Source organism: Pinus tabuliformis, chromosome X, assembly GCF_031772625.1.
Source record: "Pinus tabuliformis cultivar Carrire ecotype Pingquan chromosome X, CPIR1, whole genome shotgun sequence".
Lineage (NCBI taxonomy): Eukaryota > Viridiplantae > Streptophyta > Pinopsida > Pinales > Pinaceae > Pinus > Pinus tabuliformis.
The window spans coordinates 890506050-890578138 of NC_142308.1; the positions used below are offsets into that span (position 1 = coordinate 890506050).

Below are 72089 nucleotides of genomic sequence, written 5' to 3' on the forward strand. Positions count from 1 at the left end.
GTTCATGCAAAGAAGTTTTACATTGTTTAAAAGAAGTAGAAGGTTGAAGGGTTTTTTCATGCAAATTGTGTATTGTGATGATGATGTTGTTAATAATGTAAATTATTTACATTTATTGCACATGAATGTAAGTTGATTGAAGTATTGTGAAAATAATTTAAAATATTAGGGGAAAAGTAATGAAAACCTCAATTACTATAGGAAATTTTCTAGATAGTAAACCTAACAAAGATGAATCATGTATTGACTCATAGGAAAATTGTATTCCCATTTCTTGAGGGGAATGATACACACTAATTATTTATTAACAAATTGATTGAATCTAACCATTATGGTCTCGGACAGATAATGAAAAAAATACATAAAAATGGTCTTAAATTGTTATTTTTGGACAAAAAATATATCAACAGTCACATAGCGTCATCAAAAACTCAGTTGAATGATCAATGATGATGAACATTTTTTGATCATCATCAAAAGTAACAAAAAAAAGCATTGGTGAGGGTCAATAAAATATCATCACTAGAAGTGTCACCAAAGAGAGAATTAGTGATGGGACTTTAACAACCCTCACCAAAAGTGTCATTGAAAATGGCTTTGGCCAGAAGATTAAATCCATCAAACATCGGACATCACCAAAGAATATTTGAAAGGTGAGATAGTTAATGGGTTTACCTAGTTACCACATGATATTCATTTGGTTTCTATAATATTGTACATTCAATTATTCCATTGCAACAAAAATTAGTATAAACTAAATGGACTGCAAATTTTAAAGATAATTCTCAATAGGTAAATAATTTATTAACCAATGCACCTATTCTAAAGAACGCAGATCCAAATGAAGACATTTTTGTCAGCATAAATGCATGTAAAGGACTTGGTGGACCCCTTATGCAAGATAGTAATGTCATATGAATTGAAGAAAATAAAAGAACACGAAATAAATTATTCTACCCATGACTTGGAGCTTACAACTATTATCCATGTATTGAAAATGTGAAGAAATTATCTTAGGTGATGAAATTTTGAGTCGAAAATAGACCATAGAGGTTTTAAATACTCACCTAGACAAATTAGATGGTTGGAATGCCCTAGTGAATCTAACTTTGACTTCAACAACATTAAGGGAAAATAGAATAAATGTCTTAATGCACTCAACGAGAGGGTCCATGTAATATATGTTATAGCTATTAGCATATACAACATAGACTTAAAAAGAATAATTTTGGAAGATTAGGATCAAGCTAACACTTTTTACAAATTAAAAAAGGCTTACAACAAGGTAATTCACACCAAAAAGTTAAAGATTGCATGCTAGAAGAGGATGGAATCATCTTGCAAAGGAACACAATTTTATGTTGCTGATTCTCAAGATTTGATAAATTTAGTGATAAGAGAAATGTGTGATTCACCATATGTTGGACACCTAGGGTACCAGAAAACTATTGTAGGTATAATAATCCATTATTTTTGACTTAGTATGAAAAAACATGTGGTTGATTACATAGCCAAATGCATGTAATTTTAGAAGGTAACGGCTAAACATAGACATCCAACATGATTTATATATCCATTGTCAATTCCTAAATGCAAATGATAGATTGTTACCATAAATTTCATCACCAAGTTACCAAGGATAATAAGGTGAGATGATTCCATATGGCAGTGATGAACACGATTATGAAAGGAACACATATTATTTCAATTAAGTTGATTGATAAGGAATCCAATATTGTGGAAATTTATATAAAAAGAAAATTGTGAAGTTATATTTTGAGTTGGAATAACCTAGAAAACAAAGTGATTGTTGGGCTAATATATATTCTAAAAGAGATGGAAGAACATATGTTAAAGATAAGGAAAAACATAAAGGATATATAACATAGGTAGAAGGTTGCGCAAGCAAAGGAAAAATGCATAGATAATTTAGATTGGTTGGGCATGTGTTTTTCAAAGTGAAGGCTAAAAAGAGCTCAATATAATTGGGAAGTTACCCAAAATAGGTAGCACAATATTGTGGGTCATTTGAAATCATAGATAGGATAAGATTGGTTATAGACTTTCTTTCATTACTTGCATCCATGAATATTCATAAAAGTGTTTCATGTAGCTTTATTGAAAATGTATGTGCCTAATCTTAACCTTGTGATTGATTAGACTATGGTTTGGGTGGAGCACAAATTGTCTTAGACTCAAAAGTCAAAGTTCTCCTATGCAAAGCTATTATCTTGGTAAAGTTCTAGTGGACCAACTCCAATCCTGAAGGTACCACATGGGAGCATGATGAGGCTATGTGGGAGGACTACCCATAGCTTTTTGCATATTTTGAGAAAATATGAATGTACATTTGTTTATAAATGATTAAAGACTCCATTTTTTATAGATAGGATTGATAAATTCAATATCTTGGATATTTCATGTCCGACCAGTGGTTGATCCCTCAAAGTTAAGTGAGATAGCCTAAAGGATTGTGATGGAGAGAAGGGACTACTCTTCCTTGGATTATGTAGGTTGAGGCGAGTGAGAGTTGGGCATTTGGAATTTCTATAGGAGTTGCTAAATTGTCAAATTATATAATTCTAAGATGTAATTTTTTTATGTATCTACATGTAAAACCTATATGGTGATGTGCACCAAAGATAGTGAAAAAATGTAGGGGGTGAAAATGTAACACCCCAGTTTTGATTTCTAGATTAGAAATGTATATTTTTAAATATGATGGATGTCTAAATGCCAAGATATATAATATTTAAAAATGTAGCCAAATATCGCTAGCATGACTAGATTTCGAAGGTTTCATTATGTAATATGACCAATGTGTGAAACTCACAATAGTCGAGAGGAGACACCAAAAAAAATTATCCATGATAAGGGTTGGTGTTGTCTAGGCCTAGTGTGATCGTCAAGTGATTTTGATGGCTTAGATGCCCTAGGTTATGGTTTCTTAGATCACATGCTAGTACGACAAGTCATGGACACAATATCAAAAAAAAAATATATGTAAACATTTATATAAAAAATAATAATATGAAGTACATCATTGGTTATAAAATGGACAAGAACATATTCGTGGAGGACCTATCATTTCATAAAAGAGGGGGATAAAAATGGTTCGAAGTGTAAATCACACATGCCTAAAATCCAATGTTATTAGAATAAATTAATTTTTGTTACCATATAATCCTGATTTGACAAGTTATTAAAACCAATGATTGAATGAATTTTTGAGGTTGGTTGAAGACTCATATCAATTAGTTGTTGAAGCATGGGCTAAGTAAACTCATGAGGGGAGTGGTTTTATTGAATGCATGTAAGAGGTGGGTGAGAGAGTCATATCACTTAGAAGTGAGAACATGTGATGAGTAAAATTATCTTTTGAATCGTCTGAGTCAAAACATGCATAAGAAAAGGAATTTGACTAGAGGAGATAACTAACTTTCAAAAAGCAAGAGGACAAAAAAACTAGAGTTTTGGTGCATGTTTAAATGTTGCTGTGCATGATTAATTCATATACATTCTTGAATTTTAAAATATAGTCACATGATCCTATATGTCAAACAACATACATTCATTTTTTTCAAAATGGTATTAGATTTGGATTTATGGTAACATGCCTTAGACTAAGGGTATAGGTATGTCACTCATCATCTTATTTGTATGTTGTCAAAGCCTAGAAATTTTTCAAGTAGAAGAATAATTGTGATTAGGTTTAATGATATTTATCTCAAACATCCACAAATAAATGCAAAAATATACTTAGAGAATAGAGAAAGTAAATCATAAATGAATCCCAAAGAAAAATTATAGTCCTCATTCATTTGGCAATGGATTTTGTTATAGTTTTACAAAGAGAGCATCAACTGAAGAGGCAATCCTTAAATTGGCATGCATACAAAATAAAGGCTAGAAGAAACAACAAAATATGCAAATAACTAACAAAATAGCATTTAAGATGTAAAAATGGGTCCTCCATGGGAGGTGAACTACTAGTGATGATGCTGCTTGGCGATCATGGCCTAATGTGTCACATTAGGTCCTCCCAGCTTAGATGGATATATTCTCCACTTTCTTCTTAACTTAGAGATGGAGCTATGTATGTGACATTTCTTCTAGATAGGTTATCACTAAACTTGCGATCACTACTAAAAATGATATGATGATCAAGGTTACAATGATGTGCATGAGCATATGAATAAAACCCTAATTAATGTGCAGATGCAAGAAACTATGCTATGAAAAAAGATGAAAAATATGTTGTTGTTGTAAACTACCAAACACTACTAAAATCATAGTGTGCCCATCATAAAATTCTAATATATAAAATGAAACAAAGATCTTATCCAAAATGTAAAAACTCATTGTGTCAAGTATCTCACTCTTACATCTCAAAATATTTAAGCTCTTAAAATATTTTGATCTCCAAAATGATCAACATGCATACTTTTGTGACATTTCACAATGAAGAAAAATTATTACTTTCCACACCATTTAAAAAAAACAAATGTCCAGAAGAAAAAAATGTCGAAAACCTTCAAATAAATTTAACGCATATTGCTAAAAATTGAGCGCCTTCAAATATATTTTATAATGAGCTAATTCTTGCCCAAACAAACAAAGTAACACCAAATTGAGCGTGTTCTTAAATGTGCTTTATGAGCTAATTCCCACCCAAGAAAACTTTACCATGAGCTAATTCCCACCCAAACAAACAAAGTAACACTAAATTCAGCACGTTCTTAAATGTATTTTACGTTGGGCTAATTCCCACCCAAAAAAACAAAATAGCACTCAATTGACATAACCATGAATCCAAATTTGACTCTGTGTAGAGGGGAAGGCATAATCAATGATGAACAAGCTGTAAAGTATAGCCCTCCCACTAAAGCCTAAGATGTCACACCCCACAACATCAATCATGCCATTTGCCTTTTTAAGTGCCCATGTAACTAGGACGGTGTGCAAAAATATTGTCAGACAAAGCCATGCTGAATTATTTGTGATTTGAGAATCCATATGCTTCAAAAATTATAGCTCAACACCTAGATTACAGAAATTGCTGTCATCTATTTCCTTTTTCAGATGTTTTGAAAATTCGATTTTCAATAATAATGTATACTAATGATTACAAAAATTGTTGTCAGTCGTTTTGTTTTTTAGGTGTTTTGAAAATTAGGTTTTCAAAAATAAGGTGTACCAATGAATGTTGGAGAGTTGTAAAAATGGAAAGGCGAGAACAATAGTTTGTTCCGACTCCACATCAAGATCGGTCTCCAATATTCCATGGATTTGCCTTCACTCCAACAAAAAATTACTTAATTGATTGTGAGGCATCAATAAACACCACCGTTGAAGGATATATCGGATTCCTACTCATCATCCCTTCTTTCCACAAGCCAAGATATCCTGGCCACTATTCAAAGCACCAAGTTCCTTCAGATCTCTATTTGACAGCCCAAATCTTTACTCAATGCTCCTCTTACACCTTCCAAATTAATCAGAAGGGAAATCACTGGGTACATCTGTATTTCTATCGTGTTCCACACGGTAGCTATGATCTTAAATCTTCAATATTTTCTATTACAATAGATAAATTCGTTATCTAGCATATATCGAAATAGGTACAGGTCATTGGATCGATCTTTAGAATCTCTAGATCGATTCCTATTCTTCGAATTGATTGAAATATGATGCCTTAGTTGCATATTTGTTCTACGTTTTCACAAGAAATGCGGTAGTGATTCACCGAAAGTTAGGAATTCAGGGTTGAATTTGGATACATTGGGGGATCTCTTCAATAGCTCACCCTTGCTAGCAGAGAAAGATAAGGATCGATGGATGGAGGAGGATCTCATCAATAGCTCGAGTTGAGACCCTTTCCAACAGAAAACTGCAGATATTGAATTCAAGGAAGAAACCATATGGATTGGCTTAATGACTTCTTCTGCTAATTTTTTATATATAAAAAGTCCTTATTCTATTTAAGGAATTGCTAAGAAATCGATATTGAACTTGAAAAGAGGAGGGAACCACCACTAGCAACCATTGATGTATATTAAGCATCAGTATACTTTGCATCTTCTCTCACACCTCCATCAACACCATCACCAATAGAACCATCGGTGGAACCCTTAGAAGAGCAAGCAACAATAGGGGTAGGCCAGAGGTAGAGGAAGCTAGAGAAACATAGACAACGGTAGCATCGAAGGACGCAGATCGAGATTGGGATGAAAGGTCGGGTGTTCAAAGGGGATATTATTATGTTCTGGATCGAAAATAAGAGCCTAAGTGTAGTGGTCGGGACAAAGAGTGGGATGCTTGAGCTGAAGAGCCTGATGCGAGTCTGATGCTCCTAAGCGAGATGAATATTCTTATGCAAGTGGTAGAGGGCCAGATTTGGATGTTCATCATAAATATTGAGATTCTCAAAAGGAAATGGAAAGCCTTGCTTTTGCTTTGCTAGAAAACATCGATTTGTTATTTTGGTGAAGAGAAGTGGCTGACGAGATAACCCTACATTATGCTCTACTCATTTCTCTCTTATTCGATTTGATAGACTCAGCCAAAACATAATTAATTTTGACTATTATTATTTTTTACTATTCTCATGACATAATACATGGTTACAGTCAATTACTCATGGACATTTATTGACATAAATTCTTATGAAGCTCTAGATATCAGTGTCACAGATGAATAATTGGAGGTGCGTGCATTGATTTCCATGACACACATCTACTATATCACTGATTCCTTCTACTACACTGCTCTGTTCATGCCTTTGGACGAGCCAATTTTCATAAAATCCATACATTAGATGGGCCAATTTTCATAAAATCTATACATTAGTGCCTAAAGAAGGAATAACTTCTGTCTGGTAAGTTCATAAAATTCTAGGAATTTTCTTTTGGCATTTACGTTTCAAAACTTAATGTATTTTGATTTTATGTGAAATTTATGTTCTTGTTGAAGATAGAGTAGATTACAAGGAATATTGGCTTGTAAGAGTTTCTGCCTATTTACTTGATTGATACCTTTAAATGACTTCATGGAAGTACCCATCCTTTAATAAATACAATATAAAATTGGTACTCATTGGTCATTGGATTAAATTTAATTGAAACATGTTTATATATGTGGGCTATATTCAAATGCCTCCTCCACCATGCTTGGAAGATTCCATTAGAGATGTTTTGGGGAAGTACCATTGGGCTTAGCTGCTTATGATGAAGAAAGTGTTATAAGGGACATATGGGTAAATTTTTGCAATGCGTACTATCTCCTTGGTTCTTGTTTTGTATGAAGCATGTTGACCATCAATCCTAGAATGGATGCAGTAGGCATCAAAAACTACAATGGGAACATAACATATTGTTTTGATAAGTGTTGGAGGCCAACATGCAATCTAAACATTGCATGAATTTAGGCTCCAACAAAAATAGAAACTCTACATTCTAATCTATTCCAAGTAGGTAAACCGTTTACAATATTGTCACATTGTAACTCTCTTTAAGCTTATTTCTAAAACCCTAAACTCCTTGAACACATGAGGAGGTTGACCTCGATTATATATTTCAGTGAGAATCTAGAGAGAATGAACTTTTTATTCTCCCCATATTTTGCATTGTTGTGATGGTGGCACAAACTATTTTCCATGCCTATCTTTTTTGTGGCATGACCCATGCCTTATTGCATAAGTTACATTATTCAATAAGCACATTCAAAAATAAAACTAGTGGCATAAATCATAATTCCAATAGGCCATGTTTTCTGACTACTTATGTATTTTCATTGTATTCTCTCTTTCTCCAGATCCATCTGATAATTGGGAGACAACCAAAACCCAGCTATATGTTGTATAATTTTCCTTTGAAAGAGTAGTGTCATTCCGGCAAGAGGAGGGAAACATAATTATTCTTATAGTTATTTAAGGTTTCTAAATAGAAATAGAAAGTACCAAAGTGAGGCCTACAAGAAAACCATCAAGTCAATATAGATTCATATTCAAGACTAAGGTTATGATCATCATCATCATGTCTCAACATGATTTCTTTGACTACCATTTTAACTTTGGAGGGGATGGGATTAAGATTCCTACAACCTTCACATACTTGGGGCTTAGGTCTTAGGAGTCTAATTTAGATTGATGCATGCTTTCTATCCCCAACTTAATAAGGAATATGTCTTTCTTTTCTCAAGAGATAGTGTTGTAGGGCATCTCGTTCAAGATGCACCACTTTGGACATGATCATCAAAGCCATAACCCTTTATGGCTTCATGGTGTGGGGACCTAGCCTGATTTGGGTTAATTGGGTTTGGATAAAGAGATTCTAAACCATTATATTACAATGCTTCATCTTCTAAAAACATGCAGTTCCTTAGTCTACCATATAGGTGGAGTTCATGGTATTTCTTCAATAGACCGCCCCCCACTTGGTGTAATTGTTATGGGCTCTTCTTAATTTCTTCAGTTAGTGGCCATTTCTACCAATTGACTTGCCCTTTTTAGGTAATATTTAGACACTCTAGATGAGCTCTTACTATCTAAATAAGACTCGAACTAAGAGATTAGAGAGGATATCTCCAAGCTACATCCAAATCACTTGGATTTCCCTACTTGAGGGCATTAGCTTGAATATCTCATTTTATTATTTTGAGTGCTTTATGTAGCTAAGTGACCCTTATTGTCAGGCATATCTATGATAATAGACATTGGATGCACAACATTATGGTTCCCCTTGGTTCATTCAGAGTGGGCTCCCACTAGCTTTGGTTTGACATAGCTCACCACACCACACACCTCAAAAGGAATTTTTAGCTATGTCACTTACAAGAGATAAAGTTGGAGGATCACATTGTCTTCGATTGTTCCATCTATTAGGAGTTAACATTGTTACATATTTATTTGATCTATTATTCACTAATAACACTTGTTGTTTGGTTGTTTTCTCATGACTCACATCTTATTAATAAGTTTTCAAGTTTTTTTTGTTGCCTAGAGTCTATATCCCAAGGACTAGGCACTAGGTCTTGCTTAGATTTCCATTTTAAATCTTAAAATACAAAAACAATATCATTGTGAAAATCTATTTTCTTAGCATTTAAAGGACAGTTTTGTAGGCTTCTCAGGGATTCCTCCCTTATGTTGGAGGAGAGCCGATCTTAAGTGAGAAGGATGATCACCAAGGTGACAATGGGTGACATCCTCAAGTAACTTTGGGGTTTGTAGTTGATAATTGAACTTATTTTTTGAAGCACAAGTTTCAAAGGTAACAATGAAGTGCTTTTCTCCTTGGATTGATGGAATGACTTTAAGCACTTACTCCATTTCTTAACAAACAATCCTTTGGATGATGTTATGACTCTTTTTATTTTGAGAAAGAAGCTTCCACGAGAGATTTGAAATCTTCTGTGGCTGCATCAAAGGCTGGATTAGAGGACGAGAGGGAGCCACCCTTCCTCAGGGAAGTCATGGTTGTCCCTAAGAAAAGAGAACTTGAGAGAGAGACCCTATTTGTATAATGAGGTCATCTGTATTAATTGTAGGATTTGAACAATCAAATCTAGCTTTAACAAGATATTCTATATCATTTTTGAACATGCTCAATACTCCCAGGTGTAGGTAGGAATTATCCCCTTGAAAAGTCATGGGCCTACTTTTCCAAGGGAAAACAATGGCACACAACTATGACTCCAAGGATTTATATTCACTAGCATTTCCCTTTATGAAAATTCTTGTTTTTCACCTTACTTTTTTTCCTTAAATCTCATTTTTGACGTATTCTTAGAACTGTGTGTGGGCCCCATGGCATGAAACTAGAAATAAAGTTCAAAAAAAAAAGTTAAGCAACTATATTTTTAAGTGAAAGAAAACTATCTTCAAAAATGACTATGTTCTACCTTATTTCTTGTCATATCATATAAAATTGATTTTTGGTCTTTGATTGAACAAAAAACTATATTTCCCCCCATTTTTTCTGGGAGCTGCCATGAACCTTGCCATTGAAGCCACTAAACTCTAATGATAATATTCATCAGATTTTGTTAAGTCATATGACATATAGATGGAACTATGGGTAATATGTGTGTATACATACACACAATTTCCTTGTTTCTTGGGTATTTGAAAATATATTTTAATTTGTATCTTCTGGGAATCTAGATTGTGCATCTATTTCCACATTCTAGGTGGTAGGATTGAATTAACCAATAAGTGGTCTAATTTTTTTATATATGCTAAATAGCTTATCAACTTCCTAAAAACTCAAATTTAAATCAATTTCAAATTGATGAGTTCTATAACCCTAGAATTCCACTACCATGATTTTGGCCCAATCCTTACCATGTAACCACTACTTACACATCTTCAAGTGAGTTAGTTCTAACAATAAATATAGAAACCTGATTCCAAAATGTGAATGTTTCACTTGGGACAATCTTTAACAATATCTGTTCTAGCTCTCTTAGCCACCTCAGGATCTTTGTAGATAATTAGACGCTTATCTTCAAAATTAAGTAAATAGTACTCATCATAATATGCCATGCTTATGCATATGCAAAAGTATGCAAATGAAAGTTGAGTTTGTCCTATCTCTTGACAACTCTCTTCTTGATTTGATTAGTGGGCTATAATATCTGATGATCTATTGAACTCTTTTGAGTCTGTTATCCCTGTCCTTATAAACATCTCCATACAAGACACATTTGTTTCAAGGAATCAAATCATACCCACTACTTGCTCCCAAAAAGAAAAATGAAAATAACACTCAACAATAATTGTGTTTAAAGGCTTTGCTAAAACACAAACCATCTATCTTGAAAAGTCTCATGTTTGTTGTGAGATCAGTCTAGCACAGTTAGAAGCTAGTTCCTATTTGACTTTCTCAATATGCTAGATAACAAGTTCTTATTTAAATTCTTTGCAAATTTCTAAATAAGAATACAAATGAAGAAGATCTGTAGTTTGAATATAATGATCAATCATTTATTTCTTTGAGTTGTATGAAAAGGAGTTTTATGTACATGTTTCTTTCTGAAGTTTGTAGCTAACTTCCTATTGAGATTGTGAACTTCAACCGTTGCTATAGGATGTTGAATTTTGATGAAACATTTGTGTTTTTTATATTCTCACCTTTTTCACATCAATTGTTGTTGTTTTTTTTCCTAGTTAAGAGTAACTATTACCGGGAAAAGTGTCTATTTAGAACTGCTCTATCCCACTAAGGTGTGACAGCTGCCTTAGAAACAAACAGAGAAAACTACTTTTGTATCTCCTTTATGAACTATAAACAAAGAGGAATAGGAAGAACCAACTAGTCCTTTTATCCAATCTCTCTCCTCTTTGACAGCTTCCAGCTACCTGCTCCCTTACTTGCCCAGCTTCACCAAGTACCTGTAAGATCACAGAAGAAGAAAACTATACAAAGACATGGATTTATATTCATAAATAACTTAGGATCAGATTTAAGTTAGCCATTCAAATGTAACAAGCATCAATGATACAAAAGCATAGAGGAGAAACTCAAATAGTTTTTATTGATATACAAGAAGATCCAGGAGGAGTTACAACCGATGATTCCTGACCCAGCATCAACCTCCCAGCAGAGAAGCCCCTCTTCACCTCCAACAAAGCATAGATCACCCAATTCTCTGATATGTGTCTCAAAACCAACAACAATTCCTTACAATGTGCAAAATTCCAACCTCCGGATCTCTGGGATGAGGGATCCATATATAGATGTATGCAAGGAGGATGAGTCAGCTTGTAATTTGATTAGTGGCTTCTCTCTATCAGTTCTTGCTTCCACTTGGAGACTGAAGGCCTCTTACTCATCCTTGGTCGAATTCAGTGAGGCAGGTGTCATAGGAGAAGATTCTGAAAGCTTCCATTGTCTCTCCACCTCGCGGAATGACACTGCCATTTGTCATTTCCCGCTCAATGCACCCTGGTAGTGCATTTAGGTGTGTTGCAACGCACCTAGCCAGTGGATTTAGGTGCTATGAAACGCACTTAGCTAGTGGAGCAGCTGAAATGATCCTGTTTTGACTTATTCTGAGCAGTTTCTAGTGGAGAACTTCTGGGAGAAGCTGTAATTTGTTGACCTTGTTCCTTTAGGGGTTAGAACAACACTTTTAGGGACTTAGGAGCCCTTGGTTTATGGAGATTTCATGCTTGGAGCTTCAAGGCACAAAAATGTCTATAACAGTTGCCCCCTAAAGTATGAGGCCGTTTATCGGGTGAAATTCTTTATTATGAGGATCCGAAGTTCTTTCAATGCTGGGAGGAGACCTGTAATAAGATACAATACAATACATTATCTTCATACTGTTTTCATGATCTAGCTGAGGCAGGCATTCCCATGCTTAGCTTTATAAATTCATTTTCATGTACATAGGACAGACAATCGTCTGATGGTAGACTGATGATTCTGATAGAGCCATCATCCTTTTGGTAGGATGATTATCTGTGCTGCAATGCTGTACATTTGAATGTCTTTATTTCCCTGAATATATATCGCAGCCCGGATGGATGAAACTAGATCCGGGGTCTTCAATCTCGTCCGATCTTCACTCGAAGTACAAGTCGATCCATGTGAGAAATGTTTTGAAGTCGAACATGGAAAGACATCGCCTGATTACCAGTCAATGATGTAAACTGTTAACAAGCGCGAGAGGAATCACCGATAATGATAATGATCCTCAAGGTACTGCAGTACAATTCACATGGTGTGAATAAAGGACTTGGCGTCAAACACCATGCAAAATCTTTCGGTCGAAGGTCATTGATGTAAACCTGTCGCTGGAAGTGAGAAACTTGCCATTGAGGCATGCAAGCTTCAAAGTACTGAATGGGGTGTTCCTAGACCAACTTCTTGGATAATGAGCTGATGTCGACAAGAAGTGATCCGTCATAGGAGGGCCTTAATGAATCCCACATCAATGACACAGAATAGAGCAAATGATTTTCATAGAGGTGAAAACGATCTGATGATATATGGTTCAGGGTGGCGGTCATGAAAGAATGGAGTATAATGTATGGTAGTGGGTGGAACACAGGTGGCCTTTCTGGATGACTTCTCTTGAACATGTCGGCGACACTTATGTGATGGATTGGTAGCATTAACCCCAAATGTGGATGGTATGGCATGACCATGGCGATGTGACCGGTGAATGAAACAACCCAACCCGACTCGGGCACGGAGTGGAAGTGTCATGTTCAAGAGTGACTTGCTACCAATAAAGATTCTTTGAGTTTTCTTCCTATTTTTTCCCCAGTCATTGCTGACCAGTACCTATTTATTTTTGTCAAGCTTGAGGAGGATAACATATTCTTTTTCTATAATTTTCCCTTTGGGCAAACCCATCGCTATGTTTTAACGAGCCTAGCGATAGTGAAACTCGTTCTCCTCTAAAGACAAGTTTGTCATTATTAACCTTTTTAACGAGTTTAAAGGCAAAGATAACTCGGTCCTTTTCATTTTTAGAGAGTCTGAAAAGGTACGTAAAGGTAACTCCAAAATTCCTTTTTCATCATCTAATCCCTTAAGTCCGAAAAAGTATAAAACAATACAGAAGGGATGAATATTCGATAGCTTTAACGAGACGAACAAAACAAGCGCTCGATCTTTTTGTGTAATAATCCCTCAGGTCCAAAAAGATTAAAATATAGAGGAGGGATAGCACTTCCTGTCCCTTTAACGAGCTGGAGAGGCCAATGGCTCGGCAATCTTTTCATATTTTACGAGTCAGTTGAAAAGAGCTTAAAGAAGACTCGTCTTTTGAGGAACGAGTGATAAAATGGGTAGCAGCTGATTCCAGGTAAGGTTTGGAATTTTCCAATCACGGAAATGTCACAAGGATGGCTAGTGAAATCACTCTTCACAGCTGTTCCTCAAAATGTGTAAACAATCAAATGGAGGTGAATGATCGGCCAATGAAAAAGTGGAGGTGACGGTGCAAACACGACCAAGGCTTTAATGGCTGAAGTACTACATTCACGGTGGTTATTTACCAGGGAATAGTTCATTTTTTAACGAGCTTAAACGCGGGTGGAAACATTTGCTCGGTCCGGGTTTATTTTTTAACGAGCTTGAACCTCGCGGTAACACTGCTCGATTAATCTAGTCATATGATAAGAATGTCTCATATAAAAACGACAATTTTTAGAGTTTTGCCCCACATCCTTTCTTTATGCAAGTTAGGAAACGACTAATCCAAAAAACAGATAAATAATTGCTCTTTGCTTACACTCCAAAAGGTTTGCATGCCCCCAGGTATAAAACAGAGTTTCAAGGTTACCTCTACTTCTTTCTGCCAAAACATTTGTTTTACCGAGAGAGGCCTACCTCTTACAGGTTACCCAAAGATTGTTCTATTCACACTGCAAACAAAACACTTCTTCGGCGATGTCTATCGAAACAAACAAAGGTGAGCGATGATGCCCGCCAACTTAAATAACTTTGACAAGAGAATCCTGTACTAGAATAACCCCCTCTTCCAATAATGGACGGGGGTACTGTCATGCGGAAAGAGTCAATTTTGCGGACAAAACCGACCTCCCTAGAAGTTAAGGATTTCTAGTGACAAACAAGACAATTAAACACTATCTTTCCCTAAATATGCATTTAGAATACAAGTAATCAGGTGTTTATAACATACCTTTAGTCCAACGCTTTGTAGCAGTCCAGCCTCGCTGATCCAGATGAGCTCCTCCTTCTCTTCGAAACCTGCATTCATTAACAAGCAAACGATTACATAACACCTGAATAACTCATAAAATAAAACATATTCATCATAAAGACCAAGGAGTATATGAAACAAATTATGTATAACAACTTGTTGAGAAAAATGAGCTTAATTGTATTAAGTGGAAACAAAAGAAACCATTACAACCATTGCCTTGGTGTTGTGCAGGTCCCTCCCAGGGTCCAGCAAGAGTTCTCCTTTACTTTGATCAGCTCACCCACTTCCAAATGAAGCTAAGAAAGGATGGGAATCTCTCCTCTCAAACTCTATAAGGGAGTCCTAATTCCAGCACCATCTACCCTTATGAATGTTCAGCTTTCAACCTCCCCTACCTTTGGCTCAATGCCTGTATTTATAATTCTTTGGAGGAAGTTAATCAGGTCCACCATGAATGGGATAAGCCCCTCTTTCAATGGGATAGCTCCCCTCTTCATGGGATAAGTTCCTCTTTCTTTGGGATACATGAACCATCTGGAGGCGCTCAATACATGTCAAACCATCTTCTAGAATGCTCTAGATTTGACCACAAGTAACTTTTTTGAAGTAAAACGCGCGCCTTTTGACCTTTACAGGAGTACGCACCCACCCCTTTACAGACAGAGCGTACAGGTACGCAGGTATTGTGAACTTGAGGTGCGTACACGCAGGTAAGGCTAAGAGAAAATGCGTAACCAGAGTTAATTGACTTTTAAAGGACTTTCTCTCTTTCTTGGAGTTTGACATAAGGAGCAGAGGTATAAGACTTTCCAAGGAGGATAGTATGAAAGTTGATGGAGCCATACTAACTACAAATAGTCATGGTGACAAATTTTAGTGTAACAGATTGCCCCCTAAAGTGCGAAGCTTGTAGTAGATTAGGGTTTCATATCATCTAGGAAGGGTGAAGTACTTTATCATTTCAAGGATTATCTTGTGGAGAGCCCAGTCAGAACCTGAAAATATTCAACACAAAATATATAAGATCATATCATCGCTGAGGTAGGAATTCCCATACTCAGATTGAAAACTTTAACTAACAAACTAACTACTGCTCTGATATAGGAATGATTTCGTAGTACATCATAATCATAGACTCTTGTAGACACAGTATGGATGCAGCCATCTGTTTATGATTAGTCTACTGTACAATGAATATAAAACTCCTCGCAGCCTGGATGGTGGAAACTAGATCTAGGGTCTTCATTTCTACTTCCCGAAAAGGTACGATTCTATCCATGCGAATAAATGAGTTGATGTCGAACATGGTAGAAACCACTTGATTACCAGTTAATGATGTAAACTGTTAACAAGTGTGAGAGAGACCACCAGTGATGTCAATGGTTCTCAAAGTACCCAGTACAATCCATGAGATGTGAATGAACGAGTTGATGTCGAACATTTCACGGAATCCTTCGATCAAAAGTCAATGATGTAAACCGTCGTCAAAGGCGAGAAACCTGCCATTGATGCATGCAGATTTCAAGGTACTGATGATTTCTAGGTCATCTTTCTAGATAATGTGCTGATGTCGATAGAAAGCGACCCATTGCAGGCAAGACCACAACACGGAATCATAAATCAAGTTGAAGAAATGTAGCAGTAAGGACTGACTCAGGGATGGTCGAGATGGATGACAGGTATTTTGTAGATCAATGGTTTATTTGCAGTGACCTCTTGAACACATAACGACACGACAAATGGTTTGGTGACAATTGACCCAAAGTTAATACCCGGAATCGGTTGAAGATTTTCAAAGTGGTTTAATAAACTGTTAGGGAAAGGATTTCCCAACCCAGGTGAATGAAAAGTGTCGTGTTCAAGAGTGGTGATAAGGTTTCTTCTGAGACAAAGGATAACAAATAGGCTCATTTTTCTCTCTTTTCCCCCACCATTTCTGGCAAGTACCTCTTTATTTTTAAACAAGCTTGAGGAGGATAACATATGCTTGATTATAAGCTCATCCTTCGGATGAGTCCAACTTAATTTAGATTCGAACCCTAAGAAGGAGTGGTCCGTTCCTGTTTGTAATCGAACAGGTGCTTTACTGTGAAATTTTAACGAGTCCAGTATAGGAGAAACTCGGCGTTTTTCAATTTTACGGAGTCTGAAAAACTTAAGAAGACTCCAGGGTTGAACTTTTTCGTAAATTTGTGTCTCCCAAGCCCGAAAAAGTATAAAATAATACTTGAGAGAACCGCTTGATCTTGCGACCAAGGAGTACTTTCATGATTAGTGTCTTTGACCTGAAAAGTAAAAAGCGATCAAGGACACGTCGTTTTATTTCCAGTATCGAATTTGAAACGACAAAAATCCGGCAATCTTTTCCTGTTTTTACGGTCGGAAAAGGGCTATAAGGGGACCGTCTTTTAATTCCGTTTTAACGAGTGTAAAAGAAACGCTCGGCAATCTTATCATGTTTTAGGAGTCAGAAAAGGGCTTAAAAGATGACTCTGATGTTTTTGGATCGTAAAAGATGACAATTTTCCCTGAAAATCTTTTATCCTGCACAAAAACCAACACATTACTCATACCTGTTTAAAGATAGATAAAAATACTTTGAAAAATACCTTTTCATGGTGAAAAATAAACAAACTTACCATTTATTTACCCAAAAAACCTTTAAAAAGGGCTTTTACCAATTCATTTTTACCATTTTACTGTTGAGGAGAGAAAAAGGGCTTTTGGCAAGAAATTTCCCGTGGACATTGCGGAGAATCTGACCGTCGAAATCAAACGCCGTCTCTTTCAGGTATTCTAAAACATCCTCCTCTTCATTTTCATCCATTTAGAATTCATTTTTAGGCCCTAGTTTCATTTTTTGGAGGCTTTGGGGTTTCAAGGTCCGCTTTTCGGGGTGCGCAGGTGTTCCACTGGTGACCTGCTTACCCCGACATTTTCTCAGTTGGGAAAATGCCGGGCGTACGCAGCTTGCCTTAAGAGAACCTGCGTACATATGCTCTGTCTCTAAAGGCGGGCTGCGTACACCGCGGAGAGGATTTTCAAACCCCCATTTCTCCAAAATGGACCAAATTTTTTTAATTTTATGGACTCTAACAGATGTTTTATGGTGTAGATTTCCCACCATGCTTGATTGGCGCGAGAGAGAACACGAAGATGTTGATTTGGCTGCCGTTAATCACCAACCTTCCATTGATGCTTTGAAGGCATGCGGTCTTTACAAATACTGGGCCATACCTGGCATGAGGGCCCAGGTGCGCTTTCTAGAGTGGCTGGTTGAAAGGTGGAACATTCAGGATCAGTGCTTTTACATTGGAGGGCACCAGCTCAAGATAGAGACCTCAGACATTTATTTTCTCACTGGTTTACCCAAGACGGGCGAACAATTGACTCTGTACGGGAATAGGCCGGGTAGCCAGTCCATCACTAGTCTCCGTCTAGAGTGGTGCAATAATCAGAACCAGGAGAAGGCGATAGAGATCAAAACTATATCCCGACCTGAACTTATGGTAATTGCCTTTACAGTTATAAGAATTTGCGGGGCTGTCGCTTTGCACATTACCACTGGATCCCAGATGCGGATGGCGATTGATTGTTATCGAGGCACCATTTTCAACTGGTGTGAGGCTGTGTTGGCCAATTTAAAGGGCCAAGTGACTAGGGCAAAAAACGGGCAACTAAAGACTTTTGGTTATGGGCCTTTAGTTGTGAGTTTTGCTCTAGAGAGGGTTCCAATGCTGATCCCGCAGCATCTCACTGTTGAGGTTGGGCTTCCTCGAGAGCCTATGTTGATGCGATGGGTTGCGGTGATGGCCCGTCATCCTGACGAGGGAGCGGGAGTAGTCCGATTTTCTCCGGAGTACTTTCACTGGTTAGAGGACCAGGTCTTTTCGATACAGGATTTTCCTTATGCCGGAGTTAATTTTCATGGAGATCCGGACATGGTTCTTCCACCGGGAGAACAATGGAATGACACAGGTAATTCGTTTTTCACAAGTTTTTAAATTATCTATTTTTTGTTTTTATATCGTCTCAAAACTGACAGTAATAATTCTCAAAATGCAGATGTAGGCCCACGGCGTCCAACCAATCTCCGGCCTTTCGAGAGGAGACAACCAGTTGCACCGATACCGGTCCCACAGGACGAGGCTACAGAGACCTTAGCTGAGTTGGAACAAGACCTAGAGCGTCTGACGACAGATATACCAGAGACTACTATAGATGATATTCCTATCAGGCTTCAACGCTATGTAGTCGGAGTCCCAGGACCTTTTAGGAGGTTCTTGTGTAGGGTAGCCCGTGCAATGGTGTCATATAGGGAGCACCACCAGTGATTGGATGGTCATTTTTGTAGACACATGTGACATTTTGCTCTTTTGTACTTATCATTTTTGCCAATCACAAGGTGTTTTGCAACCTATGATCGAAGACGATGTATTTTTGACACACTCCTATCTATATATATATCATTATTACCGGCTTATTTTGTTAAACATGTGTGATGAAATGTTTGTAAATTTACATGTATGATTACTGCAAATGTCTATTTAACATTTGAGAAGCAATTGCATCTGCTAATGTATTTAAAGACCTTGGAATATGCTGATATTCAATGTAATCAAATTCACGTTCCAAGAGATGCACTCTCAAAAATAACCTTAATAACACTGGATTTCTAATGGCATAGACTCTATTAAGCTGTAATACAACGAGTTCAGAATCTAACCTCACTATCAAACTCCGAATCCCAAATGAAATAGATTCAGACAATAACTCAATCACTGCACTGTATTCTGCAATGTTGTTTGTTGTTTGACCGAGGCTCACCCCATGCGTGGAAACTAACTCGTCAGAGGGCGAATAGATAACCCAAGCTGCGGAAGAGATATTCCGTGTACTACGACAAGCACCATCAGCGAATCCAATATACGTTTGGAGAGGCGTGGACATCTGCAATATCAAGAGTAAAACCAAGATAAGCTAGAATAACGACGAAAAACACACTCTCTAAGCTAAGCACATTGTCTAAACTAACAAACACACCAGCTAGAAAGAAAAACCTAACCTAAATAAAATCTCCATACCCATCATTTAAGCATAATACCTCTTTAGGTAAAGTCCATTTCTGGGTTTACCCAAGGAGTATCCGTCAAAGTCTACCAGCTCATAGGCCCCTTTTGCTAGCTTTCGCTTAACAATATAGGGCCCATGCCACATAGGAATGAATTTTCCAGCACCTAATTTATCATTAGCTTGATCATATAATAACACTAGGTCTCCTTCCGAAAAATTTCGAAGGGTCACATTTCGATCATACTGAGCTTTCATACGTTTTGCGTGAGGCTCGATCGCCAATGCAGCATCACGTCGAGTCTCATCTAATTGAGCTAAGTATAATAAACGCTTCTCCTCTTCGGAAGTAGCTGGAAGTAATTCGATGGCCATTTGCAGTGACGGGATTTCGCATTCAATGGGCAGCACAGCTTCCAAACCATAAACTAGTTGGAAAGGAGTGAACCCTGTTGATGTTTTCACTAAGGTTTGGTATGCCCAAAGCACTGAAAATAACATGTTGTGCCAATTTGATCGATGAATACCAATGATTCGTCGGATCATGATAACTAAAACTTTGTTGATGGACTCAACCAGACCATTCGCTTGTGGATAATAAGGAGTTGAGCTATCGTGACGCAAACCAAGCTGGCCTGTAAGTTCTGTCATCATAATGTTTCGAAAATGGCGCCCATGGTCAGTGATTATCGCTTGTGGGACACCAAACCTAGCAATAATGTGATTGAATACGAAAATTGCAGCTGTCTTGCCGTCTGCCTCGAATGTAGGCATCGCCTTGGCCCACTTAGTAAAATAATCAACTGCAAGGATGATATACGCATGCCCCCAGCTGAGTGAGGGTTACATGTAATAAAATCGATACCCCCATTTGGCGAAAGAACCAATGACAATTATAGGGTGGAGAGGAGCAGGTGGCGCGCGCATCTTTCGATCAAATACTTGACAGTTGTGGCATTTTCGGACAGCAGTAATACAATCTTTAAATAAGGACGGCCAGAAGTAGCCAGCGCGCAATATCTTTTGGGCTGTGGCATACCTAGACATATGACCGCCACACACTCCAGAGTGACAGTCATTCAGAACCCTTTCAGCTTCCTCGTGAGTTAAGCAACGTCGAAAAACCAAATCCGCCCCACGACGATAAAGAGTATCTCCAATAATTTTGTATTGTTGGGACTGGAATCAAATTTTCCGACGTTCCGACTTTGAAACTTCGGGCCGAAAGGATTGGGTTTGGAGATAGATGACTATATCTCCATACCACGGATCTAAAGTGCTGATTAGAAACAAAGATTCGTCCGCAATGGGCTCCTCTGCCACAGTTTCCATGTCAGCACACGGGAAGTCACACATTAACTCTGCAAAGATTAAAGATTTCTTAGACTTAGATTTCTCAAACTCCAAGTCGAACTCCTGTAGGATAACTATCCATTTGGACTACTTGCCCCCTAGCAATTGTTTAGTCAAAATATAGATCATAGGGTTGCAATCCGAAATGACTGTAGTTTTACGGAGTAAAATGTAGTGACGAAATTGTTGGACAGCTTGAACGGCTGCCAGTGCCAATTTCTCCACATGTGAGTATTTTAGCTCAGTTGGATTTAACATCCAACTAAGGTAATATATCACATGTTCCATTCCGAATTCATCTTCCTGAACTAAGACCATTCCAATGGTGGAATGGGAGGCGACGAGATACAAAAAGTAATCCTGGTTGTAGTTGGGAGGGTGTAGCAATGGTGCATGGGTCAACGCGTGCTTGAGTGTATCAAAAGATTTCTGAGCTATCTCATCCCAAGAGAATTGAGTGTTCTGTTTCAACAACCGAGTGAAACCATTTGTAACCTCGGCGTAGTTAGGAATGAATCGGCGTAAAAAGTTTGCTTTCCCCTGCAAACTTTGGAGTTGGCGAAGACTCGAAGGAGGAGGCAATTTGATGATAGCTTCTACCTTCGAGGGATCAACGCGAATACCGGCTTTGGAAACTACAAATCCTAGCAATCGTCCCACTTCTATACAGAAGACACATTTGTGTGGGTTCAACCGAATTCGATAATGCCTACACCTCATAAAAATTGCTCGTAAATGGACAAGGTGATCAGCTCGACGTAAAGAATGAGCAGGCAAATCATTGAGATACGTTTGCACAATGTGTTTGATGTCATGAAATGCATAAGACATCGCCCTTTGAAAATTTTCTCCGACATTCTTAAGCCCAAAAGGTAATTTTCAATACGCAAATGTCCCCCATGGACAAATGAAAACCATTTTTGGTTGATCGGCAGGTAGAATATTGATTTGATTGTAACCGAAAAAACCGTCCATAAAGGAAAAAATTTCACTGCCGGCATAATCATCAATTATTTGATCGATATAGGGTGTTGGGTAGTTGTCTTTTGGACAAGCTCGATTTATATCCCTATAGTCGATGCATATTCTTATTTTTCCCTGTTTGTTGTTAACCGGAACAATATTCGATACCCAATTTGTTAACGGGATCGGATAAATGAAACCTGCTTTCAACAACTTCTCAACTTCTGCTTTAATTGCAGCCGCTTTTCGTGGGTGAATCTAACGCAAACGTTGCCGGACGGGTTTAGCGTCCGGGTAAGTCTTGATCTCATGGACAACAATGGAGGGATCAATTCCTGGCATTTCCTCATAGGACCAGGCAAACACGTCGCAGAATTCTTGAAATAGGGCCTTGTATGTTTGAATTTCGTCATCTGTACACGAGGCACCTATATGAATGTTCTCAACAATTCCGGGCTTGACTGAAATGTCAATGGGAATAGTTCGAGAAATGTTCCCCAAATTCAGCTCTGAATCAGGATGTTTCATTGGATTCTGAGCTTCTTTGACATATTCAGCTGTAAAAATTGATGAGAAATCATTTTCAAAACTATCATCCTCAGGTAAAAATGAAGATCTGTGATGGAGATCTTCCCATGGTAAATCGTTTACACATAGGACTTCACGAAGTTGCTCGTCTAGTGACACAACTTCGGGAAATGCTATTAACTCCGAGGTTGACGTGAAAAGTGATTCCTGACGGACCACACTCATTTGGTCGATTTTGGTTGAACGCGGGTCGGTAAAAGACTGCACGGCTTCATAGGCAATTTCATATGGACTTAAAGGCATAGCATCACCAAATGAGTCTATTTCAGATTCAGAAGGGACGATCCAAGGATCGTCATAGACAATAGACGATCCAATCATATGAATGGATGCAAATGAAGACATGGCATTGATTGGAGGAAAAGGAAAAGTTCCTAGTAAACTGGAATCTTTAACTAATCCTACTCCAACATCCTTATAAGGGATAGTCGTTTTACCGACATGCTGGATACTCTCTGAAGAGGCTGGGTCGGACGAAAAGTAAGCCAGCTAGTCTATTGTTACGATCTTGCCATTATGTGGAAACTTTATTACTCGGAAGACCGATGAAACGACCGCTGTCATAGCATAAGACCAACTTCGACCCAAGAGAAGGTTGTAGTCTAGAGGGGCATCAACCACCTCCACATCCAGACTAACGGTTTTCCCTTCAACCCCTATAGGCAAATCCTATAGAATGCCGAACGGATGAAACCCACGGCCATCAAAGGCCTTAAGAATTTTCGGGGATTGATTTAGTGAAGGAGAACCAAGCGATATCCAACACTGTATCGACATAATACACGTGGAAGCTCCCTCATCAATTACAGTCCGATGAATAGGCCTGTTTTTTACTGTCACTGGGATCTGGAAAGCCATCTGATGAGGCAAACACGGTGTACTATTTTCTAGATCAAAGATTATTAGGTTCGGGTCCTGAACATCAACAGCTCATATAGCCGACAAAAGTAATTTGCGTTGTGCTGGGCATGATTGTAGCACTTCCAAAGCCGACATTGCTGAGGGTGAAACAGCTAAGTCCTCAACAATGTTATAATTCTGGGCCGCTCTCGCATGAGGATTGAAAGCAGACTTTCGAAGTATACCCTTGGCGGGCGGTTTGATTACTAAGTCCGGGTTAGGTTTCTCGATCTGTAGTGAATCGGAACTAGGAGCTGAGGTTGATGGATTAGAATGAGAAGATTCTGCTTCTTTGCCATCAACAGGATGTTTACTACCATAATCTTGCGATCGAGTCGCAATCCGTACATGAGACATCATCAATATGGGTTCTTCACTGGCACTCGAGGAAGAACCTATCATCTTACTCTCCTGCTTTGGAAATGGATCTTTCAAAACAGCAGGAGTTGGGGAACCTTTGACGATTTTCACAACCTCTGCCCGATGAGGGCAATCTCTTGTAAAATGATCTTTTTCACAAATAAGACAAGGATAACGAGGTTTGCGCTTTTCGTCATTTCCGACTTTTCAGTTTTCTCCTTTGGAGTTTTGACTGCTTTATTCTTCTTCTTGCATTTCTTTTTCCCACTGTTTTTTGATTTAGCCGTAGATGACTCTATAGCATGAATATCGGCAGAAACTTCAGCAGAAGATTCTCCTGTCGGGGAGTCTGGTAAGGTTATAATCGGAGAAGAATTCTTTGAGGACTTCTTCTTACTTTAGTGTTCACCGTGCCAATCATGCCATCAGCAGCATGAGATCCCGAAGGAGCAGCAACGATTTGATTTGACTTAGGAAGATCTGGGATCTTTTCGTGTAACGTACCTGACTAAGTATAAACTAAGTCAAGGTACTGCGCTTGAGCAATCACTTGCTCCTCAGTAACTACTCCGGCCTTAGCTACGTCTTCAGTAATCTTTGGTAACAATGATTTAACAAACCATTCACCTAAGATTTGGTTCGGGATAAAAACTTTCACTAATCGTCTTCGACGTCTCCATTCATGAATATGATCGGAAATATAGGTGGACGTCGTTTGTTTTAATGAAGTTAGTAACTCCGTGCCATTATCATATCTGACCGGCAACTGAAAATGAGTTAGGAACGAGGTAGCTAACTGGCTAAAATTATAAAAAGAGGCCCATGGTAACTCAATGTACCACTTGGCCGCGAGACCAATGAGTGTACGCTGGAAAAGACGTAAGCGGATCGAATCATCTGAGATGGAATTAGAGGCACACCAGAGGTGGTAAGTCATCACATGATTTGACGGGTCCTCTCCAGACTTACCTTCGAACTTGGGTATGTCACTGGGCAAATTATTTGGCATTGGCAGCCAAAACGGAAGATAATTTATTGGATCGTTCGTTAGGCACGACAAGTATGGTAAATCCAAAGTTGCGATAAATGGTAATTGTCGATTAGGATCCCTAAAACTCTGGGTCACAAGACCAGTTCCAGGAGGAGGATATCTAGGATAACTAGGAATAGGAATCGCGTTCGGGATATTGTATCCTCCTGGAAAACTAGGATTAACCAGACCGTACTGGGGTTGTTGTGGTTGTTGATAAGTGTACCCAGGATACGGTTGATACTAGTAAACTGGCTGTTGGACAGCAGGACCGAATTGGTACTATCCCTGGTACGGTTGATAAGTGAATTGTGGTTGACTTGTGACAACCGTACTTAAACCAGGTTGTCCTACATGCATCTGAACCGTAGTTTGAACCGTAGATCCAGAAAATGGTAAAGATGTCTGAGGAGTAGTTACAGAGACAGTAGAAACCGGAGCTGTCGATACTCCAGAAGTAAGTGTGATAGACTGAACAGATGTCGCAGTAGTTGCAGCAGTCGTTTGAGATGGAGTACTAGGTGCAATAGGACCAGACTGAGAAACTACCGAAGGTACAGAAGTTTGAACATTAGACTGGACTGGTTGCTGGGGTGAACCAGAAACTAAGGGTTGTCCAGTTTGAGATGACAACTGTACACTTGGCTGCAATACCTGTTGAACTTGCGATGGATCCCACACTATGTTCATTCCGGGGTATTGACCCATGACAGGTTGAGGATATTGAGATCCGTAACTAGGTTGAGCGTAGGATTGATAATTGAAAGGTACATTTCCCATACCTTGAACATAAGATTGACCTTGGGGTGGTTGGTAACCTTGACTCGAGTACTGACCTTGGGGTAGATACCCTTGAGGTAAGTACTGATACTGGGGTTGACCTTGAGGTATAAATTGATACTGAGTTTGACCTTGGGGTACATATTGAGGCTGGGGTTGACCTTGAGGAATGTATTGCACCATGGGTACATACTGTCCTTGAGGTTGCCCCCCAGACGCAATTTGTGTACCTAGAGGTTGCCCCCCAGGCGTTAATTGAGGTTGCCCCCCAGGTGGTAACTGGCCACCTTGAGGTTGAGAACTGGGAATTGAACCTGACATCATGTAAATGTCTCCTACGCTCAACGGTTTATTACCATTGTTTCCAGTTAATAACCCATGTTCAATGGGTTGAGGAGATGCTCCTGCAAAAGTACCAGAAAGTGACTGATACCCAGAGGGAACAGAAGGACCGCCGTACAAAAAAGATTCAGGTGATTGAGTAAACATAGACGACTGACCAGACATATTTACAGGAGTATAAATACTTCCAGGTGGATAAGGAGTACGAGGTGGAGAAAAACTTGACCCTGAGTTGTCCAAATAATTAGTTAACGAAAGATACCAAGTAGTACTTCTAGGTGGACTGTAAAAAATGGATTCACGCTCCCTTAGATCAATAGTAGGTTGATCTTCAGGGATAGGGACACCTCTTTCTTCTTCTGGAGCAAGTTCTTCAATAGCTATCAAACCAGAAGGAAGATTTTCGGTGATGACTCTTTCTACCCTAGGTGAATCAGGAGCACTAGAAGTCGGAGTAACAGGTTCAGATATCTCAGGTTCTTCGCCTATATCACTAGTAGATGAAAAACTACCAGCAAGCTCGGAAACTTCAATAGCTTCAGGATTATAACCTATTTCTAGACTTTGGTAATCAGGATGAACTACCAACGAAGACTCTCCTTCTTCAGGTGAACCTACTTTACTGCCACTAGGAGTTACAAGGAATTTCAAACCTTCATAATGACCCAGAACTTCTTTAGGAGGTTGGCCTCGAAGTCTACGAGACCTCCTCAACAAATCAGCCACGGTTACAACCTCAGGAGACTGGCCCCGAATTCTAGGGGACTGTCTCGGTAATTCAGCCACAGTTAAAAACTTTTAACTACTGCACACGCAAACAAAGTAAAATCTCAAAGCAAACCACCTAAAGTCTCTAAAGAACCAAACAAATTTGAATCACATGCCTAAAGAATCTAGGGCGTCAAACCATGCACAAACAGTAACCTTTCTGACTGAAAACACTAGTTGGTGATGAAGCCCAACATCGCCGAATTCAGTACAGAAGTGGTGGGTGGAACAGTTACCCCGGCAGCCTGCTTAATGAATAGACTGGACCAAGTTCCTCCACTTTAACCGTCTCGAGTGAAGTGAACCCCCCATAAAATCCAAGTGAGTCTAGCCGACGTCTGCTCCAGGTACAGTGGGATCTTCCCTCCATCGTCACCTTGGATAGAACCCTAAAGATAATGGCTACTAAGGTCACCAACAGCAACAAATACACCTGGGGGAACAGTCTACGACCCGATAGCACGTAAGGGCAGAGTAACAAGCTCAATCCCCTTGCCGGCTCCTTGACAATAATCCAAGGTTTACCCACACGTGACCCTAGGCTCCTCGATAATAATCCGAGGTTTACCGTTTGTAGTACGTGCATATCTGGCGTCTTTCCCAATGAAGGAGGATTGATCCCCTCACTGGTTCAGACACGGTCTCATGCTTCTCCTTTAAGAGGAGCTTTCCCAGAGCATAAATGTAACAGTTGGATTTATCCTTCCACAAGATGAGCTACTTTTTTGGTTTTGTTGTCTTGGAGAGTTAATTACTCTCCTACTCCAAGACACTAGCCTGATCTATATTGGTGTTTCAGAGCCCTAGTAAATAAAAAGTTACTAAGTTAATTTTACTTTAAGCGTTAATTTTATGGCTTTTCTTTAGGACAAAAGGTAGTGGAGATGAAACTGATGGTGTGTAGACTTGACTCAAATCCACTAAAAAAATGCACCTAAGATGATTTAAACTATTTTTTCCTTTTTCAATGAATTCCCTAGCTAAGAGAGTTGGAGAATGCAAAATTTATAAAAACAACTTTCTTGGCAAAGACAATCAAAGAAACAATTTCTTTATCTTTTCCAAAGCATACAACACATGACCACTAATTATTTCACGAAAATTCCTTTCTCTTTCCAAAGATTTCAAACGCTACTAAAGCAAACTTTTTCAAAAGAGTTTTTTGTATTTTGTTTTTTCTATATTAACAAAGCATATAAAACTACTTTAACAAAAATCAAATTTAAAAAATATATGACAATCAAATCAATTTTACCTAAAAGCAAATCTAAGAGAAATTTACCTAAAAGCAAATCTAATGAGGAAAAAGCCTACAAAATATAATTCCAGGATGTTTTACTCAGTTACAATTCAACCAAGGACTAGTTCATGCAGAATCATAAACCAGTCAAAAACAAAAATCAAAATCTTTTGTTCTTTTTCTTAAGAATGAAATTCACAGCTTAACCAACAAACTTTCTCGAAATTCCGCAAAGAGACAACACAAAGGTAGGTTTCTCACAAAGGTGGATTTTATGAAAGGTCCGACTCCTAAGAAGACTGAAAAGACCAGGGATATCCGAGGTTTTTACAACTTCTAAAGCCAAAGTCACTACAAGACCAATTCAAAAATCAAACCTAGGGCTAGAACTTCTATGAATTTCACTAAAACCCTTGATGCTAACGAAACAAGCTTAGATGAAGATCTCTGACAGGTAACCAGTGGATCTGGCAGTAAAAACAAATTAAAAACAAAATCTAAGAGGCAACATGGAAAAAATTGGAATTTTATCAACTTTTGACAAGGTACATAGGCAACCTGTTTGCACAGGTGCGGCCACGCTCTATGCACAAAGCTGCAGTGCGTACAGGTATGCACTGTGCTTAACTCAGAGGGTGCGTACTGCTCTCAAAACCAAGAAAAACAAAAACTAACTTAACCCTAAGCTATTCCACCCAAATTCACAGTCAAATAGTAAAAAACCAGAAAGAAATCAACTTTTCTCAAATCAAAGCAGCAAACAAAAGAGAAATCAATCAAATCCATGGATTCCCCAGTGGAGTCGCCATTTTGTCATGCAGAAAGAGTCAATTTTGCAGAAAAAACTGACCTCCCTAGAAGTTAAGGCTTTAGAGTGACAAACAAGACAATTAAACACTATCTTTCCTTAAATATGCATTTAGAATACAAGTAATCAGGTGTTTATAACATACCTTTAGTCCAACGCTTTGTAGCAGTCCAGCCTCGCCGATCCAGATGAGCTCCTCCTTCTCTTCGAAACCTGTATTCACTAACAAGCAAACGATTACGTAGCACCTGAATAACTCATAAAATAAATCATATTCATCATAAAGACCAAGGAGTATATGAAACAAATTATGTATAACAACTTGTTGAGAAAAATGAGCTTAATTGTATTAAGTGGAAACAAAAGAAACCATTACAACCATTGCCTTGGTGTTGTGCAGGTCCCTCCCAGGGTCCAGCAAGAGTTCTCCTTTACTTTGATCAGCTCACCCAATTCCAAATGAAGCTAAGAAAGGATGGGAATCTCTCCTCTCAAGCTTTATAAGGGAGTCCTAATTCCAGCAACATCTACCCTTAAGAATGTTCAACTTTCAACCTCCCCTCCCTCTGGCCCAATGCCTGTATTTATAATGCTTTGGATGAAGTTAATCAGGTCCACCATGAATGGGATAAGTCCCTCTTTCAATGGGATAGCTCCCCTCTTCATGGGATAAGTTCCTCTTTCTTTGGGATACATGAACCATCTGGAGGCGCTCAATACACGTCAAACCATCTTCTAGAATGCTCTAGATTTGACCACAAGTAACTTTTTTGAAGTAAAACTCGCGCCTTTTGACCTTTGCAGGAGTACGCACCCACCCCTTTACAGACAGAGCGTACAGGTACATAGGTATTGTGAACTTGAGGTGCGTACACACAGGTAAGGCTAAGAGAAAATGCGTAACCAGAGTTAATTGACTTTTAAAGGACTTTCTCTCTTTCATGGAGTTTGACATAAGGAGCATAGGTATAAGACTTGCCAAGGAGGATAGTATGACAGTTGATGGAGCCATACTAATTGCAAATAGTCATGGTGAAAATTTTTAGTGTAACAGGTATAGACTAGGCATATTCTCCCGCGGAAACCTACTGTATACCCGAAGTTTTCCTGCCGAAGCAGACCAGGATGCATGCCCCCTGGGTTTCAGTCATATCCCTCCGAATTACTCGCGCTCATCGGGAGGATAGACTGGAGATCGAGACATTTCTTGCGTGAAAAGACCATTTAGGGATGGTATATGACTATTTGCTATGCGTGATCTGGGAAATGAAAGTTGATCTACGAGCTTGACCACTCTTCCTTCGTGCGGAAAACACATTACTCTAAAGAGTGAGGAGACAATTGCTTCCATGCAATAAATATAGTCTCGTCCAAGGAGTAGGTTATAATCCAAGGTTCCTTGAACTACCATTACGTTCATGCGAACTGTCTTCCTTCTCAATGTTATGGGCACATCGAGAAGGATCCCTAAAGGTCAACTGGTTCCTTTATCAAAACCTGTCAGATTTCTCATCTCAGGCAAAAGCGATGGCGAACCGAGCGCTTTCCAAGCAGTTGAGAAAAGGATACTCATAGAAGCCCCCTCATCTATGATGGTACCAGCTGTTAGCACTTGAAATTTCACCTCAGGCTGAAAAAGATAAACTCCAAGGCAACATCAAACCACTTAGCCTCGCAGCTAGCCCTACGGGGCAGGAGAGGGCTCTCTCCGGTCTATCTCGGTAAAGATCTTCAGCGGGCGAGATAACCAATAAGGAAACACTGATTTTAGGCTAGTAAACTGATAAAAAGGTTTGAATTGGGAAGTTTTAGGATTTTGGTGGAAAATCGGGGAAAGGCAATTTTGGGTGCGGGGATTGGACACTGTTTTTGCAAGGGGTTCTTTGGGGCAAGGTAGGAGACTGTATTGATGCCTTTGAATTAAGTGAATGGATAGGAATGACCGGTTAGGGGCTAAAGAGAGCAAGAAACCTTCAAGGGTTCTCTTTAGCCAGATGAAAACATAAATATTAAGCAAACTTAAAAGCAGAGCATGGCAATCATGAATTTTACTTTAACGCTTCATTTGCCTAATTTACAGAAGGAAAAGTAAGGAGATGATTCACATAACAAACTTACAAGTACAAAGAGAAACACACCAATACATGTAACCATAGGAATCCCAAAAAGGACTGCAAAACCCTGGTCTTTCTTCCTTTGCCAAAATTGCAGAGATACAATGAGTAATACAATAGAGCTTTCTCCCTCAAGAGTCCAACCATGAAAATGACCAAGAAAGTACATAATATAGGAAATATAACATCTTTCCTTGCCTCTAGGGGTCGAGCTCACTATCCTAGGAGCTGTTTCAACCAATTCTAAACTGAGCACTAAAAACTAGGCAGTCAAAACAACTTGCCTCTATAAGCTAGGAAACCAATTCATTCATTAAATTTTTGCCTATCTCATGAATGAATCTTCTAGAAGAGATAAATAAGTGTCAAAATATCATAAAATTACATCATTTACAACAAGGAAGATCAAAATCTACTCCAAAAAGTCAAATCCAGTAAAAACTGTGTTTTGCTGAGCTGTAGGTGAATTTCTGTGAAAACTGCCCAACACGTCGCGCCCTGATCCTGAAAACGTCATGCGCCTTTGGAGCTGCTTTTGAGGCACTTCCAGGTGTCCAAATGAGGCAAACGTGGGCTTGTTGGAAAGGTCTAGATGTCTAATTTCCAACCCAAGTGGAATTTCTAAATTTGGTTGCCATTTGTCCCTCCAAAATTGCAATCTCCCAAGACTGCTTCCTGTGTGTCAAAAAGGTGGCAGAAAGTCATTTTTTGCTTTTTTTTTTTACCTTCTGGAGGCTCAAAATTTGATGAAATCTCTTGGTAATTGCTGAGCAGGTGTATATTTGCATGAAAAATCCAAAAATGCTGAGTTTTCCCGAAATGGATTTGTCCATCGAAAAGGTCGCGCGCGACGCGCGATGTGTTGGTGGAGAAAACCTGTTTTTTGCCCAAAAATTCACAAGTGACCCAAAAATGCTCAAATTTTTTTGAAATTTGTGTTGGAGTTAAGTCATTTAGCATCATGCTCCTTCAAGGAAGCCTCAACCAAGATGTGGAGGGGATCGGGCCTTTTCCTTCATTTTAGTGCTTTGGCCAACCGTCTTTGGAGCACCTTCATTCTTGCTTTGCATACATGCATTTGGGCCCAATAGTGGTTCTTCATGTTCCAGAGCAGGTCCTTATCTTTGTTGGCCTTGGCCAGCAACCTCTCCAAATGAGCATTGACCTGGAGAAGCATAGCCTCTCGCTCAACAGGTACCAAATCACCGAGTCTCTTACGAGCCAAGTTGCGGTCTTCATGGATCCTCCGCAACTCATCAAGAGTGTGCTCATCTTCAAGTTGCTTGTTGTGCTGCTCTAAGTAGGTGATTGTCCAATTTTCCATTTCCAATCTTTGCTGCAATGAGTCATTTTCAGCCCTTAGGTGCTGGATGATCTCCTTTGGCTCTAGGCTAGGAGAACTGATATCAAGGTCAACAACATCTATGCCTGGATCACCTGATGGCCCCTCATCAATATTGGGCTTCTTGCCTCTCTCTTGTACCTGTGCTACTGTCGGAAGCGAGGCCCCTTCCACCTGGTGTGGAGATAACACTCGTGGTGCTGATGAAGAAGGTGAGACCCCTTCCACCTGGTGTGGAGAAAATACTCGCCTAGCTGATGCAAATAAGGCCCTGTGGCCTTTCTGATATGTGACCCATGGAGGGGAGCTGACATGTCTGGTCTCAGGAATATCATGCTGCTGTGAAGGCCCTCCCTCCTCATGAACAACCTCAGGGGGTGATGATGCTGGTGCTGTGAAAAAATCTCGAGAAATAAAATCCTCCCATGGGATACCCTGCTGAGCCAACTGATGTATGACCACAAGCTGGATCAAACCATAATGATAGATGCTCCTGTGTTGCTGTGCTGGGCTCTTTCTCTGCATCAAGGGCACCATCTTCTCAATATTCCGGCACATGAAAAATGGTATGTTCATCATCCGTACCCGTGTGAAATGCATCAACAAGCGAATATGGTACGAATACAAACATGAAAATCTGCCCTCACAGGTGAAATAGCGCATGATGAGCCTCATCAAGGGAGCACACTCATCCCTCAAAAATCTGAAAGGAAATACACCAGTCATGTACCTCATGTAGGCAGGTTTAATGTAGGGCTCATACTGAAATCTGTCCAATAGTTTGCGCTTGTTCCACTCTTCTCCCACATTGGGTATCCCTGTTGCTTGAGCAATAATTTCAGATGACAATATAAAATCCACCCCTGCAAGATTTACATGCCCATCATGCAGATGCAAAACAAACAAGCGGACCAATTCCCTATGGTGCTGAATTTGAGAAATCCTCTCGCAAAATTCATAACATGAGAGGTAGTGGAAACATGTGACTGCAAGTGGACAAGCCTGCAAATAGGTCAAAGAGGTGGGCTCCTCTCTCACATGGTGACCACTCTTACCACCCCTGTGAGGCCTCCTTTGTACCTCAACTTCTGGTGTTGACTCACGGTCATCACTTTGCTCATAGTCGGTTTCGGTTTCTGACATGGTTTCAAGAGCAAAGTGGCTGAAATGTACTGCTGCTTCTGCTCAAATGACCTGCTGTTTTTCCCTGTTTGAAATGTTGCTTCAAGGGGACAAATAACACAAGGGAGATGTTAGGGAAGGGAGACTTCTAAGGGGAATTAGGGAAAATACATGACAAAGGGAATTAAGGGAAGGAATCATGACATATACAACATCATACCATCATCATTTGCAAAGATTTTATGGGAAGTAGGGTTTAAGGTTATATTATTGGATTTTAGGAATATGGGTAGGGTGTTGGGCCTTTGATATTTTTTGGTAGGGAGATTAGGTAAAAATGATAAGGGAGATGGTTGGGATGTGGGGGAAAAAATGGGAGTGCAAGGGATGACCTTGAGAGCAGCAAAACAAAACCCTATCTCTACTTGCATTTTGACATTTTTAAAGCAAATATACATGAACTTCTCATTTCAACTTGATGGCATTAAAACACATTTCCCATGCTCATTTTTCTTTATCAAGCAAAATACTTTGATGATCAGAGGCCTACCTGCAATCTTGAAGAATTTTGGGATCGTTTGGCAGTTTACAGGCAATTTTTTGTGGATGAATTCCCAACACGTCGCGAGCTGGTCTTGACAGGTCGCGCGCACCCAACACATCACGCCAGTGTATTTTCCTAACTGCTAAGACCCCCCTGACACGTCGCGCCTGCCCAACACGTCGCGCGCAAGTCTTGACAAGTCGCGCGCGGGCTCTTTCTACAATTTCACCCAATTTCTCTCCAAATCATTTTTCACTATTGCTTTGAGGCAAATGATGATCAAATGGAGGGAGAGAGGGGCTTTATAGGCTTGATTCAAATTAATTTCCCCTCAAACCCTCTTTCTTTTTTTAACTTGACACTTTTTCAAAATTTAAATGCTGCTGACTTTATGGTTTCCTTTTGTCCTGAAACTGGTTTGAACTGATGCTTTTCCTTGAAAATTTTTGCAGGGATAGCTTCTAAGGAATCTTGGCAAAGGGGACCAGGGCTGCATGCTAACTTTCGAAGAGTTTTGAATTTTTACAACTTTTTACAAAAATGAGAAAATGACCTTGTCTTTAAAAACAGGTTTTTTAAATCCAAGGTAAAAATTAGCTGCACAAGATGAAATCTTTTGAAGAAATACTTTGATAGTCATCCCTCTGGCCTGCTGGGCATTTATTGACTTTTTAAAGACATGACCTCACAGACAAATTGGACCTAAACCCTAGACCTAGGACTTTTGACCTCAAGACAAGACAAGAAACCTTGAAAGAGTTTATTGACTGAAACAACTTGATCCAGCAGTGCCAAGAGGGGAATAAAGACACCAGCTCCTCCATCAGGGTTATGGCATGCCTAATGGAATGCAATGAGATGAAACTGATGAGACACCTACTTATGCAAATGCAAAGAGCTTTGATCGCTGATGGAGGGCTACTAGACTGACTCTAACACCAACCATAACCATTCTATATATTTGAACGATGATTCGGAATGGTACACTTGCTGGTAAACAGGGTCTGCATAGTTGATTCCAGTCGAAGGAGACAACTAGGTTGCTTGGAGGTGGGAACGAATAGACGGCCGGGTATGGCTCTGACGAACTTCCTTCATGCGGTAAAGGAATGGGTAAATTGCCCCCATGTTCGTCGGAGTCTGTGTTTATGAAGAGAATTTGGACGGTGTCATCCTTGTTCTCTTCAGTGGCTGTATCATCTGAAGATGAAACCTCTGAAGGCAAGACCGGGTCAACTGCCGCCTCGACCTTTTGACTTTCGTCTGGTATGGATCCAGATGGTTTATCTTCAATGATAGGTGCTTCAGCTGACCACCTGAGCGGGCCAGCCGGATTTTCAACTAATGACGGACTCGGCAAGAGTTTTTTATATCGAGGAGGAAGTCGTAACGGTGAAACCGGACGATCATCCAAAACTCTTTTAGCTTCGTCTAAGAAGGGACAACGGTGGACGGCATGATCGCCTTCGCACAGTTTACAAGGAAATCTACACTTCCCTTTTTGTCCTGGGGCTTCACTTTCACTAGTTGACGGTGTACTTTCAACTTGATCATTAGAGGTTGACGACACCGGGTTGTGCAAACGAGGAGACCAGTCCCTTAATATCCGAGGGATGCAAGGACAATCTTTGTGAAAATGGTCTCCTTTGCAAATGACACATGGCGATTTAGGCCTGGTCGGTGTAGTGTGTGGATTTTCGTTAGACGACACTCGTTTTCCCCCATTCGCCTTTGGCTCCTTCTTCTTCTTCTCTTTCTTCTTCTTTTCCTTTTTCTCCTTAGGAACTTGAGTTTTGGCTTTACCAGCCCCATCAAGCGAAGAGGAAGGAGGAGAGGAAGAATTAGAGGAAGTAGAAGGCTGGTGGGAAACTCTGGACTTGTCTAATTGCTAATTTGATTATTCAGGAATAGTGGTGTTCTGAACGACAGAGGTTGAGAAGAGCCATACTGGCAAACCAATTGTCAGCCCTGGAAGCGACAATGTGGCCATATGGGGTGCACCAACATCTCCCCAAGAGGAGAAGGGACTAGGATTTCCACCAAGGGGAATTCCCTGGTTGGTAGACTCCATTTTCTCAACCCAAGATCAACGTAGGAAAGGGGTATGAATATAAAAATAAATTCTTATACGCTTTGACACAACTTGTTTTTTCAGTTTTTAAGAGTTGAGAAAAAACAAAAGATGACTCTAGTCTCCTTCGATTTTTAATGAGCCTGAAGTGACAAGTTCTCAGATGGACCTTGTCCATTAAAGAGTCTGAAAAGGAACGAAAGGGACTGCTCTGGAGGTCTAGGTAGAGGGCGTACCAAACCAATCGTGAAACTGCAGAATACTTTTTACGGTACGGCAGTCAATCTTCCCGAATGTTGTGTTCAGTGCATTGCGATCAGTAGGGCGGCCGACACGGCTTCCTATGGATAAAGGATTTAAGCCTATAGGGGTCTCCCAAAATATACTCGACGGTACGTGGGAGCACAAGTCTGTACTGGCACTTATCGTCTCAAAGTGGAGGAATCACCCAACCATCAATGAGGACAATAGTTACCAGGCTTTACGACGCCGGAATACGTCTCTGGCCTAGACCTCTAAATGTTGTGCGTTAAGTTCCAAAGCGTTGTTAGATTCATTGAATTTATTTTAAGTTGATCTTTCTTATGAAGTTTGCCTTTTGGGTTCACCACGAGATGTAGATATAATTCCTAAAATGCAATCTAAAGATGATAAACAAACTTTTATCTCTTTTCAGCAATGAAAATCCTAGCTACTAGGGGAAAAGAAAGACACAATCTTTTCACAAAGAGCAAAGAGCACACTGTAAATGCACTTTCCTAAATCAAGCCAAACAGACTGTCTATATGCAAATGCACATGCATGTATTTGTTTTTCACTTTCTTAGTATTGATGCTAAAAAGAAAGTTGTTGTACAAATCTGAATTTGCTTCTAAGCAACAAACACAAACAAGCTTCTTTTTGAAATCAAAAGATAGAGACGATTACAACACTCTACGATTTTGAAATGAATACTCGTTTTGACACTAAAAAATCATAAATTCAGACCAAAGGCAATAGCAAACGCATAATCGACCATCAACAACAAATAAACTTTCTCCTATGATCAAAATCGACACTTGCGACAGATCTAAATCAAAGGACGACAGTACGATTATTATACTTTTGCAATGGAAAATTGTAAACGACTCAACAAACACACAAAAACATCTACAGTTCTTTTGTACAAATGAGGCGGAATATCGGTAAGGAAAAGGGGTTTGAAACAGTCATATACTGATCTCAGGCTGCAAAAATCAGAGACAAAACTGGAAATAATGAAGCACAAGAACCTCAGCTGCACAGGGCTAGGCTAATCAGCGCACCTGTTACACAGAGAAACTGCATTGCAGCGCAGGTTGCCCTTTCGGGAAGTGCGTTGAAATGCAGAACCTCTTCATAGTGCCTGCACTGGGGCAGAAACGAGAATTCTATCCGGGTTCTGAGTCACGGTTTGCAGTTTAGTATGTGGTTTTTGGCCGAGTAAAAGCAATCAGTAATGCACAATCAGGGGTAGATCTAAGGAGGGTCTAAGAGCTATCACAAGGGCAATCAGATAGTCTATGAATTAGCTGTTCAAATCATAAACAGATCCAGTGAATGGATTGAAGCAGCAGATGTCTACTTTGCATTTGATATGGCAAATGCAGTTCGAATGCTACTTATAAGTTTATGAAACAAACAACAAGAGATACACAAACAAACTAATTAGACAGTCGTCCCCAGCGGAGTCGCCATTTTGTTACCGGGAAAAGTGTCTATTTAGAACTGCTCTATCCCACTAAGGTGTGACAGCTGCGTTATTAACAAACAGAGAAAACTACTTTTGTATCTCCTTTATGAACTATAAACAAAGAGGAATAGGAAGAACCAACCTGTGTCTTGCGCTAGTCGTTTTATCCAATCTCTCTCCTCTTTGACAGCTTCCAGCTACCTGCTCCCTTACTTGCCCAGCTTCACCAAGTACCTGTAAGATCACAGAAGAAGAAAACTATACAAATACATGGATTTATATTCATAAATAACTTAGGATCAGATTTAAGTTAACCATACAAATGTAACAAGCATCAATGATACAAAAGCATAGAGGAGAAACTCAAATAGTTTTTATTGATATACAAGAAGATCCAGGGGGAGTTACAACCGATGATTCCTGACCCAGCATCAACCTCCCAGCAAAGAAGCCCCTCTTCACCTCCAACAAAGCATAGATCACCCAATTCTCTGATATGTGTCTCAAAACCAACAACAATTCCTTACAATGTGCAAAATTCTAGCCTCCGGATCTCTGGGATGAGGGATCCATATATAGATGTATGCAAGGAGGATGAGTCAGCTTGTGATTTGATTAGTGGCTTCTCTCTGTCAGTTCTTGCTTCCACTTGGAGAATGAAGGCCTCTTACTCATCCTTGGTCGAATTCAGTGAGGCAAGTGTCATAGGAGAAGATTCTGGAAGCTTCCATTGTCTCTCCACCTCGCGGAATGACACTGCCATTTGTCATTTCCCGCTCAATGCACCCTGGTAGTGCATTTAGGTGCATTGAAACGTACCTAACCAGTGGATTTAGGTGCTATGCAACGCACTTAGCTAGTGGAGCAGCTGAAATGATCCTGTTTTGACTTATTCTGAGCAGTTTCTGGTGGAGAACTTCTGGGAGAAGCTGTAATTTGTTGACCTTGTTCCTTTAGGGGTTAGAAAAACACTTTTAGGGACTTAGGAGCCCTTGGTTTATGGACATTTCATGCTTGGAGCTGCAAGGCACAAAAATGTCTATAACACTAACCTAAGTACCCACAGGGGATTTGAACCGGTGACCTATCGCAAGGAGTTCCTTAACAGCGCACCCATTCACCGTCAATCCAAATCCCCTTGGGAAATAATGTAACTTGTATATATTAAATTATGTTGTTTAACTACTCAAGCCCCAATCTGCAAGTCAACTCACAAGCCCATGCACCAACGTTCACCAAGCAATAATTACCAAGTCAATACACAGTCAAGCACAGGTGACAAGCCATGAGAGCAAAGGATCATAGTGTTGCACAATGTGCCCATCAATTGTTAATATCAGGGTTCTATAGATTTTTTATCACATATGAGAGTTGAATTTAAAAGATCTTTTATTATTAAATGATCTCATATTCTCAGGCTTTAGTTAGCTTTGTACTTGCAGGGGAAATACCCTCGAGATTGTTTTCCTTGGTTACAAAAGAGGTATTGTTGTTTGAATATATAGTGCATTATTTGAGATTGCAATGATGTTTTTTTCCAAATGTTTGACTATGGCAAGGAAAAGTTTTCATATTTCTATTAAAAAGAAGAACAATTATGTTATTTTCTTTAGTCAGCATACAAAGTGTAGTTTTTTTAGGATGCAAATAATATACTTATATCTATGTATTGCTATTAGGATTCAGGAGATTTACAAAAGAATGATGCACAATATATGGTGGAATGCATTACAACACTTGTAAATTAAAACATTTGTAATGATGGTACCTATTATATTTCTCCATTACCAATAGGAGATGTGATTCCAACGATAGATAGAGGTAAATCTAAAGGAGGGCCCCATGGTTGGCACTGGGTTTTAGAACCCATTGAAGGGAAAAAGGGACAAGAGAATGTGATAGGCACCTACAATGTGTTTTATCCAGACTATAAGTCCTTACCTTTTCTTTTGTAAATGTCGTTGCAAATTTTCTCTTGGTTACCAAACCAACTTTTCTCTTCCTGTCTACCTGTTGTTTGTTCCCTTTCTATCTCTATTTTTTTATGTTGTATGGAGAAACCTTGTAGTCACTATATGAAATGTTCATACCTTTGTTAGTTTTTATTATTTAAGTTGCACTAATTTCCTATGAATCAATGTCTACTATACGTTTCCTACTTGAATCAACTAATCAAGCTGAATAGATCCATTGCAACTGTGGATTTTTAAGGACTAGGTGGGATTAAAAAGGATTTAAAATGAAAATCTCTTTGCGCTTCAAAGATATGAGTTAAAATGGATCTGTGATAGAATCTCTCTCTCTATATATTAGTTTTTAAAAGTAGTCCAAAACAACTTGGGCTTCGTTAACTTGGATGAGTTGATTGTCGACCATATCAACTTGGCCCTATATTTAGTTTGGAGGCCCAATTGGTGTCGAACTGGTCAAAGCATGGCTCATCTAGTCTAGGAACAAACTGACACTAGTCAACCAAGTAAAGAGACTTGCCCCACCTCTCCATTTGCATTAGACCTCCCTTAATCAACATGTGGAGTTTTGGAGCAACATTGAAGAGCAATGATCTGTCCCAGCCAGGTATACCCTAAGTTTCATACTTTCAACCCATTACCAATTTGTACTTTAAAGTTTTCAGCACGAAATTTGCATAATTAGAAGTTAAGATAGGGTTTTCAATGTTGCATATTTGAATTTGCAGATTGGAATTTTACCATGCGGCCAAGACTCAAAGACCTTGCATGGATCCATGTTGATCTTGACAATGAGTATTTTATTGCAATAAATGCATTGGTAGGTGGGGTGTTGTTGGGAAAAGTATCCAATACGGAATGACCCTATCCCACTCTAAGGGTGATAGTACCTCAGCAACAACTGAATGCAAAGCTATTCAAGATTACTTCTTTATGAGATGAGAGAGAGAAAAGAAGGATGATCTACTAACCGTTATCTTGCGCTAATAGTCGATCCAATCCTCACTCCTTGCTGCTTGCTCCTAGCTCCTTGCTCTTTCACCGGCCCAGCTACGCAAAGATCCTGTAAAAGCACAAAGAAAGGAAACTACAAGAAGCATACATCCATAACTGATTCAAGGATTAGAATAAATCAAATATACAAGCATCAATTTGCCATAGAGACACATGCATATAGAAGAACCTCAAATACTTTATTAATAAAAGAAGTAAGGTTCTGAGAGGGTTACAACCATAATAGGCCCAATCCAGCAACACCTCCCAGCAGAAAGAAATCTCCTCTTCACCTCCTTCAAAGCAATCACCCAATAGTTCTATACTCAAACCAACAACACTTCCTTACTTGCACAAAATTCCAGCCTCCATAGACCTCATGAGAGAGCTCTATATATATGAGATTTGGAGAAAGGATGAGTCAGCTTGAGACTGACATGAAGCTGACTAGTGTCCTCTCCCACTTTAGTTAAACTTCAGTTCTTGAGTCCACTTGGAGATTCTTGCTTCCACTTGGAGATCAAGACCCTCTTACTCATCACAAGGCGAATTCCATGATCCAAGTGTCAGTTTGGAAGCTTCCTCGGCAATTGACACCTTGCAGAATGACTGTGCCACTTGGCCAATCTCGCCCAGTGCAGGTAGCCTTCATTAGTTTTGACGTTCAGCATAGGTACAGAGTGGAGCAGTTGACATTCAGCGCAGATGCTCAGTGGAGCAGTTGACATGATCCAGAAACAACTTGTTTTTGAGTGTTTTCAGGTGGAGAACTGATTTTCAGTGTTGTGGTTTGCTGACCTTGTTCCTCTAGGGGTAGGAACAACATGTTTAGGGACTTTGGATCCCTCAGATTATTGACATTTCATGCTCCATGCTGTTAGGCACAAAAATGTCTATAACAGTTGCCCCCTAAAGTATGAGGTCGTTTATCGGGTGAAATGCTTTATCAGGAGGATCCGAAGTTCATTCAATCGCTGAGAGGTGCCCTGTAATAAAATACAATACAATACATTATTTTTTCATTCTGCTTTCATGATCTAGCTGAGGCGGGCATTCCCATGCTCAACTTTATAAATTCATTTTGGTACATAGAACAGGCGATCGTCTGATGGTAGACTGATAATTCTCTGCTGAAATTATCATCCTTTGAGTAGGATGATCATCTGCTGCAATGATGTACATAACAAATGTCTTTATATCCTGAATATATATCGCAGCCCGGATGGATGAAACTAGATCCGGGGTCTTCAAACTCGTTCGATCTTCACTCTAAGTACAAGTCGATCCATGTGAGAATTGCGCTGAAGTCGAACATGGAAAGACATCGCTTGATTATCGGTCAATAATGTAAACCGTTAACAAGCGCGAGAGGAATCACCAATAATGACAATGACCCTCAAGGTACTGCAGTACAATTCACGTGGTGTGAATAAAGGACTTGGCGTTGAACACCACGCAAAATCTTCTGGTCGAAGGTCATTAATGTATACCTGTTGCCGAAAGTGAGAAACTTGCCATTGAGGCATGCAAGCTTCAAAGTACTGGGGGGTTTGTTCCTAGATCGACTTCTTGGATAATGATCTGAAGTCGACAAGAAGCGATCCGTCAAAGGAGGGCCTTAATGAATCCCACATCAGTGACACGGAACGGAGCTAATGATTTTAGTGGAGGTGAAAACAATCTGTGAAATATGATTCAGGGTGGCGATCATGGGTGGATGAAGGATAATGTATGGTAGTGGATGGGACAGGGTTGACTCTTTCTGAACACATCTCTTGAACATATAACGACACTGATGTGATGGATCGGTAGCATTACCCCAAATGTGGATGGTTTGGCGAGGACCATGGTGATGAGACCGGTGAATGAAACAACCCAACCCAATGTGATACGGAGGACAAAGTGTCATGTTCAAAAGCGACTTGCTACCATTAAAGCTTTGAGGTTCTCCTAATTTTTCCCCAGTCATTTCTGACCAGTACCTCTTTATTTTTGTCAAGCTTGAGGAGGATAACATATGCTTGTTCTATAACCTGCCCTTTGGGCAAGCCCATCGCTATGTTTTAACAAGCCTAGCGATAGGGAAACTCGTTCTCGTCTAAAGACAAGTTTGTCGCTATTTAATCATTTTAACGAGTCTAACGACAAGGAAAACTCGGTCCTTTTCAATTTTAGAGTGTTTGAAAAGGTACAGGAAGTTAACTCCAAAATTCCTTTTTCGTCATCTAATCCCTTAAGTCCGAAAAAGTATAAAACAATACAGAAGGGATGAGTTTTCGATAACTTTAACGAGCCGAATAAAACAAGCGCTCGACCTTTTTGTGTAATAATCCCTCAGGTCCAAAAAGATTAAAATCTAGAGGAGGGATAGCTCTTCCGGTCACTTTAATGAGCTGGAAGGCCAAAACTCGGCAAACTTTTCATATTTTACGAGTCAGGAGAAAAGAGCTCAAAGAAGACTCGTCTTTTGAGGAACGAGTGATAAATAGGGATAGCAGCAGATTCCAGGTACAGGTTGGAATTTTCCAATCACGGCAGTGTCACAAGGATGGCTAAGTGAAATCACTCTTCGCAGCTGTTCCTCAAAATGGGTAAACAATCATATGGAGGTGAACGATTGGCCAAATGAAATGGAGGTGGCAGGTGCAAAACACGACCAAGGCTTTTGTGGCTAATAAATTTACGATCACAATGGTTATTTACCGGAATAGGTTCATTTTTTAATGAGCTTGAACTCTGGGGGAAACTCTTGCTCAAAGCTTATGTTTATTTTTTAATGAGCATGAACTATGACGCTAAAACTGCTCGGATCTCGCTTTTCTATTTTTTAACGAGCATAAATTCCGCGGTAAAACTGCTCGAAATACCAGTCATAAGATAAGAAGTGTTTCCTATGAGATAGCTATTTTTTATGGAGCTTTATCTCACGAAGCTATGCTCCTCATTTGGCAAATTTTGACCTTTGCCCCACATCCTTTCTTTATGCAAGTTCGGAAACGACTAATCCAAAAAACAGATAAATAACCGCTCTTTGCTTGCACACCAAAAGGTTCGCATGCCCCTAGGTATAAAATACAATTTCAAGGCTGCCCCTACTTATCCTTCAAAACATTTGTTTTGATGGGTGAGTCTTGCCTCTTTCTGGTTACCCAAAGAATGGTTTTATTTGCTGCCGCAAATGAAACTCTTTCTTCGGCGATGTCTATCATTAGGTTACTCAAAGATGGTTACAATTTGTTGCATCAAAGGAATCTCTTTCTTTGGAGGCTGCCCCTACTTATCCTTTAAAACATTTGTTTTAACGGGTGAGGCTTGCCTTTTACCCAAACATGGTTACAATTTGCTGCCGCAAAGGACTCTCTTTGGCATTGCCTACCTATTTAGACAAAGTTGAATGACCTTTGTCAAACAAGTAACCTTGACAAAAGAATCCTGTTCTAGAACAACCCCTCTTCCTTCTTTCGGACGGGGTACGGACTAGTCATATTCTTTCGTGGAAATTTTACCTTATACCCAGGGTTTCTTCTGCCCGAAGCAGACCAGGATGCATGCCCCCTGGGTTCCAGTCCCATCTTTCCAAATCACTCGCACTCATCGGGAAGGAGGACTGGGGGTGGAGACATTTCTTGGGTGAATAGACCATTGAGGGTTGGTATTTGACTATTTGCGATGCGTGATCCAGGAAATGAAAGTTGGTCTACGAGCTTGACCATTCTTCCTTCGTGTGGAAAACACATTACTCGAAAGAGTGAGGAGACTATAGCTCCCATGCAATATATATAGTCTCGTCCAAGGAGTAGGTTATAATCCAAGGGTCCTTGAACGACCATCACGTTCATTTGAACGGTCTTCCCTTTCAATGTAACAGGCACATTGGGGAGGATCCCTAATGGTCGACTGGTTCCTTTATCAAAACCCGAGAGATTTCTCATCTCAGGCAAAAGCTCTGGGGAACCCAGTGCTTTCCAAGCAATAGAGGAAAGGATACTCACAGATGCCCCTTCATCAATGATAGTTCCAGCCATTACCATTCTGTAGATTTGGACCATGATTCTGAACGGTATACTGGCTGGTAACCGGGGTCTGCCTAGTTGGTTCCAATCAAAAGACACAACCAGGTTGCTTGGTGGTGGGACCGAATACACGGCCGGATACGATCCTGACGATGTTCCTTCCTGCGATAAAGGAATGGGTGCATTGCCCTGATGCTCATCAGAATCTGTGTTGATGAAAAGAATCTGGATGGTGTCATCCTTATTCTCTTCAGTGAGGGTGTCATTTGAAGATGAATCTTCAGTGACTGTGTCATTTGAGGATGAAACCTCTGAAGGAAGAACCGGGTCAACTGCCGTATCGACCTTTAGACTTTCGTCTGGTCTGGATTCAGTAGGTTCATTTTCAATGACCGACGCTTCAGTTGACCACTTGAGCAGGCCAGCTACATTTTCAACCAACGAAGGACTCGGCACGAGTTTTTTGTATCCAGGAGGAAGTATTACCGGTGAAACCGGACGATCTTCCAAAACTCTCTTCGCTTCGTCTAAGAAGGGACAACGGTGGATGGCGTGACCGCCTTCACACAGTCTGCAGGGGGATCTTGCTCCTCCTCTTCGTCTTGAACCTTCACTTTCGCTGGTTGACGGTAAGCAATCAACACGACTATCAGAGGTTGATGCTCCCGAATTGTGCAACCGAGGGGACCAGTCCCTTAGTATCCGGGGAATACAGGGACAATCTCTATGGAAGTGGTCTCCTCTACATATGACACATGGTGATTTAGGCCCGGTCTGTGCTGTGTGTGGGTTTTTGTCAGATATCTTTTGCTTGCCCCCAGTCGCCTTAGGCTCCTTCTTCTTCTTCTCCTTCTTTTCCATGGGGGCTTGGCTTTTGCCAGCCCTACCTTGTGAAGATGAAGGATTAGAGGAAGAGTTATAAGAAGTAGAAGGTTGGTGGGCAGCTCTAGACTGATCTAACTATTGACTCGACTGCTCAGGAACCATGGTGGTCTGAACTACATTAGTTGAGAATAGCCAAACAGGCAGGCCAATTGTCAGTCCTGGAAGCGACAATGTGGCCATGTGGGGTGCACCAACTTCTCCCCAAGAGGAGAATGGACTAGGATTTCCATCATGTGGAGTTCCTTGGTTGGGGCGTTCCATATTCTCAACTTTAAGATCAACGCGGGAATAGGAGGTGATTATGTTCCGTTTAAAATAAATTTTATAACGACGCTTAGACACAACTTGCTTTTTCACTTTTTAAGAGTCGAGAAAAAGCTAAAGATGACTCTAGTCTCCTTCGATGTTTTAACGAGCCCGAAGTGAAAAATGCTTGGATGGACTTTTTCAGTTATAGAGTTTGAAAAAGGCCAAAAGAAACTGCTCTGGAGTTCTAGGCAGAGGGTGTGCCAAACTTTTCGCAAAACCACAGAATACGTTTTACGGTACGAGTGGTCGATCTTCGTGAATGCTGCGTTCACTGCATTGCGATCAGTAGGGCGGCCGACACGGTTTCCTATTGGATAAAGGCTTTATTCCTATAGGGGTCTCCAAATATATACGCGACGGTACGTGGGAGCACAAGTCCGTATTGATACTTATCGCTTCACCGTGGAGGAATCACCCAACCACTCAACGCTAAGATATCACGTTTAACGACGCCGGAACACGTCTCTAGCTTAGACCTCTAGATGTTTGCGTTATTTTTCAATGCGTTGTTATGTAAATTCAATTTATTTTAAGGTTGATCTTGTTTAGCAGTTTGCCTTTATGGATCACCACGAGATGTATGATAACACTCCTAAATGCAGTCTAAGATGATAAGCAAGCTTTTCAATCTTTCAACTTTGAAAACCTTAACTACTGAGGGAAAAGAAAGATAACACCTTTTCACACAGATCATAGAACACACACTAATGCACTTTTTCCTAAATCAACATGCAAGTTGTCATAATGCACATGCACAATGCAAGTATTTCTTTTCTCTTTCTTAATGTTGGCGAAATGCAAAAAGAAAGCTGTTGTATAATTTTGAATTCAATTTCAAGTGAAAGCAAACAAGTTTGTCCAAAATCAAAAGACACCTTAAGATTTACTTGTTTCGACACTAGAAATACATAAACTCAAACCAAATGACGAAATCAAAAGCTCAATCAGCCATGAGCAGCAAATAAACTAACTCTTAAGATCAAAATGACACTTTATCACAGGTCTAGATCTAAGAGGCCACAACAAGACTAGTTCACTTTCGTTATGGGAAACTGTAAATGTACAAGAAATACACAAAGAACAAACACAGTCTCTTTATACAACTGAGGTGGAATAGTGACAAGGAAAGTTGGTTTCAGATAGGCCTACTGACTGGTAACAAACAGCAAAAAACAAGAGTGAAAACAGGGCAAGACACAGCAGGAAACCCCAGCAGCACAAGGCAGGACTGGTCCAGCGCAGGTGGAACACTGCCTGTTTGACCTTCAGCGTAGGTAGCCCCTTCGGGAACTGCGCTGAAATGCAAACAGCCTTTGTACAACCTGCACTGAAGAACGAAACTTTCGTTTCTGGTGGTTTCCGGGTCACAGATTGCTCAAAAATTCACAGTTTTCGCTCAAATCAGAAGCTATCAGTCAAGGACACACTAAGGGATGACAAGGAGGATGAAAAGCTATCACTAAGAGCTTATTAGAGTCCTTGTGGATCAGCTCTTCAAATCATAAACTTGCCCAGAAACTGAGCTAGAGTAGCTGCCCTCTACTTTGTATTTGAAAGATTCAAACACAGTTCGATTCGGTACTCCCTTTGTTTATAAAATGAATAGCAAAAAACACAAACAACCAACAAGATACGATCCCCAGCGGAGTCGCCAATTTGTTGTTGGGAAAAGTATCCAATACGGAATGACCCTATCCCACTCTAAGGGTGATAGTACCTCAGCAACAACTGAATGCAAAGCTATTCAAGATTACTTCTTTATGAGATGAGAGAGAGAAAAGAAGGATGATCTACTAACCGTTATCTTGCGCTAATAGTCGATCCAATCCTCACTCCTTGCTGCTTGCTCCTAGCTCCTTGCTCTTTCACCGGCCCAGCTACGCAAAGATCCTGTAAAAGCACAAAGAAAGGAAACTACAAGAAGCATACATCCATAACTGATTCAAGGATTAGAATAAATCAAATATACAAGCATCAATTTGCCATAGAGACACACGCATATAGAAGAACCTCAAATACTTTATTAATAGAAGAAGTAAAGTTCTGAGAGGGTTACAACCATAATAGGCCCAATCCAGCAACACCTCCCAGCAGAAAGAAATCTCCTCTTCACCTCCTTCAAAGCAATCACCCAATAGTTCTATACTCAAACCAACAGCACTTCCTTACTTGCACAAAATTCCAGCCTCCATAGACCTCATGAGAGAGCTCTATATATATGAGATTTGGAGAAAGGATGAGTCAGCTTGAGACTAACATGAAGCTGACTAGTGTCCTCTCCCACTTTAGTTAAACTTCAGTTCTTGAGTCCACTTGGAGATTCTTGCTTCCACTTGGAGATCAAGACCCTCTTACTCATCACAAGGCGAATTCCATGATCCAAGTGTCAGTTTGGAAGCTTCCTGGGCAATTGACACCTTGCAGAATGACTGTGCCACTTGGCCAATCTCGCCCAGTGCAGGTAGCCTTCATTAGTTTTGACGTTCAGCGCAGGTACAGAGTGGAGCAGTTGACATTCAGCGCAGATGCTCAGTGGAGCAGTCGACATGATCCAGAAACAGCTTGTTTTTGAGTGTTTTCAGGTGGAGAACTGATTTTCAGTGTTGTGGTTTGCTGACCTTGTTCCTCTAGGGGTAGGAACAACATGTTTAGGGACTTTGGATCCCTCAGATTATTGACATTTCATGCTCCATGCTGTTAGGCACAAAAATGTCTATAACAGTTGCCCCCTAAAGTATGAGGTCGTTTATCGGGTGAAATGCTTTATCAGGAGGATCCGAAGTTCATTCAATCGCTAAGAGGTGCCCTGTAATAAAATACAATACAATACATTATTTTTTCATTCTGCTTTCATGATCTAGCTGAGGCGGGCATTCCCATGCTCAACTTTATAAATTCATTTTGGTACATAGAACAGACGATCGTCTGATGGTAGACTGATAATTCTCTGCTGAAATTATCATCCTTTGAGTAGGATGATCATCTGCTGCAATGACGTACATAACAAATGTCTTTATATCCTGAATATATATCACAGCCCGGATGGATGAAACTAGATCCGGGGTCTTCAAACTCGTTCGATCTTCACTCTAAGTACAAGTCGATCCATGTGAGAATTGCGCTGAAGTCGAACATGGAAAGACATCGCTTGATTACCGGTCAATAATGTAAACCATTAACAAGCGCGAGAGGAATCACCAATAATGACAATGACCCTCAAGGTACTGCAGTACAATTCACGTGGTGTGAATAAAGGACTTGGCGTCGAACACCACGCAAAATATTCTGGTCGAAGGTCATTGATGTATACCTGTCGCCGGAAGTGAGAAACTTGCCATTGAGGCATGCAAGCTTCAAAGTACTGGGGGGTTTGTTCCTAGATCGACTTCTTGGATAATGAGCTGAAGTCGACAAGAAGCGATCCGTCAAAGGAGGGCCTTAATGAATCCCACATCAGTGACACGGAACGGAGCTAATGATTTTAGTGGAGGTGAAAACAATCTGTGAAATATGATTCAGGGTGGCGATCATGGGTGGATGAAGGATAATGTATGGCATTGGATGGGACACGGTTGACTCTTTCTGAACACATCTCTTGAACATATAACGACACTGATGTGATGGATTGGTAGCATTACCCCAAATGTGGATGGTTTGGCGAGGACCATGGTGATGAGACCGGTGAATGAAACAACCCAACCCGATGTGATACGGAGGACAAAGTGTTATGTTCAAGAGCGACTTGCTACAATTAAAGCTTTGAGGTTCTCCCAATTTTTCCCCAGTCATTTCTGACCAGTACCTCTTTATTTTTGTCAAGCTTGAGGAGGATAACATATGCTTGTTCTATAACCTGCCCTTCGGGCAAGCCCATTGCTATGTTTTAACGAGCCTAGCGATAGGGAAACTCGTTCTCGTCTAAAGACAAGTTTGTCGCTATTTAATCATTTTAACGAGTCTAACGACAAGGAAAACTCGGTCCTTTTCAATTTTAGAGAGTCTGAAAAGGTACAAAAAGTTAACTCCAAAATTCCTTTTTCGTCATCTAATCCCTTAAGTCCGAAAAAGTATAAAATAATACAGAAGGGATGAGTTTTCGATAACTTTAACGAGCCGAATAAAACAAGCGCTCGACCTTTTTGTGTAATAATTCCTCAGGTCCAAAAAATTAAAATCTAGAGGAGGGATAGCTCTTCCGGTCACTTTAACGAGCTGGAAGGCCAAAACTCGGCAAACTTTTCATATTTTACGAGTCAAGAGAAAAGAGCTCAAAGAAGACTCGTCTTTTGAGGAACGAGTGATAAACAGGGATAGCAGCAGATTCTAGGTACAGGTTGGAATTTTCCAATCACGGCAGTGTCACAAGGATGGCTAAGTGAAATCACTCTTCGTAGCTGTTCCTCAAAATGGGTAAACAATCATATGGAGGTGGCACGTGCAAAACACGACCAAGGCTTTTGTGGCTAATAAATTTACGATCACAATGGTTATTTACCGGAATAGGTTCATTTTTTAATGAGCTTGAACTCTGGGGGAAACTCTTGCTCAAAGCTTATGTTTATTTTTTAACGAGCATGAACTATGACGCTAAAACTACTCGGATCTCGCTTTTCTATTTTTTAACGAGCATAAATTCCGCGGTAAAACTGCTCGAAATACCAGTCATAAGATAAGAAGTGTTTCCTGTGAGATAGCTATCTTTTATGGAGCTTTATCTCACGAAGCTATGCTCCTCATTTGGCAAATTTTGACCTTTGCCCCACATCCTTTCTTTATGCAAGTTCGGAAACGAGTAATCCAAAAAACAGATAAATAACCGCTCTTTGCTTGCACACCAAAAGGTTCTCATGCCCCCAGGTATAAAATACAATTTCAAGGCTGCCCCTACTTATCCTTCAAAACATTTGTTTTTATGGGTGAGGCTCGCCTCTTTCAAGATCTTATGATGTTCCTTTTTGCAGTTGGCTAATGGAACTTTGTTAGTGAGTTGGGATCTACCTTTTCTTAGAGGCCATGATGAAGATGTATCTCTTCCACTAAATTCATCCAATACCTACATCTTCCCTCCTTTGTTGAGATAGGCCACAACCATGGGTCATAAAAGTTGCTAGGAATTCCACCCACTTTTGGATGGGGTAGATAACTCCATTGGCCACATTAATTCAGTAACATGTCTTTGGGTAGTTTTGAACATGGTTTTGTGCACTGCAAGTTCTTTGATTTAGCAGCTTGACCATAACCCACCTGAGAGGATTATGAGTAGTTTCCTTCAATTGTAATATAGAGTTTAGCAGTTTATTTACTGTATAAAATGTGAGATTCCTATGAAAATATCATTGAAAGATCCTAGGTGTAAAAGCACCACCAGTTAGAGTAGTTAGTCAGGAGGAAAAATATGAATCAATGACAAGGGGTGATGGAGCAATATATCTTCACTTTCCCAATCTAGGCTATAGTGAAAAGATTTGGGATCATGCAGTTGGTTGCATTGTGATCCAAGGTGATTCTAGAAATTTTATTCTTTTTAGGAATTTTTTGAATTGTTCTTTTTCAACTACTTACTCCGATGTGGTACGTTCAGATTGAAACCATGCTTTTTTCCAAATGTTTGCCTATGGTAAGGAAAAGTGTTCATATTTATATTAAAAATAAGAACAATTATCTTATTTTCTTTAGTCAACATACAAACTATAATTTTTTTTAAGTTGCAAATAATATACCTAAAATTTGTGTATTTCTATTAGGATTTAGGAGATTTACCGAAGAATGATGCACAAGATATGGTGGAACACATTACAACACTTGTAAATTAAAATTTTTATAATGATGGTACCTATGATATTTCTCCATTAACAACAAGAGATGTGCTTGCAATGATATATGTAGGTAAATCTAAAGGAGGGCCCCATGGTTGGCACTAGGTTTTAGACCCCATTGATGGGACAAATGGGTAGGCCATGAGAATGTGATAGGTACCTATAATGCTCTTTGTCTAGATTGTATGTCCTTACCTTTTATTTTGTAAATGTGGTTGCAAGTTTTCTCCTGGTCACCAAACCAGCTTTTCTCTTCATGTCTACCTGCTTTATGTTCTGTTCTTGTCTCTATTTTTCTATGTTACATGGAGAAACCTTGTAGTCACTATATGAAATTTTCATTCCTTTGTTAGTTGTTATTATTCAAGTTGCACAAATTTCCTATGAATCAATGTCTAATATATGTTGCCTACTTGCATCAACTAATCAACCTGCATATATCCATCTTAACTCTGGATTTTTAAGGAGTAGGTGGGGCCAAAAATGTTTTAAAATGAAAATCTCTTTGTGCTTCAAAGACCTAGAGTTAAGATGGATTTGTGCTAGAATCTATCTCTCTATATATCATTTTTTAAAAGAAGTACAATTCAACTCAAACTTGGTTAACTTGGATGAGTTGATTTCCAACCATATCAACTTAGTGATATATTTATTTTGGAGGCCCATTTGTTGCCAAACCATTCAAAGCATGGCTCAGCCAGTCTGGCAGAAAACTAACCCTAGTAAACCAAGTAAAGAGACCTTCCCCACCCCTCCATTTGCATCAGACCTCTCTTATTGATCATGTGGAGTTTTGGAGCAACGTTGAAGAGAAATTATTTGTCCTAGCTAGGTATACCCTAAGTTTCATGGTTTCAACCCATTACCAATTTGAACTTTAAAGTTGTAAGTATGAAATGTGCATAATTAGAAGTTAATATAGGGTTTTCAATGTTGCATATTTGAATTTTCGTATTGGAATTTTACCATGCCCCCAAGAGTCAAAGACCCTGCATGGATCCATGTTGATCTTGTCGATGAGTATTTTATCACAATAAATGCATTTGGAGGGGTGGGGTGGGGAGACTAGTTGCAAGAATTCTTGGCTAGTATAGGCGGCCATGTTTCCCCAGGCATAGCCCCATTAGAGGAGACCGAACAAATTATATTGGAACTATAAAATAAACTTGTGAAATTTAAGCAAGAAAAGACTAGGAAAACATAGATGGATGTAGTATGTTTTTCAGATTTTAGAGTATAGAGGGAATTTAGAGCCCCATTCATCAATAATGATGTATTTTGTTGTTGACATGTATTTTGATCAGTGTCATTTTGAAATTTTTTGAGATATTCAAACTTTACATTTTATGTGCATGAGAAAACTTTATATATATATTTTATCTAATGGCTTGGAATCTTTAAAAATGATTTTTAATCAGTACCTAAATATTTTAATTATTTTTTAGTAAACCAAGTCAATTAAATCAGATTAGCTTGAGTCAATCTAAGTTTGAGTGGGAGTCCAAGTTGACCCGCGACTGGATCCAAGTCCGAGTCTAAGTTGGAGTCCAAGTTTACACTTGACTGATTATGAGTTTGAAAACATTGGTCTATACACCCGCATAAATATATTTTTGGTATTTAATGTAAATTTTCTTCTTGACATTATGAATTTTAATTTTATGTTTTGTTTTAATTTATATGTGTTACCCATGGATGTTATAATCTCACACACATTGGGTTGTAGAATGCACCTAGCTTCTCGTACTATTATAATCCATTTTTAGTGACGATTTTACAATGGGTCTACATTTCTTATTCCAGTTTCTAGTGTACTGCAATATGTCAGCCATTGCACATTTCCGACACTTTTTCATGTTACAATTTTTTCTATTTTGATTAAGGAGACCAACCTATTTTGAATATTTCTTAGAGGAGACCAATATGTTGTAGCCTTGGGCTTATTGGACGAAGGAAAAGTTATTTTGGGTGTGTTGGCCTGCCCAAATTTTCTCTGGACATTTGTTAGCATCAATTCTCACCCTTCAAATGATTAATTGGTTTTCTTTTTTATCTACAAATAAAAGGATATGGTACTACTGTGCAATCATTGGATGGTTCTATACAACCTAAAAGTGTGTGTAACGTTTTCATTTTTAGCCAAGAATAATCTTTTGTTGGGGCTGATATCAACACCATAGTTGATATTTTAGCTTTATTTCCATTTTATATTCAAATTTGATTTAATGTGATTTTGCATAGGTGTATGTAAGTGCCATAGAAAAGTTTGGAGAAGCATGTGTCTTTCAATCATATGAGGAAACACATTCCATGCATGACTTGACAACTACAATAGTGAAGGTATTTTTGCATCATGTTCAAGATCTTGTGATATTCCTTTTTGAAATTGGATAATGACCCTTTGTTAATGAGTTGGGATCTACCTTTTCTTAGAGGCCATGACCAAGGGGCATCTCTTCCATTAAATTCATCCAATACTTGCATCTTTCCTCTTCTGTTGAGTTAGGCCACAACCATGGGCCACCAATGTTGCTAGGACTTCCACCCACATTTGGATGGGGTCGATAACTCCATTGGCCACATTAATTCAGTAACATGTCTTCAGGTAGTTTTGAACCTAGTTTTGTGCACTGAAAGTTCTTTGATTTAACCACATGACCACAACCTGCCTGAGAGGATTTTGAATCATTTCAATTTGTTTTAATATAGAGTTTAGCAGCTTATTTACTGGATGAAATGTGAGATTCCTATGAAAATATCCTTGACAAATCCTGCGTGTAAAAGCACCATCAATTAGAATAGATAGTCCGGAAAAATATGGAGCAATGACAAGGGGTGATGGAGAATTATATCTTCACTTTTCCAATCCAGGCTATAGTGAAAATATTTGGGATCATGTAGTTGGTTGCGTTATAATCTAAGGTGATTCTATAATTTTTATTCTTTCTAGGCATTTTAAAATTTTTTCTTTCCCAACTACTTATTCCCATGCGGTACTTTCGTTAAATGATAATTGTGTTCTATCATTTTCTTTATTTTAGTATGATTGGATCAAATTTTTTAAATGATATACATTTCAAGCAAATAAATATGCTATTATGATGAATGTTTTTTGTTATTGTGTAAGGTTAGATGACAAATCCGTTTCATGTAATTATTGATTAATGATGAAATTATTGGGTAGTTCTATCTACCAACTCATAAATTATGTAATATTTTTAACAATGTGATAGGAATTAATATTGACATGTGTTTATTGAGATTGTGTTCCATGTTATTGTTCCTTGGCCAGGCTATAAGCCCCTATCTACTGTGGTAGTATTGGCAAGTTTTGTGAGAGTGTATTGTGTTTCTCAAGGGGACTACAAGGCCCTGTGCACCATGTAATATTTCCAAGCTTTATCATTATGTTAGTAGGAGATTTACTTCCTCTAGACCCTAAGGATCATGACATACTAGGGCATGTTACCCACCCACATGTACAGGTAACCATAAGAGATTTTTTCTTCTATGATGCAATTTTCTAGCTAGTTGTCATACATTATTTATTATATGTTGTCTTTTTGTTTCCATTTTTTTCACAAGTTATCTACAACTTGAGTTTTTTAGCATGTAACTTAGTTGGCATGATTGTTCCTAGGATTTTCTTGAAGGTTGAATACTAATTTCCTAAGATGTTCTTTTCTATGGTGACATTTTATTTTCTTTGTTTATACAGGTCATCTGGTCACATAATGGTCACTATTACCCAACTGAAGAAACATGTTCAAATTTCTTGTATTTATGGGGAAAAATGGTGGACATTGTCGACGTTGAGGTATATTTGTATAAATCCTATATAGTCTACTTCAGTTTATATTTCATCGTTCATCACATTGTATCTTATACTCTCCATTGTATCTTCTTTCATTTTCAAAATAGGAACTCAGTATTGATGGTAAGCTGGAATTAAAGAAAGAGGAGAACAATAGCACTGGAGTGACAAATATAGAAAGAGAGAGAGAAGAGAACCAGTCTAGTGATACCCTTAAAGCCAATAAACTGCCTCAGACACAGGTATACAAATTGATGATCAAGTCTTTAGATTTAGTGAATTCACCTACAATGGTTTGGAAACATAATGATAATAATTTGAAGTGATGAACCAATATTTTATGTGTAAATGGTTGTCCAACCAATATTAAGTTGGAAACTCATATTGTAATACTTGATATTTCATATAATATAATTTGTGGTTGAAATTATTTTTAGTTTTTCTTGTAGATATCATTCAATATTGTAAAACATATGTAACTTTGTGTTTCATATTAGATGAACATGCACATTTTATGACATTTATTTTTTAATTTAGTCGCAAAATCGTACTAATGAATTTATGTCGATTAATAATGAACACATAAAATCGATCTAAAACTACTAAATTAGTAGTTCATATTGATTAATGACGAATACAAATAAAATGAACATATGACTAAATTAGGTGTTTACAATGATTATTAACGAAAGTAAATGGAATGAATATAAATTACTAAATCAGCCATATATATAATGAATATGAAGCTACCAAGAAAATATAAATGACTGCTGTGAATGATAAATTTGTGATTACAAACGACGATTAAATTTTTCATATGTATGACTATTAGTGGCTAATTTACATTATCTTATCTGTGGCTAATTTACTCTTTCCTCAAGCTAACACCATTTCTTAAATCAAAAGAAAAAAGGTTAATTCAACTCAAAGAATCGAAATTCCTACTCCAAAATATTTTAATACCTCTTTTAATTAAATATTTGTAAAATGAATCTTTAAAAGGAAAAACCATATATATAAATTTGAGATAGTTTTATAAATTTTGTTATTAGGCTATGTAAAAAATAACATTAAATCTAATATTGATATTAAAATATTAATATTATATTAATATTATTAAATTTAATAAGTTTTGATTTTATAATTAACTCTAGATATATATGGAGGGAAGAACAAAGACATAGAGTGATAGAGGTGGAGAGATAGAGAGAGTGACAAGGGAGAGATGGAGATAGAATGAAGGAGAGGGGAGAGGAGTAATGAAGAGAGAGAGAAGGAGAGGAGTGAGAGAGGGAGAGAAGGGAAAGATAGAGAGGGGGGGACATAAATATGAAGGGGGGAGAGAGGAGGAGAGAGTGATAACATTGGAGGGAAGAGAGAGAGAGAGAGAGAGAGAGAGAGATGAGAGAGATGGGGGGAGAGAGAAGGAGGTAGGAGAGAAAGGGAGAGAAGGGAAGGACCAAAGAGAGGAACTGAGAGGGAGGTACAAAGAGATGGAGGTGGAGGGGGAGAGAGGGAGTGAATAATAAATACGTAGAGAGAGAGAAAAGTGGAGAGAGAGAGAAGGAGTGACAAGGGAGAGATGGAGAGAGAGTCTGTATGTTTTGGGGTGAGATAGAAAGACAAAGGAGAGATGGAAGGAAGTGAAGAGAGAAGGAGAGAGGGAGGGAGATAGTGATTGAGTTGGAGGGTGAAGAGAGAGAGAGAGAGAGGAGGGGGAGAGAGAGGGAGGTGGGAGAAAAAGGGAGAGAGTGGGCGTGAGAGAGAGAAGAAGAAAGGGAGGTAAGAAGAAATAAATCGAGAGAGAAAGGTGGAGAGAGATAAAGAGAATAATAAGGGAGATAGAGAGAGAGGGAGAGAGGAGAGAATGAGGGGAGAGAGATAGAAGGGGGAGAGAGGGAGGGACGGGGAGGGAGATGAAGATGGAGGGAGAGATAGATAGATATGGAAAACAAGTGTGTATGTTTTGGGGGTGATATAGAGAGACAATGTAGAGGAAGAAGTTGATATAGATATAGATGGGAGGTGAAGAAAGGGAAGAAGAGAGAAATAGAGAGAGGGAGGTAGAGATAGATAGATATGGAGAGAGAGATCATGTGCATTCTGGGGGGGGGGAGATAGAGAGACAAAGAAGGAGAGATGGAGGGAGATATAGATATATATGGAGGGGGGAGAGATGGAAGAATATTTCTTGTACTAGATGCATTTATTCCAATATAGATAATACTATTTGATTGCTTTCACTAGATGCACTAATTTTTAGTATAGATGTTCATTTCTAATCCTATTTGATTGCTTTCTCTAGATACATTTATTTCAGTGTATATGGTGTTTTCTAATCCTATTTGATTTCTTGCAGTAGATACATTGATTTCAACATAGATTTTGATTACAGTGAAAAGGAAATACCTTTTTTTATTATAATTGAATGAAAAGGAGAGATACAATATATCCTTGGCATTGAGAAATCTCCTTCCAATAGTCTTGAATACTCCCTTAAATCACAAGCTTCCACCCTCAAATTGATAGCATAAGTTTGAATCCAAAGTCAACCCCTTCCCCTATAGTTTGTAGTGAATTTATAAGACAAGAGAAGAGGGTTATGTATCCTCTTTCTAAGGATAAAATCCACAAAGATGGGGATTAAAATTCCATAATGAGAGGGAATACATTCATGAACTATGGGATGAGGTAAAAATAGGTAGAGGCTCGAGTCCTTCTTGTTGGTATAATATTCCCCAACAAGGCTTCTAGAAATTGCTTTTTATTTTTACCCATGTTAAAAGGTTGTCACACTTTTTAATGGAAAATAGAGTGAAAGATTACATAGGTCACAATTATTGGAACTATGTTTGCTAAAACAGTTGCTAGGAAAAGTTTGAAACTTCTTGAAAATAGGTTTTTTAGCAATTTAACCTAAGATTCATGTTGTTTTAAGAATGGTTTTGCTTCCAACATTGTAGGGGATTGCTTGTAGGATTTCATTGGATAGTGAGAGTTATTGATTTGCGATGATTTTCCTAATGGTGATAAAATTTTGTGTAACAATTAGAGGCATCAAATGGGTTTGTCATTCATTGAGAAGAACTTTCAAATTCAACCTTCAATTCCTAACTCTTCAATCTGATTGTGATTACTCCTATTTACATTATAAAATGTATCTATAGAATGTGACAATGAAGTGCTAGAACCACAACAAACTTCCTCATTTGTAGATTAATTCCAACTTTTTACATTACAAATAAAAGTATGGCATTAAACCATAAGAAAATAGTTCTTGTGCACCAAGGCATTGCTCCACTAGTTCAACACTAATTGTAGGGCAAAATATGGATTCCATAGGCTAATATATAATGTTTGTGGATTATTTATATTTTCAAATAATATGAAATGTGTAGAATTAATTTCATCGATTTGGAATTAGTTTGTGTGGTGGAAAATCTTATTTAGGCAAGGCTCTAATTTAGACAATGGTTGGAGGATGGTTGGTACATGTTTCAACCTAGGAATGTAATAGAAGGAACCAACCATATCACATGATATGGGAAAAAAGCCATGTTTCCTAATTTATTCAAGATAAATGTTGTAATCTTATTTTGACATTTTCTTGACCACAAGCTCATACTTTCCTTGTCGAACTTGGGAGACATCTAACCAACATTGGACCATCTCAACATGCCTAGCAACAAACCCCAAATTGAAATTTTTTCCTAGGATGTGCATTGGTATGCTAGTTCTTAATGATGGTTATCTAATCTACATAAAGGTTAATAAATGTTTTAACCATATATAGAAATTATTTACAAACAAATTATTAAGAAAATAGAAAATATACAATGGTAGGAATAAAACATATACATAAAGAATTTTCTCCTAGAACCCAAAACTGGGAAAAACAAATTTATTTTTCATTTGTTCATTTTAACGTTAAAATATATTATATATATTCCCAAAAATTTATAAAACCAAAATCCATTAAACATAGCTTAGAACATAATCATATTCCCCTTAACTAGATCTACAAAATTTCAAGTGGACCCTACTAACACTCTCTTACTTGGGAACCTATGCCCTACTGCCTTTGGTGGGGTGGAAATAGACTTTGAAACTTATGTTTCATACCTACGCCTTGGGAACACCCTGACACTCTTCCTTAATAGTAAGTCAATGCACCTATGGGAAATAGAATCCGCTATAATTAGAATCTGCTAGGCTACTTCCGCTAATACGTATGAACTGGACTAGTTCAGTATTAGCCGGACTGCCTACACTTTCTTTCTTACTTGCCTTAAGGCCAGTCAATACTAACTATTAGCACCTAGCTTCCGTTAGCAGCTAGCTTCCTTCTTAAGCTTCTGAGTAGAACTACTATAGTTGTAGAGTAGTAGCTGTATAGTAGGTCTCTGGACACTACTCTATGCCCTTTGTCTATGCACTATAATAACTATGAAAGCTTACGAGTTCAGAAACATGTACTTGTTGCTTTCCGTCTTAGTTGTAGGTTCCATGGACACTAGCCGGACACTATTAGCCGTAGTAAGTTCATACGTGTTCATCTCTATACATTGAACTTAGACTCGCCTACGTGTCACTTTTCGCATCGAGACGTCCTCGCCCTCCTTATGTCAGGCGAGCCCTACGTCCTTGCCTAATAACGCTCGATATAGGTTTTGACCATAAGCCTGGAATAGAGGCCTGGACACACAAGAAAGTAAGGCATGATAAGACCAGGGACTAAGACTACTAGAGCTAGTCCATACCGTAGACAAGTGTCAATGACTAAACTTACACTCTATGGCTTTAACTCTCAGAAAGATTAGATAATAAGGTAGAAAAGAAGGTAGAGGCTAGAATAGATTCATTTATATTAAATAAGTTACGAAGACCTTAGATTGAGTTACCCGCCCCCATGGAGATAGACGGTTACCATCCAATGACAAACCTTCGGCATCAATACGTGGCATTCATTAGGATAGGTGGAGGAGACTTACCTTCCTTCGAGTGAGAGTGCTTGCCTACCACTTTATTTCATAAATATTCGGAGTTCCCAATAGAAAGTGCCTCGGATAATCTTCGGAGTTGCTTAGATAAAGTGCTTACACAAATGCCTTCGGCGAATAGCTCTAAAATTCCTTCGGGGAACATCTGTCTCCGGCAATAGATAGTGATCCCGAGTTAATGGTAGGCAACTGCCAAAGAGAATCTCAATTAGGACATGAGTGACGGGGGAGCTCCTGGCACATGCAAGGGCCACCTTTCTATTTATTCTACATGCCCAGCGGCCCCGGTTCTTTCTCGCTGAGTCAGCGCCGAACTTACTATTCCAACGATTATGCACATTTATATATGCTATTTGCTATGCTTGCTCTAGCTGAGGAGCCAACAGTTATCCCCCCGATCTATATGATACCCCCAATTGTCAACGTTTGCCCCGGACAGGAATGGACCCCCTTCCGCCACCCAAGAGCCAATCTGAAAAGAGGTTACCGATTACACAATGTTCTTCCAACAATTCCGCGATGTCTTTGCTTGGACATACTCCAAGATGCCAAGATTAGACCCCTCTATTGTCGAACATCATATCGACACATGGCCTGATGCCTCTCTAGTAATACAGAAGCAATTACCTTTACACCCCTATAAAGCCCCAACTATCAAAGCTGAAATTGAGAAACTCCGCCAAGCTAGGTTTATATATCCCATCACATACACATCATGGGTATCTAACCCGGTCCCTGTTAACAAAAAGCATGGTACCATTCGGGTATGCACCGACTTCAAGGATCTCAACCAAGCATGTCTCAAAGACAACTTCCCTACTCCTTTCATCGATCAAGTTGTCGATGCTTGCGTCGGTCATGAAGTCATGTCTTTCATGGATGGGTTTTCCGGTTATCATAAGATCTGAATCCGCCAACGGGACCAATATAAAACTGCCTTCATGACACCATGGGGCACCTTTGCCTACCGTGTGATGCCATTCGGTTTGAAAAATGTGGTCACTACCTTCCAGCGTGCTATGTCCTATGTGTTCCACAATCTGACTAGGATCATCCTGACCTACCTTGACGACCTCACGGCCAAGTCCCAAAAATGCACAGACCATTGACAAGATCTCTGCACCATCTTTTTACGCTGTTGGAAAGACAATATCTGCTTGAATCCACTCAAGTGCGTCTTCTGCATCACGGCTAGGTGCCTACTTGGATTCATCATCTCTTAGAAGGGCCGTCGATCCACTTAAAGTGAAAGCCATCCTCGAGCTGCCCCCTCCTATGAACCGGCGCCAGCTGCAAAGCATCCCCAAGGGAAAGCCAACTTTCTCTATCGGTTCATCCAAGATTACGCTACTGAAGCACACGGGTTATTACTTCTTTTACGGAAGGACATTATCTTCCAATGGGATGATCAAGCGCAACAGTCTTTCGATACACTTAAGAAAGTGTTTACATCCACCCCCCTCATCTCCCTACCCAACTTCAACCGTGACTTAATCCTATATATTTCAGCATCCATTTATGTCGTTGCAGACATGTTAGTCCAATAGGGAGAAGATCACCAAGAGCACATAATTTATGACATTAGTAAGACCTTGACAGGACCACCAATGAATTACAGCCATGACGAGAAGTTGGCCTTGGCTTAGACTGTCAGTCCAGAAACTTTGATACTACATTTTGCTTTGCAAAACCACATGAATGGAAAACTAAAACCCGATGTAGTACATACTCGGCCGACGACTTATCAACGGTAAGTTCGCACGATGGGTCATGATCCTCTAGGAATTCGATCTTGAGTTTGTAACCCCCAAAAGCAAGAAGGCCATGGATCTCACCGAGCTCATCACAGACCTTCCCACTGATCGAGCTAGCCCCCCCACTTAATGATCAATTCCCAGACAAATATCTCTTCATTTTCACTGCTAAAGACCCATGGCACAGAGACATCCTTACCTATCTTCGGACACAGAAGTTGGCTAATAAAGATTCATATGATAGAAATCTTTTCACTTTGTAAAAGGAAAGAGAAAGGGAATAAGTTGGAAAATCCCCTACCTTATGATGAACCAGAATAAATCCTCTCCCTTATGGTCGAGCCTGCTTACGCATCCTAGAGTACATCCCTTTGATAGGAATCCTAGTGGTCGCCAGACCCCCTTAAGAGTGCCCTACACCACCCACTGAAAAGAGGTAGCAGCTTGGCAATGCCTAGGGTTTCCCAAAGGTGAAATCATGGTGGGAAATGAGGATGCGCAAGCAGGGCTCGACCAACGGGAGAGGCTTTATATAGAAAATGTGTCATAAATAGATGATATCATATACAATATGTTATATATGTATTAACTGTATGAAAAGTGTCACAGGAATGACAAGGATAGTTATGTCTTGCCCCAATATATAGAATAAGTAGATGTGTAGAGTTTGTGTACTACCATAAAGGATCTGTCATTGACTGAGGACACTGCTTCATTAGTAGATAAGGTAGGTAAAACAAAGTATTTGGATGTTTCTAAGTCTTAAAAGAAGGCCATCTTTGGAAAAGGGTATGCAATAATGAAAATGATAGGATATTTAGTAGTCGGAGGAATTGGTAATCACGAGCAAGGGTCGTGGCAAGTTCCAAATGTTTGAAAGAAACCTAAGGGTTTGGGCATAGGTACTGACATGAAGAATCCTTCAGTAAGCCTCACTGATATACCCTCTAACTATGTGGGTCCTGTGATAGCCCAATAGACCACTTATTCAGTTGCTGAAGTAACAAAGGTCCCAATGGTAGAATATTTGTATATTACCATACACAATAAATGGGTTAACAAAGGCTCAGGAGAAGGCGGAATAACAAAAAGGGAAAACCCGCGAAAAGAAGTTCATTCCACTGATCCTCCAAGTGAGGGAGATAAACAACGGGTCACCTCCTCAGTAGGACATTCTCATCCCCCACCCGAGGAAGGATGGCTCACCTGAGGTAGGAAGGTGAGGAAGGAAATGAAAAAGAAAATGAAGAGGGTTATAAGAAAAGGAAAGATGAAAGTGAGCCCTCAAAAGAAGATATAGATCCTAAGAAGGCATGGAAAGAAGAAGAGTATAAACCATCAAGTTCAATTCCTCACCATATGAATAGTGAGTCCCTACCGGGCCTTTGGTCCCTTTGTTCACTTTGTTTAGGTAAACACAGAAAGGAAGGTGACTTCACGCCCCAACCATCACTTTCTTTAGGCATATGATTCTGGTGGACTTCCTCAGCATCACATTAGCCGCCCGGGCCCGCCATTTCTATATTTCCCGCCTTACTAAAAGACCCATTCCCTTCCCCTCACTCCGTTCTGGTTATTCCCACCACCACTTACATCCGTATCCCTCTCATGGTTCGGTCACAGTCAATCCCTCTCTTTGTTCGTTTCACCCGGCTAGCGTAGAGGAACAAGCGCAAGAACTAGCTAGCGAGGTGGGGATGATGGCCCAGGGGACTATTGTACAGGAATAAGCTTATAAGCCAAACTCTTATCGTAAAGGAGGGAGGGCTTATCAGCCCATCAATAGAAGTACGAGACGAGGTAGACCAGCCCAAGAACTATCACGAGGTAAGGATGCTTCCCAGCCCAAGAACTATCACGAGGTACAGGATACTGCTTATCAGCCCGACAACCATCTAGCGAGGGCAGTCCGAGGTTGACCAGCCCAGCTAGCGAGAATGCTTCCCAGCCCAACAACTAGCACGAGGTAAGTATGATAACCAGCCCAACTCGACTAGCACGAGTCCCGGTTGACAGATTATAACTAGACTATTTGGATGGGTTCGTTCCCAGTGATTCTACCAACTAGCTATTGGTTCAAGAGCTCCGGTTCTTATTCTTTTTCTTTTTCGTCTTCTCGTGACTAGACTATTAGTTCAGCGAGCAATAGATTGCCCATGGTTAAGCGAGCAACGGTTCGGCAATGGTTAAGCAAGCAACTGGTTCTTTCCTTAGCTGTCTCAGGTGCCCTTCCACCTGCCAGAGCCACCTAGGTAGGAATCCTAATAGAAAGGCCACTAAGCTACCTTCTTCATAGACACGTGCAATATCCTATGCCTTCAGCTTAAAGAAATGATCTAGGGGATCTTCCATCTAAAAGAGCAAGGTGCGAAGCCGCCAGAGAAGAAATAGGAGGGGCAAGGTGTCTCAATCAGATTTCCGGTCCTAGTCTTGGCACGTACCACCCCGAAAGGATGGGCCTATTGCTAAACGGGTTGTGACCGTGTCCGTTATAAAAGGATTTCAAGTTCCCTAAATGTCAAGCTCTATGTTTCAATGTAAATGGTTATGGGGAGTTATTTGGATGCCTAGCCCCCCCGATTTCTCTCTGTCCAGATAACCCTATGAGCCCTTCCTTCTTGGATGCCGCCACCCCCGCCTAGCGAGCCTCTGAACAGGTCTTAGGAGCCCTTGTTTACTCAGATGACCTAACTCATTGACTTGCTAGACGGTAGGTCCCATCAGACGTATATCCTATCGGTCAGTTGGTTCATTGAAGTATACCCACCAAATTGCTCCCGGTAGCAAACGATAGCCGAGCCGGGAGGGATGCCTTACCCCTATCTCCAAAATTCCCCTTTTATTTCGCGTTCGAGGTAAGTTATATATGAGCATGTGGCATGCATCATGTGATAGTTGAGATTCGCATAGCATCCATCTTCTGTTTAGATCTTCTGTTTAGGCATCTTGCTGTTTCAAGCTGTTTAGGTTAGGCATCCAAAGCTGTTTAGGCATCTTGCTGTTTAGAACTGTTTCTTGCTGGTGATAACTTGCTGTTTCAATTCGCATAGCATCCATCTTCGCTGCTGATCGATAGGTGGTTAAGTTAGAGCCTGCCATTTCTTTCGTTCGATCGAAGTTAAGGAGATAATAAATTAGGCAGGCTATGTCAGCCCAGCTATGTTAGCCCAGAAAGAAGTAAGTTATATAAAGGCAAAGTGATCAAGCGGTAAAGAAAGAGTGTTTCGTTTCCTTCCCAGCGTCGGCATACCTCCTAATATCCAGGTAGGCCCATGCATACCCAGGCAGGCATAAAACCTACCTAGACTCACCTACCCACCCTGATTCAAGGAAGGCATACCCATGCATACCCATGTACGCCCACCTAGCATGCATATCCAACTACCTCTTACCAAGCAAGAAGGATACTACCTCCCTCCCCTCCCCTTCTTGAAGTGGGAAGGCGTAGTTCTACTTACTTCCTTCTTTGGGAGTGGGAAGGCGTAGCACATGAGACAGTCAATTCATTACTTATTGGGCGCACAAACGGGTCCGCAGGCAGGATAGGCAAGAGTCCCACTTCCTGCCTGATTCTGGGGCCGATCATCAATCGTACGGACTTACATAATATTTGTTCCCGGCATTTTCTTTATAACTGGTGTACGTAGAGAGCAGTTTCATATTGCCTTCTATGTTATTAACCACGGAATGATTCAATTTGCCAATATTCCTGCAGTAGTCCCTACTTATCCTCTATTAGCTCCTTTACCTACCTTTTCTTAACCTAACCTACTATACGCCCCTTAGCTTTCACCATTAATGACCGAGATGGCCTATTTGGGGGAATTAGCCCTGTCCAAAACCATGGGTAGGTATGCCTATTATCCTTAGTTCTGCCCAACCATCCTTGGGTCCATATAAAAAGATATTTATATTCCTGCCCTAAACTCCACGCATGACAGCTATTGAGCCCTCCAAACCCACTAGCAGGGGGGCTACAACCCTCGTGTGAACCCCCTATTGTGCCCCTTGCAACATAACAAATCCTAGTGCTAGTAATGCAAAGAATATAACACATAACCAAAATTATCACACTTGTTGTTTTCTTTTGTCAATGCTCAGAGACTTTGTCAATGCATCTACAACATTTTTCAAAGTGTCCACCTTTACTAGCAACACCTTTATTTCTTTGGTCGTATCCCTCACAATGTGATATCAAACATCAGTATGTTTTTCCTTTGAAGGATAAGTAGTGTTATTTGCAAACAAAATTGCACTTTTCTATCACAATCTATCCTTATAGCTCATTGCATGAACCCATAACTGAACACTATCTATGAAACCAAATTTCTTTGTTGCTTGCATGTGTGGTTGTCATGTATTCAACCTCCATAGTTAAAAGTGCCACTATATATTCTCTCATGTTCATCGAACTGATTTCTCCTCCAAAATAGGTTAAACACATATCCACTTGTAGATCTTCTCTGATCGAAATATCCAACCTAGCCTGCATCACCAAAGCCACATATTTCCAACACTTTTTCCAATTCTAGTCTTCCTTGGTAGCATAAACCATAATCACTAGTTCCACATAGATACCTGAACCCCACTTTACTACTGCCTAATGCTCCTACCCTATGTATGACATAAATGTTGGGTTGTGTTATATTCTTTCCACGACTAGCCCATGTAGTTAACTGGAGGCTAGAGGGGGGGAGGTCACAGGGGGTTTGAGGGGTACCTATAACCCCACTCTATAGGGTTTAGGGCAGAGCCCCAGAAAATTTTGATTTTGGACCCTATGTTAGGTTTGACGGACCCACCTATGGTTTTGTGCATGATTTTCGCACATGGTTTGGGACGCGATGGTTTTCGGTCCATGGTATTGGATGCTTCGGCATGTATAAATATGTATTGTAACATTGAAAGGACCATAATGAAAAATCAAGCTGGTAGTCTTGGTTCTGGGATCTAGGGAAAAATTTCTGTGTATATGTGTTTTATGTGTTATGCTCTCGCATAGTTTATTTTATGTGTTTTAGAATTCGTATGTAGGTAATTTCTGTATGCGGTTAAAACCTACATTTGGTATCAGAGCTGTCTTGGCTTCAAGGGGATGCCTTTGTTGCTGAGGGGTTTCGCTCAAGCCTGTGGTAGGCCCTGTTCAGTGGGAGATCTGTGAGATCGATTCTGGTGGTGAAAGAAGATGGTGAGCAATGGAAAGATAGAGATCAAGAAATTTAATGGTCAGAGTTTTGAGTTGTGGAAACTCAATATGGAGGATCTGTTGGTGGATAAAAGATCAGTGGATCGTGGTAGATCTGGGTACTTAACCAATGGGAGTTTCTTATGAAGAATGGAAGAAGTTGGATCAAACGGAAAAGAGAACAATACGATTGTGTGTCTCAGATTCAGTATTGTTGAATGTATCAGGGGAAGCAAAGGTGAAGGCTTTGTGGGACAAGTTAGGGACTTTGTACCAATCTAAGTCTCTGGTGAATAAATTGTTCCTGCGGAAAAAGATGTATAACCTGAGGATGAAAGATGGAGACTCGGTGACAGAGCATCTGAATGCATTTAATACTGTGAGAAGTCAATTAGCATCTATTGATATTAAAATTTCAGATGAAGATAAGTGCATCAGTTTTTTGTGTTCTCTACCAGATTCATGGGATAGTCTGGTTATTGCAATAGGTAGCAATGCAACTGCCTTGCATTTTGATGAAATAGTCTCATCCTTGTTGACAGAGGAGATGAGACAGAAATATATGGAGAGCCAAAATGGTGATGCCTTGTCTGTATGAGGGCAGACCCAGAACAGAAACAAAAATAAGTCATCAAGTGGGAGATCTAAATCTAGAGGGAGATCTAAATCTCCAGGAAAAGCTGTAAAGGTGGTGTGCTAGAAATGCGAAAAGGTAGGACACTACAAAAGGGACTGTAAATATAAAGCTCCTGACAAAGGAAAGGGATCTGATGATTCTCCTTTTGTAGAGGTGGAAACCACCTCAGATGAAGGTGGGGATGTGTACTTGGCTTCTTCAAGTACACATGTAGATCATGAGGCATGGTTGATTGACTCAGGTGCATCCTTTCACTTCACTCCCCATAGAGAGTGGTTTTGTGAGTATGAGAAATATGATGGTGGTGATGTCTTCTTGGGGGATGATAGGAAGGCTAGAATCATTGGTCGTGGAAAAGTAAAGTTGAAGCTGCAAGGTGGAAGGGTTAGAAAACTTGCGGGTGTTTTGCATATTCCTGCATTAGCTAGAAATCTAATTTCTGTTAGCAAGCTAGATGATGCAGGTGTAAAAACAGTGTTTGAGAAGGATACCTACAAGATGGTTTGGGAAGCAATGGTATTGATGTGAGGAGTTCGGATTTGAACTCTGTACAAGTTTCAAGGTAGGACCATTATTGATGGGTGCAACAGTTCTGTGGTTCTTGAAAGTGGAGCAGAAAATAAAGTGGTCTCTGGAGAGAAGACCATGTTGTGGCATCAAAGGCTTGGACATATTGGAGAGAAGGGCCTTTAGATACTTCATGGTAAAGGTATGGTAGAAGGTATGAGTGATAGCTCTCTGGATTTTGATTTCTGTGAAAATTGTGTATACGGGAAGTAGAATCAGGTGAGTTTCCCCTCTGGTGGTAAGAGGGTGAAACATATATTAGAGCTTGTGCATAGTGATGTGTTTGGACCTGTGAAGGTTCCATCACTGGGTAAGTCTGTGTACTATGTATCATTTATAGATGACTTCCCAAGGAACACATGGATATATTTCCTTAAGAAGAAATTTGAAGTCTTTGACAGGTTTAAAGAATTTAAGGTTCTTGTGGAAAATCAAACAGAGAAGAAGATAAAGGTGTTGAGGACAGATAATGGTGGAGAGTTTTGCGGCAAGGAATTTGAAAAATTCTGTAAGAAGTGTGGTATAGCACGACATAAGACTACTCCATATACACCTCAGCAAAATGGAGTTGCAGAAAGAATGAACAAGACGTTGATGGAAAGGGAAGGAAGCAAGCTCAGTGGTGCCAGGTTAGGACAGGAATTCTGGGCAGAGGCAGTGGATACTGCATGTTACTTGGTCAACAGGTTAGCTTCATCAGTGTTGGAGGATAAGACTCCACAAGAGGTATGGACTAGTAAGAAACCCTCTTTTTCACATCTAAGGGTATTTGGATGTGATGCATATGTACATGTTCCATTGGAGAAAAGAACCAAGTTGGATAGTAAATCTGAAAAGTGCATATTTATTGGGTATAAGGATGGTTTAAAGGGTTATAAGATTTGGAACCCAGTAACAAGGAAGGTTGTGTACAACTGAGATGTGGTGTTCAGAGAGGTGAAAGATGTTATTAAACATGAACTCCAACCAAAGGAACCTAAGAAGATAGAGTTTGAGCTAAAGGAGGAAGAATCAGACTCTACAACAGAGGAGGAATCAGAAGATGAAGAGCCACAAACTCTGGTTGTGAGAAGATCAGTTTGAGAAAGAAGGTAGCTAGAAAGGTATAGTCCATCTGCTTTCTGTTCAAATTTTTCTTTGTCTATTACTAATGATGATCCCAGAACTGTGAAGGATGCAGTGGATTCAGAAGATGGAAAACTTTGGAAAGAGGCCATGGTTGATGGAATGGGATCTTTGTACAAAAATGAGGCTTGGGATCTGGTGGAGTTGCTGGCCGAAAGGAAACCCATTGACATCAAATGGGTGTTCAAAAAGAAGACAAATGCAGAAGGAAAAGTGGAGAAATACAAAGCTCGGTTGGTAGCAAAAGGTTATTCCCAGGTGTCGGGAATTGATTTCAGTGATATTTTTTCTCCTGTTGCCAAGGTAATTTCTATTAGATTACTTTGATCTGTTGTTGTTGCTTTTGATTTTGAGGTAGAACAAATGGATGTGAAGACAATGTTTCTTCACGGGGATCTAGAAGAGGAGATCTACATGAAGCAACCTGAAGGTTTTGTGGTGAAGGGTAAGAAAGAACTAGTATGCAAGTTAAAGAAGTCTCTGTATGAGTTAAAACAGTCACCAAGGATGTGGTATCAGAAATTTGATACATTTATACGGGGACTTGGCTTCACCAGAAGCAGTTCAGATCACTGTGTGTATTTTAAATTAATTGGTGACCGTGTTATTTATTTGGTCTTATATGTGGATCATATGTTGCTGGTTGGAAATGACAAAGAAATTATCCAGGATTTGAAGACCCATTTGTCCTCCAAATTCGACATGAAAGATCTTGGTGCTGCAAACTATATTTTGGGCATGGAAATTAAAAGAGATCGAACAAAGCAGAAGCTCTGGTTAAACTAGAGGAAGTATGTTGAGACAATATTGCAGAGTTTTAATATGCAGGATAGTAAACCGGTGAAGGTTCCTATTCTTGTGGATGTGAGGTTATCTGCTGAATAGTGTCCTAAGACACAAGAAGAGGAAGAGGACATGTCCCGTGTTCCATATGCAAGTGTAGTCGGTATCTTGATGTATGTAATGGTCTGTACTAGACCAGACATTGCACATGTAGTGGGAGTATTGAGCAAGTTTATGTCAAAACCAGGGAAGGAGCATTGGACAGCAGTGAAGTAGGTTTTCAGGTATTTGCGTGGCACTAGCGATTATGGTTTGTGCTACCAGGGAAGACCAGGATTGGAAAGAGTGTTGGATATTCATGGCTTTGTTGATGCAGACTGGGTTGGAGATCTGGATAAGAGAAGATCTACAAGTGGGTATGTGTTTAACCTATTTGGAGGTGTAGTGAGTTGGATGAGTAAGGAACAATTTGTAGTGGCACTATCAACTACAGAGGCAGAATACATGGCAGCCACTCATGCAAGAAAGGAAGAAGTTTGGTTGCAGAGATTGTGTTAAAGTATGGGGTTAGTACAGGAAGCTATAAGGACAGATTGTGACAGCCAAAGTGCAATTTTCTTGGCAAAGAACCCTGCATATCATTCAAAGACAAAGCACATTTATATTCAGTATCACTTTGTGAGGGATATGATAGAAGACAGAAAGGTGTTGCTAGTAAAGGTGGATACTTTGAAGAATATTGTAGATGCATTGAAAAAATTTGTGAGCTCTAAGAAGTTCTAATGGTGTAGAAAAGTAATGGGCATTGCAGGGCTAGATAAATGACTAAGCTCTCTTATGGCCCCCTGTCGAAAGAAAAAAACAAGTGGGAGAATGTTGTGTTGTGTTATATTCTTTCCACGACTATCCCATGTAGTTAACCGGGGGTTACAGGGGGGAGGTCACAGGGGGTTTGAGGGGTACCTGTAACCCCACTCTATGGGGTTCGGGGCATCGCCCCAGAAAATTTTGGTTTTGGACCCTATGTTAGGTTGGGCGGACCCACCTATGGTTTTGTCCATGATTTTCACACATGGTTTTGGATGCGATGGTTTTCAGTCCATGGTATTTAATGCTTTGGCATGTATAAATATGTATTGTAACATTGAAAGGAACATAATGAAAAATCAAGGTGGTAGTCCCGGTTTTGGGATCCAGGGAAAAATCTCTGTGTATATATGTTTTATGTGTTATGCTCTTGCATAGTTTATTTTATGTGTTTTATAATTCGTATGCAAGTAATTTCTGTATGGGGTTAAAACCTTCAATAGAATTCTCAATAATCCCATTGCATGTGCAATGACTGGTCTATTCCAGACCATTTCATAGATTAAACTACCAACTACTCTTGCATATGGAGCATGGGCCATGCCCTCTTCCTCTTCCTATGCCTTGGGACACTATTTACAAA

The 72089-nt window shown here is 39.6% G+C and overlaps 1 pseudogene; it reads left to right on the forward strand.

Moving 5' to 3' along the window:
- The first annotated feature begins 40316 nt into the window (after positions 1 to 40316).
- Positions 40317 to 54695, forward strand: LOC149142551 (3'(2'),5'-bisphosphate nucleotidase 1-like; annotated as a pseudogene).
- Positions 54696 to 72089: the final 17394 nt, after the last annotated feature.